The 55080-nt window shown below is 40.1% G+C and overlaps 1 long non-coding RNA gene across 4 annotated transcripts; it reads right to left on the bottom strand.

Moving 5' to 3' along the window:
* Positions 1–7094: 7094 nt before the first annotated feature.
* On the bottom strand, positions 7095–27768 carry LOC113893370. 4 transcript variants are annotated; one of them, XR_003511302.1, is made up of 8 exons: positions 27106–27768; positions 24081–24254; positions 19640–19746; positions 18022–18159; positions 14923–14961; positions 12059–12092; positions 7861–7921; positions 7095–7771 (listed from the first exon to the last, which is right to left on the bottom strand). It is a non-coding gene; the product is annotated as an uncharacterized LOC113893370 (long non-coding RNA). The 4 variants fall into 4 exon arrangements; XR_003511303.1 differs by lacking the exon at positions 27106–27768 and adding an exon at positions 23127–23183 and having other exon boundaries at positions 24081–25325; XR_003511301.1 differs by lacking the exon at positions 27106–27768 and having other exon boundaries at positions 24081–25325.
* Between the last annotated feature and the right edge of the window lie 27312 nt (positions 27769–55080).

Raw genomic sequence — 55080 nt, forward strand, 5'->3', positions numbered from 1 at the left:
TCCTGGGAACATTAATTGATAAGAGCTTATCCAAAAGCCCCCATACCTACACGGAAACCAAGCACCACCCAAAAGCCAACAAGTTGCAGAGCAAGACAAGCCACACAAATTCTCCAGCAACGCAGGAACATAGCCCTGAACTTCAATGTACAGGCTGCCCAAAGTCACACCAAAACCATAGACATCCCAAAACTCACTACTGGTCACTTAATTGCACTCCAGACAGAAGAAATCCAGCTCCACCCACCAGAACACTGACACAAGCTTCCCTAACCAGGAAATCTTGACAAGCCAACCGTCCAACACCACCCACAGTGAGGAACCTCCAAAATAAAGAGGAACCACAAACTGCCAGAATACTGAAAGGCCACCCCAAATGCAGCAATCTAAACAAGATGAAAAAGCAGAGAAATTCTCAGCAGGTAAAGGAACATGATAAATACCCACCAAACCAAACAAAAGAGGAGGAGATAGGGAGTCTACCTGAGAAAGAATTCAGAATAATGATAGTAAAAATGATCCAAAATCTTGAAAACATAATGGAGTTACAGATAAATAGCCTGGAGACAAGGATTGAGAAAATGCAAGACATGATTAACAAGGACCTAGAAGAAATAAAAAAGAGTCAATCAATAATGAATAATGCAACAAATGAGATAAAAAACACTCTGGAGGGAACCAACAGTCGAATAGCAGAGATAGAAGATAGGATAAGTGAGGTAGAATATAGAATGGTAGAAATAAATGAAGCAGAGAAGAAAAAATAAAAAAAATAAAATAAAAGAAATGAGGACAACCTCAGAGACCTCTGGGACAATGCTAAACACCCCCATATTCGAGTCAGAGGAGTCCCAGAAGAAGAAGACAAAAAGAAAGGCCACGAGAAAATACTTGATGTGATAATAGTTGAAAACTTCCCTAAAATGTGGAAGCAAATAGTCATCCAAGTCCAAGAAACCCAGAGAGTCCCAAACAGGATAAACCCAAGGCAAAACACCCAAAGACACATATTAATCAGATTAACAAAGATCAAACACAAAGAACAAATATTAAAAGCAGCAAGGGAAAAACAACAAATAACACACAAGGGGATTCCCATAAGGATAACAGCTGATCTTTCGATAGAAACTCATCAGGCCAGAAGGGAATGGCAGGACATACTTAAAGTGATGAAAGAGAAAAACCTACAACCCAGATTACTCTACCAAGCACGGAGCTCATTCAAATATAAAGGAGAAATGAAAAGCTTTACAGATAAGCAAAAGCTGAGAGAATTCAGCACCACCAAACCAGCTCTTCAACAAATGCTAAAGGTTCTTCTCTAGACAGGAAACACAGAAAGGGTGTATAAACTCGAAACCCAAAACAACAAAGTAAATGGCAATGGGATCATACTTATCAATAATTAACTTAAATGTAAGTGGATTGAGTGTCCCAACCAAAAGACAAAGACTGGCTGAATGGATACAAAAACTAGACCCCTATATATGTTGTCTACAAAAGACCACTTCAAAACAGGGGACACATACAGACGGAAAGTGAAGGGCTGAAAAAAGTTATTTGATGCAAATGGAGGCCAAAAGAAAGCAAGAGTAGCAATACTCATATCAGATAAAGTAGAATTTAAAATAAAGGCTGTGAAAAGAGACAAAGAAGGAAACTACATAATGACCAATGGATCAATCCAAGAAGAAGACATAACAATTATAAAAATATATGCACCAACATAGGAGCACCACAATATGTGAGGCAAATGCTAACAAGTATGAAATCAGAAATTAACAATAACACAATAATAGTGGAAGACTTTAATACCCCGCTCACACATATGGATAGATCACCTAAACAGAAAATTAACAAGGAAACACAAACTTTAAATGATACAATGGACCAGTTAGATGTAAATGATATCTATAAGACATTTCACCCCAAAACAATGAATTTCACCTTTTTCTCAAGTGCACATGGAACCTTCTCCAGGATAGATCACATCCTGGGTCATAAATCTAGCCTTGGTAAATTCAAAAAAAAATGAAATCATTCCAAACCTCTTTTCTGACCACAATGAAGTAAGATTAGATGTCAATTACAGGAGAAAAACTATTAAAAATTCCAACATATGGAGGCTGAACAATATGCTTCTGAATAACCAACAAATCACAGAATAAATCAAAAAAGAAATCAAAATATGCATAGAAATGAAGGAAAATGAAAACAAAACAACCCCAAACCTATGGGACACTGTAAAAGCAGTGTTAAGGGGAAGGCTCATAGCACTACAGGCTTACCTCAAGAAACAAGAAAATAGTCAAATAAATAACCTAACTCTACACCTAAAGCAACTAGAAAAGGAAGAAATGAAGAACCCCAAGGTTAGTAGAAGGAAAGAAATCTTAAAAATTAGGGCAGAAAGAAATGCAAAAGAAACAAAAGAGACCATAATAAACAAAGCTAAAAGCTGTTTCTTTGAAAAGATAAATAAAATTGACTAGCCATTAGCCAGACTCATCAAGAAAGAAAGGGAGAAAAATAAAATCAACAAACTTAGAAATGAAAATGGATAAATCACAACAGACAGCACAGAAATACAAAGGATCATAAGAAACTACTATCAGCAACTATATGCCAATAAAATGGACAACTTGGAAGAAATGGAAAAATTCTTAGAAAAGTATAACTTTCAAAAACTTAACCAGGGAGAAATAGAAAATCTTAACAGACCCATTACAAGCATGGAAATCAAAACTATAATCAGAAATCTTTCAGCAAAAAAAAGCCCAGGTCCAGATGGCTTCACAGCTGAATTCTAACAAAAATTTAGAGAAGAGCTAAAACCTATCCTACCGAAACTCTTCCAGAAAATTGCAGAGAAAAGTAAACTTCCAAACTCATTCTAGGAGGCCACCATTACCCCAATACAAAAACCAGACAAAGATGCCCTGAAAAAAGAAAACTACTGATGAACATAGATGCAAGAATCCTTAACAAAATTCTAGCAAACAGAATCCAACAACATATTAAAAAGATCATACATCATGACCAAGTAGGCTTTATCCCAGGGATGCAAGAATTTTTCAATATCTGCAAATCAATCAATGTAATACACCACATTAACAAATTGAAAGATAAAAAAACATACGGTTATATCTCAACAGATGCAGAGAAAGCCTTTGAGAAAATTCAACATCCATTTATGATAAAACTTTCCAGAAAGCAGGAACAGAAGGAACATACCTCAACATAATAAAAGCTATATATAACAAACTCACAGCAAACATTATCCTCAGTGGTGAAAAATTGAAAGCATTTCCCCTCAAGTCAGGTACAAGACCCAGGTACCCACTCTCACCACTCTCACCACAAGGGTGCCCACTCTACTCAACATAGTTTTGGAAGTTTTGGCCACAGTAATCAGAGCAGAAAAAGAAATAAAAGAAATCCAGATTGGAAAAGAAGAAGTAAAACTTTCACTGTTTGCAGATAACATGATCTTCTACATAGAAAACCCTAAAGAGTCCACCAGAAAATTACCAGAGCCAATCAACGAATATAGTAAAGTAGCAGGATATAAAATTAACACAGAGAAACCCCTTGCATTCCTATACACAAACAATGAGGAAACAGAAACAGAAATTAAAGAAACAATTCAATTCACCATTGCAATGAAAAGAATAAAATACTTAGAATATACCTACCTAAAGAAACAAAATAGCTATATATAGAAAACTATAAAACACTGTTGAAAGAAATCAAAGAGGACACAAATAGATGGAGAAATAGACCATGTTCATGGATTGGAAGAATCAATATAGTGAAAATGAGTATACTACCCAAAGCAATCTATAGATTCAATGCAATTTCTATCAAGCTACTGATGGTATTTTTCACAGAACTAGAACAAATAATATCACAATTTGTATGGAAATACAAAAAAACTTCGAATAGCCAAGGAAATCTTGTGAAAGAAGAATGGAACTGGAGGAATCAACCTGCCTGACTTCAGGCTATACTACAAAGCTACAGTCATCAAGACAGTATGGTACTGGCACAAAGACAGGAATATAGATTAATGGAACAAAATAGAAAGCCCAGAGATAAATCCATGCACCTATGGACACCTTATTGATGACAAAGGAGGCAAGAATATACAATGGACAAAAGACAGTCTCTTTATCAAGTGGTGCTGGGAAAACCGGTCAACCACTTGTAAAAGAATGAAACACGAATACTTTCTAATACCATACACAAAAATAAACTCAAAATAGATTAAAGATCTAAACATAAGACCAGAAACTATAAAACTCCTAGAGGAAAACATAGGTAAAACACTCTCCGACATACATCACAGCAGGGTCCTCTATGACCCACCTCCCAGAGTAATGGAAATAAAAGCAAAAATAAACAAATGGGATCTAATTAAACTTAAAGGCTTTTGCACAACGAAAGAAACTATAAGGATGGTGAAGAGAGAGCCTTCAGAATGGGAGAAAATAATAGCAAATGAAGCAACTGACAAAGAATTAATCTCAAAAATATACAAGCAGCTCCTGCTCCTCATTCCAGAAAAATAAACGACCCAATCAAAATATTGGCCAAAGAACTAGACAGACATTTCTCCAAAGACGACATACAGATGGCTAACAAACACATGAAAAGATCCTCAACATCACTCATTATCAGGAAAATGCAAATCAAAACCACCATGAGGTACCATCTCATGCCAGTCAGAATGGCTGCTATCCAAGAGTCTACAAACAATAAATGCTGGAGAGAGTGTGGAGAAAAGGGAACCCTCTTACATTGTTGGTGGGAATGAAAACTAGTACAGCCACTATGGAGAACAGTGTGGAGATTCCTTTAAAAAACTGGAAATAGAACTGCCATACGACCCAGCAATCCCACTGCTGGGCATACACACTGAGGAAACCAGAAGTGAAAGAGACACATGTACCCCAATGTTCATTGCAGCACAGTTTATAATAGCCAGGACATGGAAGTAACCTAGGTGTCCATCAGCAGATGAATGGTTAAGAAAGCTGTGGTACATATACACAATGGAATATTACACAGCCATTAAAAAGAATATGTTTAAATCAGTTCTAATGAGGTGGATGAAACTGGAGACTATTATACGGAGTAAAGTAAGCCAGAAAGAAAACCACCAATATAGTATACTAACACATATATATGGAATTTAGAAAGATGGTAACAATAACCCTATATGCGAGACAGCAAAGGAGACACAGATGTAAAGAACAGTCTTTTGGACTCTATGGGGGAAGGCAAGGGTGGGATGACTTGAGAGAATATCATTGAAACATGTATATTATCATATGTGAAACAGATTGCCAGTCCAGGTTCGATGCATGAGACAGGGTGCTCAGGGCTGGTGCACTGGGATGACCCAGAGGGATGGGATGGGGAGGGAAGTGGGAGGGGAGTTCAGGATGGGGAACACATGTACATCCATGGCTGATTCATGTCCGTGTATGGCAAAACCACTACAATATTGTAAAGTAACTAGCCTCCAATTAAAATAAAAAATAAATAAATAAAAATAACGTGGAATGTACATGTTGCTAGAGATATTTTTAAAAGAAAATAATATCTTCCACAGATAATTTTGTAAACTCTGATGGTAATTTTTCTTTCCTTATGATTTAATAATAACAAGTAGTCTATATAAATGGCAACCCACTCCAGTATTCTTGCCTGGAGAATACCAGGGACAGGGGAGCCTGGTGAGCTGCCGTCTATAGGGTCGCACAGAGTCGGACACGACTGAAGCGACATAGCAGCAGAAGCAGCAGCAGTCTATATAAGAAAAAAGCATAAATCGTGATTTCATTCATTTAATGTATATTCAGTTCAGTTCAGTTCAGTCACTCAGTCGTGTCTGACTCTTTGCTACCCCAAGAATCCCAGCACGCCAGGCCTCCCAGTCCATCACCAACTCCCTGAGTTCACCCAGACTCACGTCCATCGAGTCACTGATGCCATCCAGCCATCTCATCCTCTGTCATCCCCTTCTCCTCCTGCCCCCAATCCCTCCCAGCATCAGAGTCTTTTCCAATGAGTCAACTCTTCGCATGAAGTGGCCAAAGTACTGGAGTTTCAACTTTTGCATCATTCCTTTCAAAGAAATCCCAGGGCTGATCTCCTTCAGAATGGACTGGTTGGATCTCCTTGCAGTCCAAGGGACTCTCAAGAGTCTTCTCCAACACCACAGTTCAAAAGCATCAATTACCCATTATTTGCTGACATTCAGAAAAAAAGAAATCAGAATCTCTCCAGAGGAAAAAAGTATAATTCTACATTTCTTCTTTCAGACTGTTGCAGCTGAAAATTTTCTTATTTAATGAAGAGAGATTAAGAATCTCATTTATAAAATTAAAAATTATAATTTTAGTAAGAATAATTGATAAAATGCTTATGTATTTCCTCTTTATTTTCAGAAACACCTAAAACACCCACCAAGATTATAGCAAACAGTAAGATAAATTAAACAAGTACATTAAGTATTTAGTGTTGGACACGACTGAGCGACTGAACTGAACTGAAGTTAGAAACCACAAGAAACAGAAGGGCCAGAAATTCTTAATTCATAATACATCTCCGAAGGCCTAAAACAGGGCTCATCTTGAATTATATCTAAACGAAAGTTTTGCTAGGTTAAACAGAAGACATTGCTTCATTAATTTCAAAGTAAGAATTTTTTAAAAAAGAGAAATCACTTCAAATTTAAATGAACTTCCAGAGGGAACTATAATATATATATAGTTATATATATATTAATAATACATAATAATATATTATTATATTAGTAATATATATAATATATATATAACTACAATTAAATATAACAACTATATTATATATATATATACACACACACATACACAAACACAAGTATAAACAAATCACATTGCTGTACACCTGAAACTTACACAGTATTTTAAACTGACTACACTTCAATTCAACGAAAAAACAAGAACCACCACCAACCTCAAAAACAACCACCAAAAAAAAAAAAATAATAATAAGGAACACATTTTTTTTTTAGTTCTTCAAAAAATCAGCTATATGTCATTCAAAAGAGTATGAGCATTGTTTTTTTTACAACCTCACTTTCTCTTCTTAAGTTGAATTTGAAATAATTTCTCACATATTTATAATATAGAGTTCCTGGTCTGACTGATCCCACTCTTTCTGTTGTGTTTGTATAGTATCTGTCTCATCTTCACCCTCATTCCATCTTATATTCATCTTGTCTTTCTTAAAGGAATTCTTCCCCTTCATCCTCCTCCCCATCTTCATATTTATTTAGTTGTTTTTCCTCAGTGCTTTGTAATTCTTTTGGCATTCTTTGTAATTCATAATGGCATACTTAGTATACCAATATTTATAAATCTGAATCATGCACATGTATGGCTCTTATTATCACACCATTTCATCTCGTGACTTTGAGGGCTTCTATTTCTGTGGTGGGATCCTTTTTGTCACCATAAGGATCAGGGGACTGCTATGTGAACAAATACAGGAAAAGAAGAGTTACAAACAGAACAACTTACCTTTGTACGACCAAGGCCTGCTACAGACTTGAGAAGTTTTGAAACAGGCTCAGGCAATGGGAAGGCAGGATGACAGATGCCCTCAAACCAGGGTGATGGTTTGGGAAATGTTTCAACCACATCTTCAACGTTACTATCAGAATTATTGTCCTGAGAGAACGTTGTACTCTCTGGTCTCAAAATGCCACATTTTGCTTCTACTACAGTGAAAACAGGAGAGAGTACATGAGAACATGTGTCATTTCAAATCAAGGAATAACACCAGGAGGACAATCTTCAAATAACTTACTGTTTTTCTTGGATTGCTGAGAAGCCTTCATTAGCTTTGTTAACTTTGATTTCAGGACATGCTGGAGAAGAAAATAAGAGCTTGAAGAATATAACAAGTATCAACCTGAATAAAAGAATTATAACATCCCCCATTCCTCTATGATCTAACACAAAGAGCACAGGCTCTGGAGTCATTCAGATGTGGATTCAAATCCCAGTTCTGTCCCTGACTGACCTTCTCATGGGGAAAGGACTATGACAGATCACATCAGAAGCCCCAGATGTTCCTCTCCTTACCCCTAATTGACTGCTATACAAATACTAGGACACCCACTAGATTACTTTCTCTACCAAAATGTTCTAGAGTAATAAGTTATCCCCGGTAGTTTAGAGCACTATTGAAAAACTAAGACATTTAAATTAATTGCTATATTTTGAAATTTGCTTCCATGATTAATATGTACATGGATTATCACTTGTGAAGGGAAATATGAAAGTTTAGGTTTTAACAGAACTTTATTTATATGGGCTAGAACTGCAAACACGATAAGCTACTTCTATTCTGTTTGTCAAACAACTAGAGACCAATGAAACAGGCAAAAAAATTCAGCTGCTTCCATGAAACAGGGAAAAAACAAGGTTAAACCCATAGGGCAATGATCATGAAAGAATGCCACACTCTAAATAGAAAGCCATAAGCAAACATGTTCACAGTAGAGACAGAGAGATGGACTGAAAGAACAGACACTGAAGAAATGTGTTCTGCAAGGAAAAATTAGGTTAACAGTAAATATTAAAAATAAAAAATAAAAAAGTAGAGGAGGAAGAAGAAAGGAAAAAGTGAGACATTCCTAGTTAAGAACAAACTTTATGGAAAAAAAAACAAGTATAATAAAGTATGTGGAGAAACACATATATTTAGACTTTATATACAATAGATCAGTTACATATCAGTATTCTTAAGGATATACTATGAGCAAAACCTCCGTTTCATATGATTTTATTGATATATTTTTATGCATCTACACTGCTCATCAAATTTTATGAAAATATCAACATCAGTTCAGCTCAGTTCAGTTGCTCAGTTGTGTGCAACTCTCTGCGATCCCATGGACTGCAGCACACCAGGCTTCCCTGTTCATCACCAACTCCCAGAGGTTTTACAAACTCTTGTCCATTGAGTGGGGGATGCCATCCAACCATCTCATCCTCTGTCGTTCCCTTCTCCTCCAGCCTTCAAACTTTCCTAGAACCGGTATTTTCCAATGAGTCAGGTCTTCGCATCAGATGACCAAACTATTGGAGTTTCAGCTTCAGCACCAATCCTTTCAATGAATATTCAGGACTGATTTCCTTTAGAATGGACTAATTGGATCTCCTTGCAGTCCAAGGGACTCTGAAGAGTCTTCAATACCACAGTTCAAAAGCAGCAATTATTCGGCGCTCAGCCTGCTTTATAGTCCAACTCTCACATCCATACATGACTACTATAAAAACCATAGCTTAGACTAGACAGAACTTTGATGGCAAAGTATTATCCCTGCTTTTGAATCTGCTCTCTAGGTTGAGCATAGCTTTTCATCCAAGGAGCAAGCGTCTTTTAATTTCATGGCTGCAGTCACCATCTGCAGTGATTTTGAGCCCCCCAAAAGAAGTCTGTCACTGTTTCCATTGTTTCCCCATCTATTTGCCATGAAGTGATGGGACCAGATGCCATGATCTTAGTTTTCTGAATGTTTTGTTGTAAGTCAACTTTTTCACTCTCCTCTTTCACTTTCATCAAGAGGTTCTTTAGTGCTTCTTCAATTTCTGCCATCATGGTGGTGTCACCTGTGTATGTGAGGTTATTGACATTTCTTCTAGCTATCTTGATTCCAGCTTGTGCTTCATTCAGCCTAGCATTTCGTATGATGTACTCTGCATGTAAGTAAAATAAGCAGGGTGAAAATTTATATCCTTGATGTACTCCTTTCCTGAGTTGGACCCAGTCTATTGTTCCATATCCAGTTCTAACTGTTGCTTCTTGTCCTGTATACAGACTTCTCCAGAGGCAGTTCAGATGGTCTGGTACTCCCATCTCTGGTTCCTATGCCTTTTCTAAATCCAGCTTGAACATATGAAGTTCATGGTTCACGTACTCTTGAAGCCTGGCTTGGAAAATTTTGAGCATTACTTTGCTAGCATGTGAGATGTGTGCCATTATGTGGTAGTTTGAACATTCTTTGACATTGCCTTTCTTTGGGATTGGAAGGAAAACTGACCTTTTCCAGTCCTGTGGCCACTGATGAGTTTTCCAGATTTGCTGGCATATTGAGTGCAGCACTTTCACAGCATCATCTTTGAGGATTTGAAATAGCTGAACTGAAATTCCATCACCTCCACTAGCTTTGGTCATAGTGATGCTTCTTAAGGCCTATTTGACTTCGCATTCCAGGATGTTTGGCTCTAGGTGAGTGATCACACCATCCTGGTTATCTGGATCATAAAGATCTTTTTTTTGTAGAGTTCTGTGTGTTCTTGCAACCTCATCTTAATATCTTCTGCTTTTCTTAGGTCGATACCATTTTGTCCTTTATGGTGTCCGTCTTCATGAAATGTTCCCATGGTATCTCTAATTTTCTTCAAGAGATCTCCTGCCTTTCCCATTCTAGTTTTTCCTCTGTTTCTTTGCATTCATCACTGAGAAAAGCTTTCTTATCTCTCTGCTATTCTTTGGAACTCTCCATTCAAATGGGCATATCTTTCCATTTCTCCTTTGCCTTTTGCTTCTCTTCTTTCCTCAGGTATTTGGAAGGCCTCCTCAGACAACCATTTTGCCTTTTTGCTTTTCTTCTTGGGTATGATCTTGATAACTGCCTCTTGTACAATGTCATGAATCTCCATCCATAGTTCTTCAGGCACTCTGTTTATCGGATCTAATCCCTTGAATCTATTTGTCACTATCACTGTCTAATCATAAGAGTAAATACTACATGAACCTAATTTCAGAGCAGGAAAACTAATTTCACAAGAGAACACTTTACCTTGTTTTAAAATCTAAGATTTCATCATTTTATGTAGGCCCTAAATCAATGCCAGGTTTGTTGAGAAATATTTAAACCAAAAACATACAATAAAAATGAGTGAGCTCATGACCTTGAACAAAAGAAAAAAAAAGTGAAAGTTTGTCTATATATTAAATGAACTTTCTTGACATGAATACAATTTGGCCTGTTTTAAAACAGCTTTATTTTTCTAAATTTTTTTTTTTAAGATTTCTTGATGTGGACCACTTTTAAAGTGTTTACTGAATTAGTTCCAATGGTGCTTCTATTTTATGTTTTGGCTGTCTGACCCTGGGTCATGTGAGATCTTAGCTTCTCTGACCGAGTATCAAACCCTCACTGCCTACATTGGAAGATGTCTTACGAACCATCTTAACCACTGCACCCCTAGGGAAGTCTCCAAAAAAGTTTTTTGTTACCTATTTCCGCATCCATCTCTCCCAACCTATGAAATATCTAGTTAACACTCATTCATAGTTTCCATAACAGAGAGTGACAGCCAAGGTATCGGCAGAGGCTAAAAATAATTTTTCACTAAAAGTTCTAATTGCTGAACTGAACTGAAAATCCAGTTGATGGATTGATCAAATAATTCTTGTTTGCCCAAACTGGAATAAACCTGATGACTTAAAACAAAGTGGAAGAATAGGCTTTTCCTTCTTCACTGTCTGTTCAAGGTTCAGAGACGAATCTGAGTCCGTCCAAAATGGGAGTCTTGGTCTGTCAGCAGGGATACCACTTACTGAGACGGCACCACTTCTCTCCTTTACCCTCAGGGAGTACAGGGAGTTTCCCCACATTGTCAAAACTTAAAATGTGCACGTCAAAGAACTAATTTATATCTTTAACTTACATGCTACATGGGTACATCTCATGGTCTCTGCTGAGGGCCATGGGAGTGGACATGGGAGCCAGGAAGGCCAATTGTCAAATCACAGGTCAGCTCATTTTAACCAGGGTCAATTCATTAACCTCCTTAAATCACAGCTGCCTAATTAAGTAAAATTAGGACACAGCTACTTTACAAAGCTGCTGTGATGACTCTATGAGGTCACAAATGTTAAGCACATAATGCAGTGTCTAACCCAGAGTAGAACACCCAACAACCATTAGTTTCTCTTCTCCGTGTTCCCTTAGTTAAACATATAATTTAAAACATCCATAAAATCCTACCTCCTTGAAGAGTCCTCTTCAGAACTCTCATCCACTATTAAAGAAAAAAGCAAGATAAATTTTAAATCCACAGAAGAAAAATATAGACTATTAAAACCTCAACACTGAGACTTTGTTTAAAAGTATTCCTTTCAAACCACACCTGGAGGCCACACTAGAGGAAGGGAACAGTGGTTGTACTATACTCGTAGGCCACTAATACCTAAGAACCACTCCTCCACTTTATAGTCATCAAATGCAAAACAAAACAACAAAGAAAAGAACTGCTGTTTACAATGACTATAATCCTAACCAAACCCCGGTAGACTGACAGAAAATGATACTATACCATTAATACAATAAGTGCTGTAAGCTGACAATAGCACGCATAAACAGCACAGTATTTCTGGATTTCTATTGCCTGGAGCACTGAACAGAGACTATAGGTGTCTTGCTGGGACTGACCACTTCTCTGGCTCTTCAGTTCACAATGAAAACGCCCTATCACAGGGAAGCTTGGTCAAAGGCACTGAACCTCAGAGCAAGGTAAAATACCAGAAACAAAAGTCTTCTGTTCCTGGCCCTCTTTCCAAAGGCAAGAGAAGTATGAAAGATGTAGTGATTCCAGGTTTAGAAAGGACAATCACTTGAAAGGCAGGTGGGGAAGGGCAAACGGGTAAAGGGGCTCAACTCAGTGATGAGAAGGGGACTAGATTTGTAGTGGTGAGCATGAAGTAGGGTACACAGAAGCTGAACTTTTTAAAAAACTTTTTTAAAAAGTTAAGTTTCTGTGTGTGTGTGTGTTTAAAAAGAATCTCTTTAGATTATCTCCTTCAATTGCTCAAGAGTATCTGGACCACACAGATAAGGATGGTCCAAAGAGTACTGAGTACTAGTGAGGGATATCATTATATCAGTCCTTCCCATTATATGGCAAATGTTTATAGAAATCATGCTTTTTCAGCTTGGAAGGCATACATCATCACATCCTAAGCTGATGAACAAGGGGAGGGAGGGAAGGATGGAGGGAACCATGGACTTTGGTGCTGTTGGACAACATTTCCCAGGGGATGTCATGATCTGATGCTGGAGGGATGACTCACATGCAGTGACTCCACGGGGAAAGGAGCACTGCAAGCTTGAGCAAGGAGAGCAGGGGCAGTGATTTTTAAATGTTTTCACCCTGTGACATCAGAACAATGCTTAGTACATAAAAGACACTTGAAAGTTATCTGTTTAATGAACAAATGAACAAATAAATAAGCATGTTTTCTTTGAAAATTTTCTTTAGAAAAATACAGAAATTAACCAGAGAAAAACTCTATTCTGAGCGTATTGAAGACCAAGACACTGTGATTTCTATATCTCATCTGACTAGTGTAATAAACCAACCTACAGTTCTTTGATAGATGTTTTTGTGGTTCAGTCACCAAATCGTGTCTGACTCTTGTGATCCCATGGACTACAGCTCACCAGGCCCTTCTGTCCATGGGATTTCCCAGGCAAGAGTATGGGAGTGGGTTGCCATTTTCTTCTCCAGGGGATCTTCCCAACACAGGGATCAAGCCGTATCTCCTACATTGAGGGGTAGATTCTTTACTACTGAGCCACCTGGGAAGCCCCCTTTGATTAGATAGAGGTCTATTCTGTTAAAGGTATCCTTGGATACCCTGTACAATGTGCTAGATGCCACATCCAGTGGACCTAATGCTGTTTTTCTTAATGCAAAGTATTTTTGTGCTTTTATTAGAACTTGTAGAATCCCTAGTTGTTCTATTTGAATATCTATTATGATAATCTTTTAACTGACGGCAAGAGAACATCTTATTCTTACAAAACTATACTCTCATGACAATTGTCCCACACACAAAAGAAAATATCTGATCCTAAGGAAGTCAACATATCTCACTCTCTCTGGATCTGTAAGGAATGAAGTTGGTAATCTAGACCTGCTTGGTACAATAGGCAAAATAACTGGTTCTCAACCAGGCATTGCTCTTCTGCCTTCTGTACAATTGGTAGGTATCGTTCAGAAATAATCTCTCACTACAATGCTGCACACTGCCTCAGCTTTGCAGTTATTGTTTATCATTTCTTATCCTACCAGGAAGGGATTATTCAGGTTCCCAGTTTTAATGATGGTAACTATTTTAGTGAGACTAATTACTACAAAGTGAAAGTGAAGTCTCTCAGTCGTGTCTGACTCTTTGCGACCCCATGGACTGTAGCCTACCAGGCTCCTCTGTCCATGGGATTTTCCAGTCAATAGTACTAGAGTGGATTGCCATTTCCTTCTCCAGGGCATATTCCCGAGCCAGGGATCGAACCTGGGTCTCCTGCATTGTAGACAGACGCTTTACTGTCTGAGCCATCGTTCACTAAATGCAAACCATTTCTAAAAATGAAAGTTCACTTTCATAAGACGTCCAATCTGCTGTACTATGACTATAGATGAAATATACGTCATACTCACTTAAATTTTTTTCTGATTTACACAAAGATCTAATATAGGACTTTGCTGCTGCTGCTGCTGCTGCTAAGTTGCTTTAGTCATGTCCAACTCTGTGCAACCCCAAAGACAGCAGCCCACCAGGCTCCCCTGTCCCTGGGATTCTCCAGGCAAGAACACTGGAGTGGGTTGCCATTTCCTTCTCCAGGCCATATTAAACAGATGGATTTCTTTTCAGACAATACTGTCTTTGATGTCAAATCACTACAATTAACTTCTTAAAGAATTCTGAATACTAGAGTATAAATAAATTAAAAAATAAAATACACATGAAATTTACACTACTTTTTTCATAGTTCTTCATTATTGAAACGTCCTCATTCCTACTTTATCTACAGTAGAATCACTGAGAGTAATTCGGTATCAGAAGACGTACCTGGGTTGTTCTTTTCAGGAGAAGTTTTAGATCTCTTTTCTTTATATTCAGAAATCAGTTGGCGAAAGCAATGTATGAAAAATGAGATAAATAATATTTTAACACTGATATGAAAAACAACTACCAAATTCTTAGATCATTTCAGACAATTCAGAGATAATATCAAAACTTCAATTGTCATATACATTTCAAGTTTCTAAGTTCTATAAACTTTTATTTAGCATGTAGTAAAGGAGAAAGTAAAGGTATATTTTCACCCTGCTTATTTAACTTATATGCAGCTAGGCTGGATGAAGCACAAGCTGGAATCAAGATTGCCACGAGAAATATCAATAACCTAGATATGCAGATGACACCACACTTATGGAAGAAAATGAAGAAGAACTAAAAAGCCTCTTGATGAAAGTGAAAGAAGAGAGTGAAATAGTTGGCTTAAAGCTCAACATTCAGAAAACTAAGATCATGGCATCCGGTCCCATCACTTCATGGCAAATAGATGGGGAAACAGTGACTGACTTTGTTTTTTGGGCTCCAAAATCACTGCAGATGGTGAGTGCAGCCAAGAAATTAAAAGATGCTTACTCCTTGAAAAGAAAGTTAGACCAACTTACATATTAAAAAGCAGAGACATTACTTTCTCAACATAGGTCCATCTAGTTAAGGTTATGGTTTTTCCAGTAGTCATGTATGGATGTGAGAGTTGGACTATAAAGAAAGCTGAGCACAGAAGAATTGATGCTTCTGAACTGTAGTCTTGGAAAAGACTCTTGAGTGTCCCTTGGACTGCAAGGAGATCCAACCAGTCCATCCTAAAGGAAATCAGTCCTGGGTGTTCATTGGAAGGACGGATGTTGAAGCTGAAACTCCAATATTTTGGCCACCTGATGTGAAGAGCAGACTCACTTGAAAAGACCCTGATGTTGGGAAAGACTGAAGGCAGGAGGAGAGAGGGACAACAGAGGATGAGATGGTTGGATGACATCACCTACTCAATGGACATGATTTTGGGTAAAGTCTGGGAGCTGGTGACAGACAGGGAGGCTTGGCGTCCTGTGGTGCATGGGGTCCCAAAGAGTCGAACTCGACTGAGCAACTGAACTGAACTGAAAGGAGAAAAAAAGGAAGATGAAGTAGGCATGAACTCAGGGCAGTACAGCTCGAATAATTAACTAGATTTAGCTTGGCATACAAAAAATCTCTTGAGCTTGCAAATCCTACCTCTATAACCAACTGCTCTTTGTTCCTGGAGGAGTTGTTTCTCTTCAGTTCAAACTCCTTCCTCTACACAACTGGGCTATTACTATCTTATTTCAAAAGAGGATTAATAGAATGTAATGAGATAATATACACACAAAATGCTTGCAGAAACAAAGAGTGGAATAATTTCATCTTCAACTTTGTTGCTGTAACTACTTTGGAATTCAAAGTAAATCCCAATGTGTGAGTTTTCATATGTTTAACATTCAAGTGTTGCATGAAACTGTTATTAATTCTGGCAATTAGCTATTCTTTGTGGTTTGTAATTTAGGGAATCTCAGCTTTTAGATAATGTGTACCTAAATTTATTTATAACATACGAATTCACTACATTAGAGAACATAATGATCCCCCATTATTGCAACTAATTACACCAAGAGCAGAAAACTAATCACAATCAAGACCTGGCCTGGACCACTATTCTTCCTTATCTACCTACTCAAACTCTGAACCAGCAGATCTTTCTGACAATGATGTTTAATCTCCATGTTCCTCTCCAATTCACTTGGAAGACATATCTCTACTCTTACAGTGGGTACTGGCAAGTTCTAGACAGGGCTTACCTCTCTGAATTCCAACTATCTTACTTGAGATTTAGGGATTTCTGCTGAATGGGTTCCTTATGGGGCAGATTCTGAAAGCATTTAAGGTGGAGGCAGACAGAAATCCATTGGAAGATGTTCATTATTACAGGAAACAGATCCCATGAGGGGCCAAGCATAATTAGGGAATCTCAGGCAAGCTGGCACCCACTACTCTGGGAAGGATGACAGGGAACCTGTGACCTAAGAAAAGGTGCCCCCATAGGACAGAAAGCCACCTTGAGTTTCAAGTCTAGATACAAAGGAGAAAGGGAAGTCTGCTCAATCCCTGCAGGAGCACTTGACCCTCTCTGACAGCCAAAAATGGTCCCCACTGACATCGGCTAGGAGAAAAGATAAATAAGAGCCTCAAGGGCACCTCATCGTGAAGATCTAGGCTTCCACTTGGGCTCCACATAAGGTCTCTGAGTGAGAGGTGAAGCTAGGCCGCCCAGCTGCCCAAACTGGGTGCTGGAGCTTTGTTTGCAGCAGTGATTGAGCGACAGCATACATATGAGAACAAAGGAGCTCTCACTCTGAAGTCAACATGTGCATCACCTTAAAGGCTGGGGAATCGGGACCCAGAGGGGCGGCCTGGGAGCAAAGGTTAATCAAGAGCCCACTGCAGGATGAGTTTTGTTTTGTTTTGTTTTCCTTTTAAAATGATTTTATTAAAGGTCTTTATAGAGCCCTATCCAGACTCCAGATCCAGCTGCCAAGCAGACCCTGTCAAGACCAGCTGTAGCAGCAGTGCTACATCAGTAGAATCAATGCAAGGAACAGAATGATGAGAAGGAACTATTTTCTCCCCTCCAAATGACTTATGGAAGAGGACTGTTTCATTGATCTTAGGGAATCCTCCGGGTTCTTGGAAAATTCAAGCAGAAGTGTATAGAGAGGCAAGCCCTCAAGGGAAAACAGGATTTGCTGCTGAAATAAATATTTCAAGACCCAAAGAACTAGTTAGAAATATCACAACTGTGACACTGTTCATACACCATACCAAGAGGTCACACTTGAAATGAAATAGCTAATGTCAAGCTTTCTAAGGATCAAGGTCTACATGTCCTGAGATAAAGCACCCCAAGCCACAGCCAAGAGTAACTAATTGGCTTTCAGCTCTTGAGGGGGAACATCTCACCACCATTCTCCAAACTGCTTGCATCAAACTGGAACTCTCATTGGTCATGTAGCAAGTAACAGTTAAAATTATTTTTGGCTGCAGTTTAGTGACAACTGGCATTTTAATGTGAACACTTACATATTAAAACCACTAATAACAGCATATTCTTCTGCAGTCCATCCAAAAACATCTTGAGAAAAGATGTCAGCACCTTGTTGAAGAAGAAGTCTGATGACATTTGCTGATTCATACTTGACAGCAAGCATGAGGGCTGTTCTAAAACAACAGAGAGATGACTTCAGCCTCAGGAAGTTGAGTTGACTTATTAAACAGTTAATTTGATATGCTTTACCAAGTGAACGCCTTGCTCTTTCATGAAGAACTGACCATTTACAGGCTCAAGTGTGCATCTTTGCAAATTACCTCCAAGGCTAAAATGAAGGGACAGAAAAGAAGCCTCCTGTCCCACTTGGATGTCAGGTAGCAGCACTTACTATTTCAAAAGTCCCTGATGGGACTTCCCTGGTGGCCCAGTGGATAAGACTCCAGGCTCCCAAGGCAGGGGCCTAGGTTCCATCCCTGGTCAGGGAACTTGATCCCATATGCTGCAACTAAGAGTTCCCACAACTAGGACCCCATGTAGCCAAATAAATAAATGTTTTTTTTTTTTTTTTTTTAAATAACAATAAAGTCCTTGATGGACAAGAAATGATGCTGAGGTCACTTATCTGAGGCAGATGACTATTTAAGGGATAAATTCCCTATTTCCTCCTTAGTCTGATATATTCGGCTTCAAAGTCAGCTAGAGGTTGGGTTAAGGAAAGGCTACTTGCAGGTTTAAATAAAAAATATTGATAATAATGGGAATAAAAATAGTCATGGTGGCAGTTAATGATGTGGATAAGCATGTGCTAGGTGCTAAAAATGAAATACTATACATAAAATCTTTCTTACACACAGGGACCTTTGAAGGATGCATTACTATTTGCCTTTTGTATCAGGAAACGTATTTGCTGATGATAACCCTAATCGGTAGGAAACCTAGGAATTGAACCTAGTCTGAATCTAAAGCCCATCATTTTCGTCTGTATCGTTCACCTCTGACTTGTCTTTGTTAAAGGAACTGTTTCTCTGATCAAAGCTATCCTTCTTGCTTCTACCTGCATTAAAAATGAAAATATCAAAATGTACTAAAATGAGAAAGGATAAAAACTGATGAGCCTAAAGTGTCTGGTGACCATGAGTAATAATCACCTTTTTGTGGCTGTTGTTATTTAGTAGCTATGTTGTATCTGAATCTTTTGTAACCTAGTAACATCAGCATTCTTCAAACAAAGAGTTATCCAAAAGACCAAATCAAGTCTTTTAGTTTTACTATGCATCTTATAAAAATATATACATAAAAAGTAGAGGTTAAAGAATTCTTTTAAAGGAATTAAGAAACTCGATACTGTCATGAGGTAAACTCAAAAGCAGAATCCATATTTCACAAAGCTAATAAAACTAATTTGAAATACCTCAGCTATTACAAGATCAACCAACCAAACAAAAAGAGGTTGCATATGACATCAGTCAATATTATAAAGGAATATGAATCCTGCTATACATTCCTGCTATATATTATTCATGATTTCCAGTCAGAAAAATTGATTTTCTACCTAAGTAGATCACAAATGAATCCTCTTATTCATTTAATCTTGATATTACCATCCTAGAACAGCACTAAGGGTTTTAAAAAGTAAAAGAACAACAATACCTTTTCATCTTATCAACTGCATGTATATTTGCTTCTTTCTTTACTAAAAACTCCACCATTTGCCCTCTGCTTTCACATATCGCAAGTAAGAGTGGTGTCAGGTCATCCTGTAAAACAGGGAGAACCATTTCTAATGTACACAGTTAACCTATTTCTAAACTGAAATTAAAATCGTGCAATAGATTCTCTTAACTTAAAAATAAAAGTCAGAAAGTAAATGAAAGACAGCCCCCTCCTCATTGCCCTGTGCATCTTCTTTCTCTTTAATATGCTCCTCCTCTGGGCCTTCCTTGGCGGTCCAGTGGCTAAGTGTCAAGCTCCCAATGCAGGGGGTGCGGGTATCATTTAGCTACTGTATCAGCTGCATATTTTAGGGACAATGCTGAGGCAGAAATATAGAATACTATCTGTAGCATGCATAACCTATCCAAAGATGACCATGAGTAAACTCAAAAGGTTTACAGACATTCCAGTGGGAATATTATTCTCTACATGAACATGCAAAGAGATAAACTTTTTTTTCTTTTCAAAAAGTTAATTCTGGGAACCCTGTTTTACTGTTTTCTCAGAAATGTCTCTTGGACTGTAATATTACTCATTCTCTCTTCCTTGCTTGCTCCTTTCCACCACCCTTCCTTAAGTTAGACATTCTTGCTGAGAGGTCAGCATTAGCTAGATGCTAACTGCATGCAGAATGAGCACCCTCCCCACCTTATCTTCAAAGACCCTTCTTGATGACTCTCATGTGATTACCTCCAGACCACCAGAAGGAAGCTTCCAAAATCCTAGAGTTTTGGTGTCTGTCTTGCTTTAATGTTTTAGTTAAAGATTGCAATATAAAATTACCAATAAATACATGGTCAACATTTTCTTGGGGAGTTGCTCTTCCACCAGCTCTCCCTGCACTGTCTCTTATAATCTTGTGTGTTTGTGAGAGTTATTCAGTTCAAAACCACCACAACCAACTTAAAAATTCTAATTTGAAAAATTAAATCCCATTCTTAAGAAATTTTTTAAAATATGAAATCAATTATAGATTAATTAGACTGTCTTTAAAAACCTTCAAATATTTATCAAAATAAACTATCAATCAACAATTGGAAACTCAAATGCTTATGGATGGAAAGCTGATGACCTGAGTAAGTGAAAAAGCGAGGTGAGAATGGTAACCCCTCAAACACATGTCCCACACCAAAGGGGTGGCCTCTGCATGCAGACTAAACAGTAGGATGGGCTCAAGGGGGTCCAGATTTGGTCCTTGGAGAAGCCTGAACTTCTGCATGAGCCTCCTAAATTTGAAATGTTGACTCAATGTATGGAGGTAAACTAAACACATCCAAGGTCCATGTCTAGTTTATGGCCCACTTTGGGTTTTATGTTTGCTCTTTCCAAACAGGTGGGTATAAAGCAAATATTTGTATGTGAAACCTTTCCTTTCTTTAGTATCATATGTTTCACAAAAATAGTGGGTCACAATATGTAATAAAAAAGCTATTAAGACTCATAATTCAATTAAACATAAATTCTTTTAAAATGACTCATAATTCACAGTCAAGAATGTTTCCACTGCCTGTTGAAAGTACAATCTATCTCTAGATTCTTCTAGATTGTTAATAAAATGGATCATGAGTTTCCAAGCCTGCTTAAAATAAATGCTTAAAACAATTCCCCTCTGTACTGTTACTAATTTCAAGGGTTTTAAAGCTCTCATCTGCTTATGCCAGGGATCAGCAATTCTAACAGACACACTGCAAGAGTCCGTCCTGAAGCTGACACCAAAAAATGCTCATGAGTTACTATTACTGCAGTCAGGAAAACCCTGTTGGTAACAAACATCTGTTGACCTAATGACCTGGATGATAAGTGAAGGTGCAAAATCCTTAAAGGGTCAGACTCTACAGACGAAGTGACTTCGCCATGAGCAAATCGCTAAAGACTCTCAGAGTGTCACTGAATGATGAGTGGTTGGAAGGAAAAGGAGTTATCATTCAAGCCCATAGATATTGCCAAAGATACTCCTTTTAATGTCTCAAACACAGGGGCAGAGAAAAAGTCAGGCTAATATTGTTGGAAAGGAGGGAGCTGATGGATGTAGTTAGCACTGATCAAACTCCAACACTTAGGGAGACTATTTTCTTTTGTGAATGGTACATTTAGAAATTACATGTATTCAGTCTATAGTTGTTCATCAAGGATTGGATCAGAATATCAAGGGAATATTTCTAAATACACACGTCCAAGCATTCCTTGATTTACTCAGTCAAAATCTACAGTGAACAGCCTAGGGTTATACATTTTTAAAATAAGTTTTCCCAAATAATTGTGGTTCACCAGCAGAATATAGCTGAGAATTAGTGCAGTAACCACTCCAGTCTCATCTCTTACTCACACAGCCAATTCCTTCTCTTACGTGAAAGTTTGAATAAAAAAGAAAAGTGTAAGAAGCAAGAGTCATCAAAACTGCAATTTTTAAAATTTTCCTGGGTAAACAGTGGTAGAACAGGGACTAGTAAACCCAAAAGGCAACCTGATCTCATTATTTATAAACCCCTTACTTCCTTCCCATCAAGACATTCTAGATGGGAGAGCAGAGTCTAGACTCTTATCTAAGTGGATGGTTCTGCCAGAATAGGATAATATCAGGTAGTTATTTGTTCTTCCCTCTTAATTCCCACTTAATAGCCACCTATTCACTGTCAGTCTGTTTTGATCAGAGTCTTCTTAAAACTGGCACCTAGGTAAGTTTACAATTCACTCACACGCCTTTTCAAAATAACAACTATTATCCCTGCAAACTGAAAAGCATATTAGAAATATATGAACTGAAAGGAATAAAAAGCATAAACCAAAATCTCGGGACTTCCGTGGTGGTCCCGTGACTGGGTCTCAGTGCTCCCAGGAAAAAGGACCTGGATTCGACCCCTAGTCAGGAAACTAGATCCTACATGCTGAAATGAAGCCCAGCTCAGCCAAATAAATAAATATTAAAATAAATAAATCCTCTTCTTGGCATTTCCCAACTGCCAAAATTCCAGCTTGACTTGCACTTTTCACTTGCTTGCTCCTTTTCCTTTCCTTTTAGCCTCTTAAGACTTGGGCAATGAGAGAGAAACTGTTTATATAAACTTTTTTTCATAAAATGGGAATTTGTGAACAGCAGCAAGATTTCTAATACATTGTAAAATGCTTTCATTATGTTTGAATTTTAAGACAAAGTCTACTGAGGCAAATTTTTCTTTACTGTGTTATTTTAGACTGCTTACAAAAAAAAAAAAAACCTTAAGTGGGGGAAAATATTTGGAAAATGTTTTGCCTTTAACAAGTGCAGTATTTCACGAATACCAGCCATAAATGCATAAAGGAATGCTTTACTCTCTAATCTTGAGAAATATCATGATTTAAAGTGAAATCTTAGACAACTTGGTTCCTTCAAAATACTTTCACTCAGGGAAGGCTGGAGCTTCCAAAGAAGGAAAACTGAGCCCACCTGTTAGAGTGGAGGGAGTTCCTGGTGGGGCTGCAGCTATAGGACGTCACGTGTGTCCTGGAGAAAGCAGGAGGGGTGACTTCATCATCATCAGCTCCACAGGCACAGCTGCAACCTCACTGAGCAGCTCCCTGGGGCTGAGCACAGGAGACCCCGAGATGTACATCACAAACCAAGTGGTCACCAGCACAAGTGAACGCCCTTGCTGGGAGTCAAACATGACCTGACCCTCTTGGCTGGATCTCAGAACCAGGGTCCTGGAGGGCTCAGAGCTCCAGGCCTGCTGCCTCCCAGGCCCACTTGCACTCACCCGGCTCCCCCTCATGGGCACTGGGTGTCCTTCCTCCTCCCACCCACCCCCAGGGGCACCCATTCTTTGAGCTCCTGGAAGCAGCCACTTCTCACATCACTTCACTCCCCCCAGGTCTTCATCATTTGTAGGCTCTGAGTCTACCACCCACTCCTGGGCACGTTCTGATGGGAAATCTTCCTTCTGGGGTAGACGGCTGGGTGGGAGACACAGCTTTGCCCTCTCTATGGGATTCAACATTTTCCCCCCTGCAGTGGCTTTGGAGTTGTTTCCATGGTAACAGGGTTTGATGGACACTATTCAGTTTACCTATTTACATAGTTAGAAATAAAACACTTCTACTCTTGCCTGGAAAATCCCATGGATGGAGGAGTCTGGTAGGCTGCCATCCATGGGGTCGCAAAGAGTCGGACACAACTGAGTGACTTCACTTTCACTTTCCACTTTCATGCATTGGAGAAGGAAGTGGCAACCCACTCCAGTGTTCTTGCCTGGAGAATTCCAGGGATGGGGGAGCCTGGTGGGCTGCCGTCTATGGGGTCGCAACAAGATAGGACTGAAGCGACTTAGCAACAGCAGCAGCAGCAGCAGTTTAAAAAAAATGCTTTGCAAATATTTTGTAAATAAAATTAGTTGAGATATACCTTGTTCCTGGCTTTTATATTGGCGTCGTAGGAAAGCAGCTTTGCTGTGAGTGATATATTCTGGCAAAAGACAGCTTAGTGGAGAGCGGTATTCCCACAGACGTCCATGACATTTGGGTCAGCACCATGCTCCAGCAGAAGAGTCGCACACTCCTCTTCTTAGCATTCTATGACCTGTCAGTGATGTGCCAAGAAACAGAATGTAAATTCTAGGAATTCAAAGTAAACAGTCCACAAGCTTCACCGGTTTACTATATCTAAATGAGATGAATTCACTTTTAGTCTCAGTAGTTAAATCACACCCACCTCGTATGGACACGGTTCACTACCCCATACCTTCATCAGCGCAAGCAAGAGGAGTTTTCAAGAAAATGTAGTGTTACTGTTTCAAAACAAATAATTGTTCCTGTGGTTGAAAACATTCAATAGCATGCTATTCCTATCCCTCTAAAACAAATATTTCATTTCCTTCTGGAGAAAGAACATTATATATTAGCATTAGCTCTTCTTAACACAGTAATGAAAGAACAATTTACTTGAATAGAATGACCATGACCTTGAGATTCAGCTCAACTTGGGTTTGAATTTCACTTTCACTCTGTCACTTAGCTGTCACTCAGCCTCTCTGTGCCTCAATTTCCTCATCAGCAAAATGGAGAGAGAGAAGTAGTTCTCTCACAGGACAGCACTGCGGTGCTTAAATGAGATCCATGCAAAGAGTTTAGAACCATTCCTGGCACAGGTAACAGTTCAGTAACTGTTAGGTAATATAATCATACTTATTGCTGCTGCTGCTGCTAAGTCACGTCAGTCGTGTCTGACCCTGTGTGACCCCATAGATGGCAGCCCAGCAGACTCCTCCGTCCCTGGGACTCTCCAGGCAAGAGCACTGGAGTGGGGTGCCATTGCCTTCCGATTTTACAAGGACAACATCTCAATGAAGTCAAAGGATATCATACCTCCTTTGCAGATACATTTTGAGGATTAGAGACAACACTGTGCTTCAATGATTCGAATACCTTCATTTTCTGACATTTTAATGTCTCTGACATTGGAATGAAATTTATAATTCACAATGTATGTACAACTATAATTGGTAGCATTTTTCTTTGCTCATTTCTCATTTTTCCCATTGACCTAATTACTATAAGGTCTTTTTGTCTATGGTTGCTTCTTTTTAATTAAAATATAGATGATGCATACTACATATTATTATATATTAGAGGTACACAACATAGTGATTCACAATTTTTACAGGTCATACTCTATTTAAAGTTATTATACAATATTTGCTATATTTCCCATGTTGTACAATACATCACAGTAGCTGGCAGGATTTTTGTTCCCCCACCAGGTATTGAACCTTGGGCCCACAGCAGTGAGTCTTAACCACTGGATGACAAAGGAACTCCCTAGACTCCCTTGCCTTCTGAAAAGGCTGAAAGTTGTCAGAAAATAGCAATCCTCAAAAAAAAAAAAAATTCTAAAAATAAATTGAAAGTGAGAAATCATTTTTTTTTCTGTGCCACATTCCTATCAGTGCCAAAAAGACAAGCCCTGTCTGCTAATCCGACTTGCCTATAGACAGCTTGATCTACAGAGAGTTTTAATTTTTTTATGTTGTTAAAATGTTAAATCCACATCCAGATTTCTTTTCTTTTCTTTTTTTTTTTTTTGTGTGTGTGTGTGTCTAAATCCAGGAAAATCCAGAATTCTTACTTTTGAAATCATTCTTAGAAAGGTCTTTGGGGTGTTAGGGAGGCTCACAAGGAAGGCGATATATGTATACTTACAACTGATTTATGATGTTATACAGCAGAAAACAACACAACATTGTAAAGCAATTATTCTCCAATTTAAAAAAAATTAAGGTTAAGAAACAGTAGAAAGAGAAAAAACAGAAGGTCTCTGTCAGCAGATAAAAAATGTATAAATAGGAATCTGAGTTTTATTCTGGTACTTTTCTCACTGTGCATATTTGAAATGTTTGATCCATACTCTATCTGAAACTTTTTGGTGAGATAAAAATTGAGTTACTTTTCTCTTTTACCAGGTTATTTCTCCACCATCTACACACAGTTTATCATTTCTAACAGAAAAGGTCATCATTTTCAAGATCTAAAGTTTTACATACATTTGGGTGTTTGGGCATTCTGTTCCATTCATTTATCTATATTTTCAGTTGTTAGTAAATGAACACTTTGTGAGCACTTATAGCACATTTTGATATCTAGAAGCACAAATCTTCCTCTACTATACAAAACTTTTAATTTCATCACAACAATTAAAGACAGCATATGTAACCCAAAATATTTAAAACCATGAAATGTTGATTTGTTTAAATATAGAAAGACCATACATCCTAAGAAAATGTCTTCCTATTCAAGGACACAGCCAGCTTCCTACTTCAAAGCTGGCTTCTAAGGTCCTTCAGCAAAGAACACATATACCTAAGTATACACTGATATAAAATGGATATTGAATTGTATCTGAAGAATTTTTAATCCAGAATTTGATTTGGCATGGGAATTATTTTGCTCAATATGCAGTTTTATGTAACATATAACCTTATGGTATAAAAATATATACATTAAAAATAAGATGTTGACAACATCAGAAATCTGCCCACTGCCATGATCCACAATAGGCGATCCATGAAGAAGTGTTTTCATAAATCACATGAGAAAAAATGCGAGAGCCAGAAGGTTCAGAAGATTTATATAACTTGAGAGCTTTTACTCATGAGTACATCATGCTAATCCATGCAAATAAAAAGTAGGAGGAAGAAAGGAAAAACAGATGCTATTCATGTTTCATTTTATTTCTGTGATTACTAACATTCAGTTAAATGACTTCAAAACTTTCAGTAAAGCTCTATAAGGGGAATTATAAGTGGGTCCAAAACCAGCAAGGCTTTTTGCTGCCTATAAAGTCTGCAGGGTGCTGGATCCCAGGAAGGTATCCAGGAGCCTTGGAGGGGAAACTCACAGGCGGGATCTCTGCCAGGCCCCTCCACCCCGCTTACCTGTTCATCTTATTCCTGATGATTCCTTATTCCATTTTTTCCAAACAACAGAACAGGCTGCACTTTGGCTACATTGCCCATAATGGCAGCTTTGTGGATCTTTCTGAGGTCTTTGTCTTGGGTGCGGTACCCGGGCTGGAAGTTGATTCCATGACCACTGTCTCTCACTGAGTTGATGGAGGAGCCAAAGGGTGACACACCCTTCTTACTCCTGAAGCCAAAAATCTTCTTCATCGCAGAGCCTATGGACTCCAAACACACTTCGGCTCTTCACAGTCCCCTAAACCCAGCACAAGCACAACAGGCAAGCCAGAGTTGTCCCTCCACAACCTCCCAGATGGGAAGCTCAATGGTTTGGAGTCTTTCATCCCAGAATGATCGTTGCTAAGCAACACATCTAAACACATTGCCCATGCGCACAGAGGCCTGGCGTGCCAGCCCAGTGCTCATATGCAAGAACTGTAAGTTCATTTCCTGAAAGAAACAAACCATATCAATAAACCCTTACCTAAACTAAGAAGGAAAGAGAGGAAACTGAAATACAGAAATGAAAGTGACATTATAACTGTGTAACTGTCAAAATAACTATAGTATCCAAAGCAATCTACAGATTCACTGCAATTTCTATCAAATTACCAATGGCATTTTTCACAAAACTAGAACAAAAAATTGTACAGTGTGTATGGAAACAAAAGACCCCAAATAGACAAAGCAATCTTGAGAAAGAAAAACAAGAGCTGACAGAATCAGATACCCTGACTGCAGACTACTCTGCAAGCTTCACTAATCAAAACACAGTACTAGCACAAAAAACAGAAATATATTGAATGATCAAAGGAATAAGACAGAAAGTCCAGAAAGAAACCTACGTACCTGTAGTCAATTAATCTAGATAAAGGAGGCAAGGCTATACAAAGGAGAAAAGACAGCCCCTTCAATAAGTGGTGCTGAGAAAACTCAACAGCTACATGTATAAGAAGGAAATTAGAACACTCACTAACATCATGCACAAAGATAAACTCAAAAGGGATTAAGCATCTAAATATAAAACAGGTCCTGTAAAACTCAGAGGAGAATATAGGCAGGACAAACTCTGATATAAATTACAGCAGGAACATTTTTTCATCCACCTCTTAGAGTAATGAAAATAGAAACAGAAGTAAGCAAATGGGATATAATTAAACATAAAAGCTTTTGCACAGTGCAGGAAATCATAAACAAGACAGATGACAACCCACAGAATGGGAGACAATATTTGCAAATGATGCAATTGACAAGGGATTAATCTCCACCATATTCAAACAGGTCAAAGAGCTCAATATCAAAAAACAAACAACCTGATCAAAAAATGAGTATAAGATCTAAATACACATTTCTGTAAGGAATACCTACAGACGACCAAAAAGCACAAGAGGGATGCTCAGAAAGGATGCTCCACATCACTATTATAGAAATGCACAAATACTACAATAAGGTATCATTTCACTCCAATCAGAATAGCCACCATCAAAAAATATACAAACAATAAATGCTGGAGAGAGTGTGGAAAAAAGGAATCCTTCTACACTGCTTATGGAATGCAACTAGGTACACCCACTGTAGAAAACTCTATAAAGGTTGCTATAAAAACTAAATATAGAGTTGCCATATAATTCAGCAATCTCAATTCTGGGCATATATCTGGAGAAAACCATAATTCAAAAAGGTACATGCACCCCTATGTTCACTGCAGAACTATTTACAATAGTCAAGACACTGAAGCAACCTAAGTGTCCATCAACAGAAGAATGGATAAAGAAGATGTGGTATACACACACACACACACACACACACACACTCACACACACAACAAAAATGGAATATTACTCAGCCATAAAAAGAAATAATAATGCCATTTGCAGCAACGCAGATGGATCTCGAGAAAAACAAGTATCCCATCACTTACATGTGCAATTTAATAAAAATAAACTTATTTACACAACAGAAACCAACTCAAAAGATCTGAAAATCAAATTATGGTTATGAAAGGGGAAACATGAGGGGAAGGACAAATTAGGAGATTGGGGTTAACATATATATACTATTTTCTAGTAGTCATGTATGGATATGAGATTTGTACAATAAAGAAGGCTGACTGCCAAAGAATTAATGCTTTTGAACTGTGGTGTTGGGAGTAGACTCTCAAGAGTCCTTGGACTGGAAGGAGATTAAACCATTTAATCCTAAAGGAAATCAATCCTGAATATTCATTGGAAGGACTAATGTTGAGGCTGAAGCTTCAATACTTCAGCCACTTGATGTGAAGAGCTGACTCATCAGAAAAGACCCTTATGCTGGGAAAGATGGAAGGCAGGAGGAGAAAGGGGACCACAGAGGACGAGAGGGTAGGATCGCATAACCAACTCAATGGGTATGAATTTGAGCTAACCCCACAAGATAGTGGAGGACAGAGGAGGTTGGTGGGCTGCAGTCCATTGGTCGCAGAGTCGGACACGACTGAGTGACTAACATTTTCACTTTGAATATGGAAAACTTAACAGTGCTGGTTTTTAAATCACGTAAGTTAGCTGCAGAGAAAATACTTAGTATCGAAAGTACTTAGATACTACTGTTTAAAAGTAGTATTAATACTACTTAAAAGTAGTATTTTTAAAATCCCGTATAAATTTTCATCATACACACAAAAATATTTCCCTTTAATAAAGATTTTCTCAACTAAAATGTCATGAAAACAGTCCAGAAGGGAAATTTTTATTATTTATCTTTTAGATCATATATTTTTCTTCAAAATCTGTACATATACTTGTGATGTTTTCAAAAGCAGGTCCTGAGACAGATTTGACCCATCTGTAGCTCCTAGAGGAGACAACCCATAGGACTCTGCCAGGAGCCAGCGAGAGACATTCCACTCGTGACAAAGGTCATGAGGAAGGAGGCTTGGCATACGCAAAGGTGGGATCGAGCCTCAGGAGTCCCCCTGGATATTCTCGAGCATCTACCCCCAAAAAACCGGAGTCTGCCTACTTTATTGCTTTGTGCTCTCACCTCTGACTTTACTGCGGGCTGTCCCCCACCATCATCTCGCTCTCTCTGTCAAAGAGTTAACTTACAGCTCCAATTAATAAAGTTCCTGGGCAATTAGGAGTGTTTAAATCCAAACCCCTCAGATAGCCCTCTAACTCACCTGACAAGTTTACCCGGACTTCTACAGCTATGCATATGATTGTTTACAGTCTCCCAGCCTCGAGAGGCACGGGAAGCTTAGAGCCTCTCAGAGAGTTAGAAACTGTCAGAATAAAACTAGTAAAAGATATCATTGATGAGCCAATGCTTATTGCCAAGTTTTCACATCCCCTGTATTGTATCCTTGAATATGTATTAATTAATAGTTGGTATGTAGAAAAAATTAGTGGCCTTGGTGTTAGTAACTTTAGACCCTTAAGGTAATAAATTCTTTCCTTTGTTGTAAACCCATTACACATCCGCCCTATGGGAATGCAATTTTATCTAACACCTTCGGAAGATGGCGCCAAACCTTAAAAAAATTACTCTTAGAGAAAATAAGTCTTTGTCAAGAGTCATAAAATGTTAATAGGCCTTCTGGCCAGAAGATGATGTAAATCACCTTAACCATTTGTGTACGATAAATGTGCAGGAAAGAAACCCTGGTTTTCGATAAGGATCAAAGACTGCTGACTTTGCATCCCCTATTACCCTCTATGTGTAACTTAGGGTACAAAAACCCTTGTTGAAAATAAAGCTACAGGCCTTGCTCACCAAAGCTTGGTCTTCCCATGTCATTCTTCCCCTCAATTTCCAGCCGAGTCTCCATCTGGAGCGCGGAAATCCTCTGCGACCATTTATTTGCCTGGGCTTCTAAGACCCACTCGAGAAGGTGTCTAAGGTGGGGCACCCTCCGCTATTCAAGAGGGCGCCTGCGGCCTCCGTGGTCAGAGCTAACCTGGTGTCACGGGTTATATTGATTTTCCGCATAAACCAAGATACTCAGCTTCTTTTCTCCACTGAATTTTCCTACTGAGCTATCCTCATTCTATTACTCTTTATATCTTTGATAAATAAATAAATAAATAGGTCGCCGAAGCCGTCTCTCCTTCGAATACCCTGGATCAGCCGGGGCTGGACCTCGGCAGGACTCAGATTCAAATTCAGCAGCAACTGGAAAGAAAAAGGATTATATCCTTTATCTAAAATACTTGAGTTAACTTGCTGCTGCTAAGTCGCTTCAGTCGTGTCTGACTCTGTGCGACCACATAGATGGCAGCCCACCAGGCTCCGCCATCCCTGGGATTCCCCAGGCAAGAACAATGGAGTGGGTTGCCATTTCCTTCTCCAATGCATGAAAGTGGAAAGTGAAAGTGAAGTCGCTCAGTTGTGTCCAACACTCCGCAACCCAATGGACTGCAGCCTACCAGGCTCCTCCGCCCATGGGATTCTCCAGGCAAGAGTACTGGAGTGGGGTGCCACTCTGTGAGTTAACTTAGTAAAAAAACAAAACAAAACAAAAAAAACCCTGAAATATTTCTAAGTACTCTGAAAAAGGAAACATATCTATAAATGACAGAAAACAAAATACAAGATTACAATTATATAATCAGCCCAAGGTCCCAAGTGTGGCTGAGTATCAGAGCTTCTGGCTTTCTCATTCTTCATTCATTTACTCAATAACTATCTGCTAAGGTGCTGTGACAAACACTGGAATTACAAGATGAAGGTGACCCCAGTCACCCTGATAAATGATAATGCCATAAACTGTAAAAACAGATCAACAGACAATTTCCATATGGAGTCATAAATACTAAGACAGGTATACAAGATGGCACAAGGAACACTCAGAAGGGACAGCCGGCTTTGTGTCAATACTGCCAGCTTTTTGGTGGAGGTGCTATGGAAGTAGCTACCTGAAGGACAGGAAAAATACAAGAGTCAGAGGGGAGAAGCATATACAAAGACCAGAGGTGAGGAAACGAATCTGTGGGATCCTACACAGTCTGGCTGGTTAGATGCACAGTTAAGTGGCAGAATAAGGTGGTAAAGAGATAAGGCCAACTACTTTGGAAGGACCCGCATTGATGCAGGTGTTTGGAGCCTTTCCTGAGGGCAAGAGATAAACTAGTGACAAAGTTAATGACACAGAAATTATAAAGCACCCACCAAGTGACAGCTACGCAAACATGACTGCTTGAGTCTGGGTGTTCTAGCCTTAACCACTACAAGACACTTGAGACGTTGATGAACTCCACGCTTTCTGAGAATGGTGTCAGGGTGTAGATGGACAGTTTCACAGTGATGGCAGTAGTAGAGAAAGGATACAGCCAGAAATAAATAGAAATACATAGACCTTTTTAGATTTTTTTTTAAACTATGGAACATGATGAATAAATGAGGAAGAAGAATATTTTTTACTATGACTGCTCAGGCTTTCACATTTTTCATTATCTATGTATAAGAAAAAAATTAACATGGCATTTATTATCCAAACAATGGAAAGAGATGTCATTTATTGTTTACAGTGTATTTCAGAAATCAATATCTAAATTTAATTCATACATTTTGGCAACATTCCTTCTCTTAGTTCTCTAGTTATACTCCTGTGCAACTCCTGCTGCATCTGAAATAAGTCAAATATCATTTATCTTTAAGTTAAGCAAGAGATATTATCATAGGAATGTTATACAGCTTACTAAGTGTGACATTTAAATAATACTTTTAGAGACTAGACCTAACTTGAAGATTACTTAAGTAGAAAAATAATCACATAAATAAAAGAAAATACATTCCTACCTATTCCGCTTATAAATAACAGAGAACACACATATATATAGAATGTTAATCTGATAATAAGTACAATAAATATCAGTCTCTAGAGTACACATAATTTCAAAGAATTAGAGAATGACCTAGGTCAATCCTAGGATTGACCCACAAGATTACTATCTTCTCCCCCTAAGAGCTCCTGCCCTGAATACATACTTCTGAGACCTTTATTTTGATTTCTAGGTGAAGATCCTGTTCAAATGGAGGAAGTAGTTTGAGTTGAATGTTATTAAGGAGAACACACCTGCAATTTTCTTTAAACTTTTCTATTTAACAGAAACACAGAAAGGTGAGAAAATTATACACAAGAAAACAATGTACCAGCAAGTTTTTATTCTAAAGGTGTTTAGTGAGAAGGATTAACACATAACTGTTGGTTTCTATACTATGTCCCGTAGAAAGGGAAGGTCCCACAGGGGTCACTGCAGGGTTGAGGAACTGAGAAGTCACAAGTGCAGGACCTCTGGCCACTCCTTTGGCTAAAAGGCTTTATACTTATCTCTGTTTTATATAATATGGTTCCACACAAAATTTTTTTTAAAGAAAGTTTGTTTTCTTTGAAAAAAAAAATTTTTTTTTAAGGTATAAGAGTCATGATTTAGGCAAAGTTCGTAATTCTACAAAAGAAGTAAGAAAGCCAATGACTTTCTTACTGAGTCCAGAGTCCTATGCCAGCTACTTCCTCAGATTAAGGAAAAAACACATAGATTTTTAACTATAATGCAGAGAAAATGAATATGTAAAACCACTTACATAGTTCAATAATGCTTGTGGCATGACATGACATAGTAGCTTTCTAACTAAATCATGTTTTAAAGGCAAGAACAAGAATAAATTATTGTCAAACTCCTATATGTAGCAGTCATTTGATATAGTTAATTTATAAAGCATACATTAAAAAAAAAAACACATGACAGGGAACTTGAAGGAGAAAAGTTTCAAGGTGAGGACTTATACTCCTACCCTCTTTATGAGAGGTGAAGAGATTTACCTAACTGGGTAAACTGGGAGAGGGAACTTCTCCCAAAGTGCTTGCTTGGTTCCAAATCTCTACTTTGAAAAGATGTATGTGCCCACAGCACCATGAAATTGGGTGTGCAGTAGGCAGCGTGTGTCTGGGATGGGGGTCAAGCATTTGCTTATTCCTCTTAGGCCTGAGTGGGAAAGTGTCTGGCTTGGGATGAAGTGTTCAGAGGCCCGCTGTGACTGCACAGCTAAAGCACGTCCTCCAGTTTCACAGCTCTCATGTAGATGCATCTACATCTACCCAGTGTAGATGCAGTGCTGTGAAAGAAACCTTAATTTCTCTCCTGCAATGGCAAGAAGCCAAATGATAAAACAGGTTGAGACTGCATTTAACAAGGGCTACTTTCCATCATCACAAACATCAGGAAAACACCATTAAAACTATAAACCTGTGTGCACTGACTGAAATGGATATTTTAATCACAATGATTGAACAGTGAAAACTGGTTGCAATTTAAAGACTCCCCATCATTGCTATCTTAGATACCCTTCATCCACGTGATGTCAAGATAAAGTGAGCCTCATTTATAATGTTTAAATGTTTGAATTAACTACAAATCTAGAAATATTCTACAAATGCTCAGCAAGATTGTTCTTTTTTAATTTTAAATAAAAATGCTATAGGTAAAATAGCAATTAAAGAAAATGACAAAAAATGTCATTTTTGTAAGAAATGACAAAATTTATGTAAGAAAATGACAAGAATGTTAAGCTAAAACTATAAATTAATGTTTTGATTTAGTATTGTAAGTTTATTTAATTCATAAAAAGGATTTATCTAGAATTCCTTTAAACAAAAAGCATCCATATGTGGTTAGTGTTTAGATGCCAGTGATTCACTTATGCTTAGAGGCAGAAAAACTTTGTTGGGTACAGCAGAGCTTGGAAATGATTATGAACCATTGCCAACTGAAATCAATTAGAAAGGAAGTGAAACATCTGAAAGAATACTTTGGATATTAGGCAATAAGATTTCATTTCTAAAGTAGAATTTAAACTCAGCTTTTCAAGAAATTTAATAATTTAGCAAGTATCTCTTAAAATCACGAATTCTGGGACAAAAAAATCATCAAATTTCTGTCTCCTTTATTAGCACAGCTAATTATGACTTTTACTTAGGGTGCATTAAGTCAAATAAACAACTTGGAAGTTCACCAAATTCAAAACAAGGATCATTTGTATCAGAAATCTGAAACCCAGTGGAGAAAAGATAATAGAACTAACTTTGGTCAAGTAATTCTCTATGCTGTTATTCGAAGGGTGTGGAATTGAGGTAGAAGAACCTATGTTTGCTCTTGGGGTAAGATTTCCATTGAGCACTAAAGGATTATTGAAATTTCCAACACAAGGGGGCTCCAGGACTGGCCTCATGCTAAGATTGCCGAGTAAAGATTTGTTCTGCTCTTTCTCCACCTCAGGTTTGGTGTTGATCACTGCCAGCCTCTCATGAGTCCTGGGGAAGATGGAAAACACCAATTTAATGATTTGCATTTTTAAAGTTGCCATATAGTAAATGGAATTCCCAATAAACTCTTTGAACACTGAAAACACACAGCAGACCTCCTGTAAACAATGATAGTTGTAATCTTGTTCTAAAGAAGTACACATGTGTCTAGGGCTCTTCAAGTAACAAGTCACAGAAAAGAAAGGGCATCAGATAGAAAGGAAGGTGGCCTCACAGTGACACCTACTGCCCTCTGGGACACACCTGCCTCCATGAAACAGTTCAGGGATGAAGAAACACCCCATCCCACAAAGCCACGTTCAAGCATTTGCTTTCACCACCCTTGTATACACGTTTCACTCATGACCTCGGACAAATTAAGCTTTTGGCTCTGAGGAATCATCTAGAGTCACAATCTAAAGGGGAGGACAACAAAGTCAATGGGTGATTGAAAAGAGCTAAAAATAGCCCCAGGAACAATTACAAGTATCCCCTGCTTTTCCAAGGTTCACTTTATGTTACTTCCCTTCTAGGAAAGGGCTACATCAGCATCTGTTTTTGATAATAAAAAAAAAAAAATTTTTTTTGAAGAGACTTTTTGATTTCATATAAAAGGTTTCAGCATATGTTTTACAGTGAGAGGCATCACACTCCCCAAGCAGGGAGACTGGCCCCACTGAGCTCCTTCCCTGGAAGCCACACCACATCTCAGTGTCAAGTCACCACAACCCTGAATCCTATATGGGAGCACCTGTGCTTCACTTGTGCATATTCATTTTAGGCTTCAAGTAGCAGAACGTGCCCTCGGGTACCTGCTTCTTTGCTGTATGCTGTTTTGGCTTATGAAAGGCTTCCTAGGAATGCTCTGCTTTCAGACAGTGGGGAAATCTGGACTAGGCACTGGAGGTGCCATCTGCCCTTTCCATACTCCATACCCCCACCCTCAGTCAGGTCACCATACTATTTCTAGCCACTCTGTGAATTATCCTGTCTTTCACTCTTGTGTTATTTGCCCCCAATTTCACAAGCATGACTTTATGCAGTATGCTGCTGCTGCTAAGTCACTTCAGTCATTTCCGACTGTGTATGGTAAAACTTAAAAGGACACAATATTAATAGTTTCTCTTGGGCCACCCTCTAGCAGTGACCATCTAGTTAGCTTTCACTTCCTATTAATCTCATGAACTGCGCTCTATAAAAATTAGGCTTTGGAAACAAATTAATGAACTAAATTTACTTCCTGTGATTCTGTGTTTTGACTTACTTGTCTAGTTGACCTTCAAATGACTTTCTAAATTATAGTTCTACTAGGTAGAGTTGCTTATATTTTTCCAACTCTGCTCTATGAAAATATTCTTGCAAAAGTTTCCACCTTGGAGAGTTCAGATTCCAAGTCCTTAATTCTGAGTTCCATCTGACTTCTTATGGAAGCATTATTCTTCTCTTGTAACTGCTCTAAGTTCTCCCGAGAGCTGCTTGTATCTAAAGCAAATTTTAAAAGATAACATTTTAAAAATAATCATTACTCTGGAAAATGATATTTGCTCCCTTTAGTTTTGAGTCAGTGATTCGGAAAGCAATTTTAAAGGTTAAAAAGAAAAAGAGCAGAAGTTTAAAATAATTATCATCAATGTGAAGTGAATTAAATGTGAATTATAAAATTAAAGTGGAATTATTGTTATAATGGTGCTTATATAATTTGTTAATTCAAAGAACAAGAGGATCAACTTAAAGTTTTAAAAATTGAACAAGACAACTTAAAAATAATTCAAGAGGATGGTACCAGTTCTAAACCACAATATTTTCTTTTCCTTCTAGTAGTCTTGTTTTATACCAATTGGTCTTATAAATGAAAGGATTCTCTAGTGAGAATCATTCTGATAGGTCAATTTGGTGATAACTGTGATGGAAGCAGAAATATTTAAAGGGAGAAACAAGTGTCCCCTTCCTTCCAGAAAACTACCAAACCAACTGTTCTAAGGGAAGTAGAGGAAACACATAAGCTGTATAGATCCAAAACGTAATTTACAATGAGGTCAATTCAAGCACATGACAGATGAACAAATTAACCTGCAAACATAGATTGACTTCCTTTAATTTCTCTACGAGATCCTGTCTCGCCCTTTCTTCGATCTCCTGTTTATACTGCTCTACTTGACTGTGTTCTATCATATTCATTTCTATATGACTTCTGAGGTTCACTACTTCTTGCTCCAACTTCTTTTTATTCTTCTCTACTTTTTCACATTTCTTTTACATTCCTTTCATAGATAATAACTCCTCTCGAAGAACTTGATTTTTTGCATCCAGATGCAGACATTTTGAACATGCAGTTTCCAGCTCTGCTGTAAGATCATCAATCTGCAAGAATAAAACAATATTGTTTGGTAATGAGGCAAGTGGACTGAGCACAGCCTAACTCAAACCCAGTACCAAATAGATATGATGGTATATGTATTGTAGAATGTAGGACCAGGGATTATTCAGAGAATCAAGAAAGAAGTTCAAATCACCAAGAGTCACAAAATATATTCTTCACTGTCATCATCTTTGTCACACAACATTTGCACTTGATTTTACACTCATTTCTATTTTTTCTCCATAAAATGACTTCAAGTCACCTCTTAGTAGAATGTCTCTTACTCCTTCCCCCCATCTTAATGCCCCATGTTTTAAAGACATTTGAGGGATACTGTATTGAGTTATCTAGGATTGAGTTAATAAACGCTTCCCAAAAGAAGATTGTGAAAGTAAGACTCTCAATAATAAATCTTATAAATATGGATTCTAATCCCATAAGTCTTTTTCTGAACTATGAATACTTTTTGCTAACTTGAACTGCATTCCAAAGAAAAAAAAAATTTTAAAGGTTAAAGAAATCCCATCTCCTAATAGCTTAATGAGATGATCCATACATTTTTCTGAACAACAACAACAACATCAAATGCCTCATTCTTGTAACCATTTGTTACTTTTCACAGAATGGAACATACCAAACAAAACAACAAACAAAATTTGCCAGAATTTCAGTGACACCGAGTTGCAAAGAACTTTCCTTTAGACAGAATGATTACTCAGTAAGTCAAGGTGAGTGGAGGTGGGGTATTGAAACTGTCTACAAATTCTTTGACACTTTTCTCTGAAATGTCCTCCCATTAAATATGTGCTGGCCTCAGTAACTGATTTCTATTGGACAGAGTCTGGGGAAACTGACTTTTGCTCTGTGGGAAAGCCCACCCTTAGCATCAGTCACTACGCTGCGAAGAAGCCCAGACCACATACTGAGCACCATGTCAGTGCCCCCACTGACTGCCCCCAAATAATGCCCCATCCAAAAGCCAGCTCCAACTGCTAGACATGTGCATGAACTAATCTTCAGATGACTCTGGTCCCCACCTTCACAACATCCCAGCTGATGCCGACTGGAAAAGAAACGTGCTGGCCTCACTCACTGAGCCTTGCCCCAACACAAATTGTTGAACAAAGTAAATGCTGTTTTGAGCACTAGGCTTTGACATGCTTTATTATAAAATTTGCTGGCAATAAATACCTGGCACAGATACTGATACTAAAAATGCCATTAAAAAAGAACTAAATGATGTGAGAATGTCTTTCAACCTGGAGGTAGGTGAGATCTGAATGGATGCAGAGAAAGAAATGAAAATCCAAAGGGCTTCATGACGTTGGAAACTGAATCCTGATGGCCCTTAAAGAGGCTGCTGGTGACAGCTTCTAGGCAAGAGAAGAAAACGATACTGAAACACAGGGGAAAGGAGACTTTTGCTATGAACCAGCTGAAAGTAACATCAATGAGAAGGATAAGCTATCTAAAAAAGGGGGGGTGGCTGTTAAATATAAAGGAACCAGGCTGAATTATATTTGGGTTCAATATCTGTTATGTCCTTTACAGCATCTCCACATGTCCAGTGGTCACATGATGCTAAAAGAGAGAAACAGCTTCTGGGCTAAGATCAAATCTAGAGTGCTGTCAGGAAAACATGGTCTAAAGGTGAAACCTGTAGACTGTAAAACCCTTTATTAAGACCCTGTAAATACTTAAGGTGGTGCCTCAAATCCCTTTAAAGATCTTAAGGGCATAAGAATTTTAAAGGCATCATCCTACAAAGCTTCACGAGAAGCCCAAGCTGCAGAGCTTCTCTCAAAAAAGATTTGTGAGGGTAGCTTCTCCAATGACGTGAACCCCAATCCAATTCACAGGACACTTAAAGCTTTAAAGAGAACCTTGGCAGCAAAAAAACAAAAAACAAAAAAACAAACAAACAAAAAAAAACAGTGCTTGGCCTAACAGAGACCAAGACATACAAATGAGAATAGGCCTTTGGGATTTTCTTAGAAGTTCAATAAAGAGGAAGCTGGCTTAAGAAACATGACTCAGCTACAGACAGAGGTCATTTCTTAGGAAAAGGACAGCACACAGAGCCCAGAGGGTATAAAAAAGGAGAAGCACTCCTATGGGCAGGACCAAGTCCTCATCAAAGGGCTGGCAGCACCAAACTGGACCTCAGAGCTGCTATGGACTATAGTGCCTCCCACTTCCCATTTCTGAACGGGAGAGTCTAGTCATTCAGCAGAATGGTGGGGGTGTGGGTGGCAGATAACTTTTCCCTTTAGTTCTCAAGTCTTAGTACTGAGAGGGTTGTGCTCACAGGGTCACACTCTAGAAATCACACCCAGAAACCTCATCTGCATGTGCCATCTGTACCTGATGAAGACGGTAAGACCTCTACTTGAGCCTGGGCCTGACACTGTTAACAACTGAGACTTGTGAGGGAACGGGTAGGGAAAAGGGTATTTTTCATTGGAAGGGGTATAAAAAATTGTGGCCAGTGAGTAACTGTGCTAGTTTTTAAATGTACCCATTAGTTTTAAAAACTTTATTCTGTAAAAAAACGGTAGAATATAGGCCAAGTATAAGTGACTTACTCCTATTGAACAGAAGATGATGAAAGTGATGCTGTGTGAACTGCAAAGCGAGGTTAGACAAGGCAGCAGAGCTTCTGCCTGGCTCTCAACCTGGGAACCAGGCTCCATGTTGCGAGGAAGCCCAGGCTGCAAAGAGAGCCTAGGTGTTCAGGGTAGATGTTTCACTTGTCTGCCTTCACCAAAGTCCAGCCGACCACAGATACCAACTATCAGACATGGGAATGAACATACTTTCACCCAATTCTAGTCCCCAGCCCTCGAGCTGCCCCACCTGAAGCTGAGGGGACGAGAAGCCAGCCGTCCTGGCTACCTTTTCCTAAGTGTAGATTTTGAACAAAACCAATGTTGTTTATTGGAGCCACTAAACTTAAAGCTGATTAGGAAAAAAACAGAAAAATGGATTTTGAAAAAGAGAAAATAAACAAACATAACTTAAATTCAGGTAGAAACTGGTCTCCTATAAACTGGAATATAATAAAAGGTGAGATTTTTAATGACAATGTTGATGAGAAGCATATAACTAGAAGGAAGACTTAAGAACTATTCATGAAGAAGTTTGTTCAGGGTTCCCTTCAATGACAATTTCTTACAAATAGGCAGTTGTGACTCCTTAGAATTTCTGCTCAAGTTTGAATGCAATGAAGACTAGTAAGCAATGAGACATATGATTTGAACTATAAGAAATAACTAGAAATAGTTTAATTACCAAAATCAGACTTTTGATCTCATCTCATCTAAAAGAGATGGGTAGCTTTGAGTAGTTACTAATGTAGAACTCAATTTCATTGTCCTCTCCTCAGAGAGAGAAATAAAACACCACAAGATGCCACTTCATACTTGCTAGGATGGCTATATTCACAGAGACAGGTAATGACTAGTGTTGACAGGAATGTATAGAAATGGGAACATTTTACATACTTTGGATAAAAATATAAAATGATGCAGCCATGCTGGAAAACAGTATGGAAGGTCCTCAAAAGGTAAAACAGAATTGCTGTATAATACAGCAAATCTATTCATAACTGTATTCCCAAAAGAAATGAAAAAAATATGTCCACATCAAAACTTAGACATAAATGTTCACAGCAACATTACTGACATTGGCCAAAAAGTAGAAACAACCCCAAAGGCCCATCAGATGATGAATGGAAAAATAAATGTGGTACGTCCATACAATAAAATCAAGAAAATACTGATATATGTTAGATGTACCTTGAAAATATTATGCTAAATGAAAGAAGGCAGTCACAAAGGATCCCATATTGTGTGATTCCACTGACACAAAATATCCAGAAAAGGGACATCTACACAGTCAGGGAGTGGAGTCATGGTTCCCTCAGGCTGGGAAGATCAGAAAAGGAAAACCGGCACACGGTGATTTCTTTGGAAGGTGATGAAAATATTCTAATGTGGTAATGCCTGTATAATTATTTAAATACAATAAAGTTACTGAAGTGTACCGTTTAAATGAATGAACTGCATGGTATGTTCATTAGATTTCAACAAACCTGTCACCAAAAACAACAGATACTTTGGGGTCATTAATGCTGTGCTGCTCAGCTTCAGATCACCAGCCAGGGTTCAAGACAGAGAGAGTCAAGAGTGTGCCCTTTTTATCTCGAAATGATATAGGGAAAAGCTGTCATTTTTACTGGTGTCTAACCTAAAAAATTAATAGACAAATTTGTTTCACTGCTCAAAGCATGGAATGATTTATATTTACTCAAATTAAGTGATTTTGGGGTTCTAAAACTGATTAAAAATTACCTTATGTTTTAGCATATTAATTTGAATATCCATTTCAGCTTGACTGGTTTTTAAATCTCCGTGGAAACTAAGCTCTCCATTTTCATATTCATTTAACTTCCTTCTTGTCATTTTTAAGAGTTTCTTAAATCTGTAGAAATGTATAGAATGAGTAAGTTCTTTAAGAGCAGATATTTAATAATTAAACAGATATATGTTCTATCAGATAAACAAATCTATAAATTATAATCCTTTCTCATTGTTCAAATTTAGTATTCCTTGAAAGCATAATAACTAAATTATAATCTTAGATAAATATTATGAAGAAAAATTTTATCACATTTAAATATACTGTGTGTGATATATGTAATATATGAGTTCTTACAAATAACGTCAATTTTTAGCATGCTAGTGTGAAATATTAATTTATTAAATATTAGTTATAAATGAGAGATCAGTATTCAAGCTAAAGATGAAGATATATTATATATGAATGTTTTTTTGAAAAGACACAAGACACGTTTGTTCCTACTGACCACAGCCTCTACAAAAAGAAAAGGAAGTAGATACAAAAAACCAACAAGATTCTTACTCAAAATTGAAAAGAAAAGAAAAAGAAAAATCTTTGGAGCCTGAGTTAAGCGGGAAATAACCCAGGCTGACAGTTTTAGAAGAAAGGAAATCAGAAGAGAGAGAGAGGGTACCAGTCTCTTCAAGACTGTTTTAACAGTAGAAATCTTGCCCAGCACATTGTTAACAAAATGCAAAGCAATGTAGAGAAAATTAAAAGAGAAAAATATTAATGAGAATCAGAGAAGAATCCTTTGTATAATCATCCCTTGGCATCCACAGAGGACTGGTTCAAAAATCCCCCAACACTCCATGGATACAAAATCCACTGATGCTCAAGTTTCCCTAAGCACATCTTCCCTATACTTTCAGACATCCCTAGTTTACTTACATTATCTAATACAATGTAAATGCTTTGTAAATAGTTATAAATACAGTGTAAACACTATGGAAATAGTTGCCAGCTTGAGACCAATCCAAGTTTTCCTTTTTGGAACTTTCTCAAATTTTTTTTTCCCTGAATACTTTTGATCTTGGGTTGGTTGAATCTGTAGATGATGAGGGTTAACTGCACTCAGCAAAAAAACAGAAGCAGGTTTTTATCTTACTGATCAAAACATGGTCACTAATTTATTATTCTTTAAGTTACACATAGATTTTCATATATACATTTTATAACTAAAATTTTGGGGCCAAAAGAAAATATAAGCCAAATCAGGATACATTTTAATGTTGTTCAACAATAACACAGGTAGGTTTTTAGATAATAAATTCCTTGAATGATGAAGGGAAGGAACACAATTAAAAGAAGGCAGGACTACCAAAAAGAACAAAGATACTTTGCAGAAGTAAAAATTCAGCATAGATGATGAGGAAGAGAGTGACGTTACTACATGCAGAGGCACGGTTGTTACTGTTTTAGAAATCATTGTAGATAAGTATAACACTGCTGCACTCAAAAACATTTCAGATTGTGCTGACTTTCCACAGTCAACCTTGAAATGGGATAATGTGTTTAATTATGAAAATACACATAAAAATGAATTTGTATCTAAGGTTTTAAATAAAATAAAATTATACTTTTATTAATAGTTGAGATTATCAGAAATATTAAAGTCTTACCCAATAATCTCTTTTTCAAACTCATTGTTTTTCTTCTTTTCTTGGTCCAAGCTATTTTCCAGAGATTGTTTTAATTCAATGTATTTCTTTAATTGTTCCTTTTCATCCTCAGACTTAGAAAAAAACAATTTAAGAAAATTATTTTTAAATACCTAGAGAGACTTATTCTTTCTTAAAAATATTATTTCTCATGAGTTCACAGGTTAATATGAATTTATAGTAAACACAGTTTTTAAACCTGATTGATGCCAATTACAGATTTAAAAATTGATGACTTTTCCTAAAACAACTTAAAATGATTTTTCATTTCATCATTTTCCTGGAATTTAAATTACCAACATTTATTTGTTAAAAATAGAGACTTTTACACATAAAATACTAAATGTTAATGAAAGTTTTTTTAAACACTGCCTATATTTACATTTTACTTTCTAGAGATGCTCTAAAAGCATTTTCATCAATGGTTCAAGATATTCCAGGTTTTGGTAAGTCACACCTTACTGAAGTAATCTTTGAAAAATTCCCATGCAACCCCCATCTCTTAAAAAAAATGTAACAAATGAAAAATACAGTCGTACAGAAAAATGGTTCTATACAGACATAGTATTCATTCTTAATGAAGAGAACAAACTACAATATTTAAAATGATTCATCCTCAGAAATCTCACAGAAAGATCTAGATTACAAAAGAAACTTAAAATTCTCAAATCATTACTCAAATTTCTGGACTCAAATAGATGTTTGTGTACCAATGTTCAAAGCAGCATTATTAACAATAGTCAGAAGGTGGAATTTCATTGACAGACGAATGAATAAACAAAATGTGGTCTATATAAAATATTGCTTTTGGACTGTCACAATTTTTAAAATTAAAATCTTACTATAAAAATCATTAATTTTATGAATTCAGTCGATTCCTTCTATAGAGGAATCACAGTACTAGTAGCAAGCAGTATCAATAAAAATACAATAAGCTAATCAATGAGACTTTTCATATTGTCCAAAATATTCTTATATGTTACTAGCAAAAAAAAATTAAAATCCTTTCTCAGTATGACAGAAATTAAGAGGTTGACTTACCAATCTTGTACATAACAGGTTTTTCTGAAGCTGTTCAATTTTGCCCATTTGCTTTTTGACTGTAGTCTGTAAGTTGACATTTTCAATTTCAAGCCTAAAATGCAGATTTTAAATAATTATTCTCACACATGGCTTTTTTTTTTTTTTAAGGTTTTTTTTTTTTTTTTTTTTGATGTAGACCATTTTTAAAGTCTTTATTGAATTGACTGCAATATTGCTTCTGTTTTATGATTTTGTTTTTTGGCTACGAGGCACCTGGGGCCCCAGCTCCCCAACCAGGGATCAAACCCACACCCTCTGCCTTGGAAGGCATAGTTTTAACCCTTGGACTGTCATGGCATTCCTTCACACATAGATTTTTAAAATATCACACTGTTTTTGAACAAACATCTTCAGGTTCAATTACACAGGTTCTTAGAATTTTGAAAAGTGATTTGGCCACTGTATTGTTTTTCTATTTGTGACTAATCACCTTCCCTGGTGGCTCAGATGGTAAAGAATCTGCTGACAATGCAGGAGACCCGGGTTCAAACCTGGAGTCAGGAAGATCCCCTGGAGAAGGGAATGGCAACCCACTCTAGGTTTCTTGCCTGGAGAATTCCATGGACAAAGGAGCCTGGACGACTAGAGTCCATGGAGTTGCAAGGAGTCAGACATAACTGAGTGATTAAAATTTTCACTTTTCAGTTGTGGATAATGTGCAAAATATGGAAATAATGGGGGAAAATTATGCATCTCAAAATAGCTCAAAGCTGAAATGTTACACAGCTTCATGATAATGTGCTTATTATCACTATTGATCTATTCTTATATTATACTGTTTATCTGCTTTATATTTATTTTCTACTTTAAATTTTATATTTATTTTCTGCTTTAAATCATACTTTTGGATGTGATCCTGTGTTTTCTCAGCACATCTCACAGCCTCTGTAAGTTGATCTTGTGCTTCTTGCAACTAAAAAAAAAAAAAAAAAGAAAAAAAAAAGAAAAAACAACTGTTTTAACTACTACCTAGTAAATCCGCCATCATTGGTGTTTTTCTCTTTTGTCTGCATATTGTCAACAGCTGCTTTCCCACCATACAGCAGAGATGAGTTGTTACAGCAGACACCTTACAGTCCACAAAGTGAAAATACGTCCTGTCTGCCCTCTGCAGGTTACTGACCTTTCCACTAGCACTCAAACACAACATCATCCATGCTTTAAATCAGGTTTTCTCAAATAAACACACAAATTTATAAACTACTCAAATGGGGGAAGACAGAAGACTACCTTATGGTAAAGAATTTTTTTTTTTTTTTTAATCCAGGCTCCACATCGGCTATCACTTTAAATATCCACATATGTAAATAACCACAGATCTTCCAATGGTTATGAGAGCTAACACTGCTGTTGGTGACAACCAGATGCTTCAGGAACTAGTGTGAGAGGCAGTAGCTACACAGGAGCCAGAATGAGTGGGCCTGTGTGACAGTTCCATCAGTTCTGATCTGTGTGTCCTGGAGCAAATCACTTAACCTTCCGGTATTTCAGTTTCTCCATCCATAAAATGGACATAATGGTAGCATCATTGGGATGTTTGAAAGATTATATTGCGGACTTTACATAATGTACTTTAGAGAAAGAAATGGCTCCAGTATTGCCAGAAGGAAACCCGCTCCAGTATTCTTGCCTGGAGAATCCCATGGACAGAGGAGCCTGGTGTGCTACTGTTCATGAGGCCACAAAGAATTAGACACGACTGACTAACCACATACATAAACTATTTAGAAGAGGAAGTGATCTAAAGTGAGGCCTGATCCCCTGCCGTGACTCCAGAGCACTCCCGCGCTCACCCTCACAACTCGAATGGAGACTTGACATTCCTGAGGCAACACGAGAGGCTCCCTGAGTTCCCTGTGGTACCTAGAGAGGAATCCCAAGCCTCCCGCCGGAATTTGAGACAAATCATGAGATTCCCCCGTCAACTCGACATGAGGCTGTTTTCTCCTGCAGCTCCTAGAAAGCATTCCCACGTTCCCTCTCAAAACTCGAGAGGAGGCTTGACTCCCTTCATGCAACTCAAGGGGGCCCAGAGATCCCCGTCACAACTCGAGATGAAAGCTGAGTTTCCTGCCACAGCTCGACAAAAGCCCCGTGTGTTCTACATCATCTGGAGATGAGGGCCCATTCCTGCTTCAACTCAAGAGGAATCCCAACTTCCACTCGCACCACAAGAGGAGGTCTGTGTCACCGATTGAATCTCAAGTGGAACCCAGCAGATCCTGCTGCAAGGAAAAAGGAAGCCAAGTTCCCCCTCTGCTCCAGATAAGTCCTGATTCCCCTGCACTGGCTCCAATGGATCACTGAGTATCTCCTCACAAAAGGATGGGAGGCCTGTCACCCCTGCCTATCCTCTTGAAAAAGCCCCAAATCCCTGCCTGAACTCGACCAGAGGCCTGAAACCCCTTTGATAACACGAGAGGAATGCAGAGTTCCATGCCTCAACAACAGACGAGCACTGATTTCCTAGCTGAACCTTGACAGGAAGCCCGAGATCCCGGTCACAGCCAGAGAGGAACAATGAGTTTCCCGACTGAATTCTAGACACGGCCCTATTCGCCAGCAGCAACTCGAGAGGAATACAGATGTGCCCTTTGCAACTTGAAAAGAGACCTGACTTCTCTGAGGCAACACGAGTGGGTCCCTGAAGTCCCCATCACAACTTGAGAGGATCCCCAAGCTTCCCGCCACAACTTAAGAACAACCACGAGGTTCTCCCCTCAACGCGAGATGAGGCCCTTTTCCAAAGCAGTGTCTGGAGAGAAACCCCGCGTTCCCTCTTGAAATGCAAAAGGCTACTTGACACCATTGAGGCAACTCAGGAAGGCCCCCGAGATACCCGTCCCCACTTGAGAGGAACAAGAGTTTCCCACCACATCTTAAGAAGAGCCCCATTGTCCCCTCCTCATCTTGAGATGAGGATCCATTCCCCTTCTTTGCCTGTAAAGGAATCCCGACGTTCCCGTTGCACCTCAGGAAGAGGCCGGTCTCACCTTGAAACTCGAGAGGAACTCCAGGGGTCGTGCCACCATTTGAAAAGACCCTGATGTCCCCATCCACTCGAGATAATGCCTCATTCCCCTGCAATGACTCGAATGTTACCAGGACATTCATGACATATCAACTCACGACATGAAGGGAGGACTGAGAGCCCCGTGACGCCTCTAGAAATAGCCAGAGATCCCTGCCTGCACTCGACAGGAGGCCTGACACCCCTTTACCACCTCAAGATGAAAGTGGAGTTCCATTATGCAACACGAGACTACATGTGACTCCCCAGTGGAATCTCCATAGGGACCCTGAGATCCCTGTCAAAGCTGGAGAGGAACACTGAGTTCCCCACCTCTACTAGAGATGAGGCCCTAGCCGCCTGAACCAACTCGAGTGGAATCCCTAGAGGCCCCTCACAACTCGAAAGGATTCCTGACTTCACAGAGACAACATGAGAGGCTCCCTCAGGTTCCCGTGGCAACTTGAGGGAACCCATACTTCCTGCCGCAACTCGAGAAACACCTTGAGATTCCCCCTTCCATGCGAATTGTGGCCTGATTCCACTGCCGTGACTCCAGAGCACTCCCGTGCTCGCCCTCGCAACTCAAATGGAGACTTGACTTTCCTGAGGCAACAGGAGAGGCTCCCTGAAGTCCCCGTGGTACCTGAAGAGGAATCCCAAGCCTCCAGTCGCAACTCGAGACAAACCACCAGATTCCCCTGTCAACGCGAGATGAAGCCTTTTTCTCCTGCAGCACCTCAAGAGCAATCCCAAGTTCCCTCTCAAAACTTGAGAGGAGGCTTGACTCCCTTCATGCAAATTAAGAGGGCCCAGAGATCCCCGTCACAACTCGAGATGAAAGCCGAGTTTCCTGCCACAAGTAGAGAAGAGCCCTGTGTTTCCCACCTCATCTGGAGATGAGGGCCCATTCCCTGCTTCAACTCGAGAGGATTCCCAACATCCGCTCACACCACAAGAGGAGGCCTGTGTCACTGCTTGAATCTTGAGTGGAACCCTGCGGATCCTGCTGCAAAGAAAAAGGATGCCTAGTTCTCCCTCCGCTCCAGGTAAGTCCTGATTCCCCTGCATTGGCTCCAAAGGAACACCGAGTATCCCCTCACAACAGGGTGCGAGGCCTGTCGCTCCTGCCTATCCTCTTCAAAAAGCCCAAATTCCCTGCCTGAACTCGACTGGAGGCCTGACACTCCTTTGACAACTCGAGAGGAATGCAGAGTTCTATGCCTCAACACCAGATGAGGCCTGACTCTCTAGTTGAACCTTGATAGGAGATCCCGGTCACTGCTGGAGAGGAAAACCGATTTTCCCGACTGAACTCTAGACACGGCCTTATTCGCCAGCAATGACTCGAGAGTAAACCCGACGTGCCCCTCGCAACTTGAAAAGACAACTGACTTCTCTGAGGCAACAGGAGCGGGTCCCTGAGGTCCCTGTAGCAACTCAAAAGGAACCACGAGATTCTCCCCTCAACGTGAGATGAGGCCCTTTTCCAGACCAGTGTCTCGAGAGAAACCCCACGTTCCCTCTTGAAACGTGAAAGGATACTTGACACCCTTGAGGCAACTCAGGAAGGTACCCGATATACCCATCCCCACTCGAGAGGAACACCAAGTTTCACACCACAACTCAAGAAGAGGCCCGTTTTCCCCCTCCTCAACTCGAGATGAGGGCCGATTCCCCTGTTTCGTCGGGAAAGGAATCCCGACGTTGCCGTTGCAACTCAGGAGGAGGGAGGTCTCACCTTGAAACTCGAACGCATCCCCAGGAGTCGTGCCTCAATTCCAAAAGACCCCGATTTCCTCATCCACTCCACATAAACCTGATTCCCCTGCGCGGGCTTGACTGGAACCCTGCGGATTGCCTCAAAACATGAAGGGAGGTGTGACAGTCACGTGGCACCTTGAGAAAAAGCCCCAGACCCCTGTGTCCACTCGACAGGAAGCCTGACAACTCTTCTACACCTTGAGAGGGAAGCAGAGTTCCATGTTTCCACATGAGACGAGGCCTGACTCCCCTGTTAAAACTCCATAGGAACCCTGAGGTCCACGTGAGAACTGGAGAGGAATACTGAGGTTCCAGCCTCAACTCGAGATGATGCCCTATGAGCCTGCACCGCTGGGAGAGGAGTCCCAAGAGGCCCCTCGCAACTCAAATGGAGACTTAATGTTCCTGAGGCAACATGAGTGGGTCCCTGAGGTCCCCGTCGCAACTCAAGAGGTACTCCAAGTTTCCTGCTGCAACTCGAGAAAACCCATGAGAGTCTCCCCTCAACACAAGATGTGGCCTCTTTCTGCTGCAGCATCTCGAGAGAAATCCCACCTTCCCTCTTGAGCTTCGAAAGGGTGCTTGACACTCTTCAGGCAAATCAAGAAGTTCCCCGACATACCCGTCTGCACTCAAGAGGAACACCGAGTTTCCTGCCACAACTCAAGAAGAGCCCCATTTTCCCCTCCTCATCTCGAAATGAGGGTCCATTCCCCTGCTTCATCTGCAAAGGAATCCTGACGTTCCCATCGCACCTCAGGATGAGGCCGGTCTCACCTTGAAACTCGAGAGGAACTCCAGGGGTCATGCCACCCTTCGAAAAGACCCTGATGTCCCCGTCCACTCGAGATAAGGCCTCATTCCCCTGCAACGACTTGAATGTCACCCCGAGTATCAACTCACAACACGGAGGGAGGACTGAGAGTCCCGTGGCGCCTCTAGAAATAGCCCCAGATCCCTTCCTCCACTCGACAGGAGGCCTGACACCCATTTTCCACCTCGAGAGGAAAGTGGAGTTCCATGCCCCAACACGAGACAATGTCTGACTCCCTAGTCGAATCTCCATAGGGACTATGAGATCCCTGTCAGAGCTGGAGAGGAACCCTGAGTTTCCCACCGTGACTCGAGACAAACAACGAGATTCCCCAGTTAATGCGATATGAGGCCCTTTTCTTCTACAGCGCCTCGAGAACAATCCCAAGTTCCCTCTCAAAACTCAAGAGGAGGCTTAACTCCGTTCATGCAACTCAAGGGGGCCCAGAGATCCCTGTCACAACTCAAGATGAAAGCCCAGTTTCCCGCCCCAATTCGACAAGAGCCCCGTGTGTCCCACCTCATCTGGAGATGAGGGCCCATTCTCAGCTTCAACTCAAGAGGAATCCCAACTTCCCCTTGCACCACAAGAGAAGGCCTGTGACACCCATTGAATCTCAAGTGGAACCCTGTGGATCCTGCTGCAAGGAAAAAGGATGCTGAGTCCCCCCTCTGCTCCAGATAAGTCCTGATTCCCCTGCACTGGCTCCAATGGAACACCGAGTATCCCCTCACAACATAATGGGAGGCCTGGCGCCCCTGCCTATCTTCTTGCAAAAGCCCAAATTCCCCGCCTGAACTCGACCAGAGGCCTGACACCCCTTAGACAACTCTAGAGGACTGCACAGTTCCATGCCTCAACACAAGACGAGGCCTACCTGCCCTGTTCAAACTCCACACAAAGCCCGAGATTGATGTCAGAAATGGTGAGGAACCCTGAGGTTCCCGCCTCAAGTCGAGATGAGGCCCTATTCATCCTTGCAGCAACCTTGAATTTCCTGCCTCAATTCGAGATGAGGCCCTAGCCGCCTGCACCAACTCTAGAGGAATCCCGAGAGGCCCCTCACACCTTGAAAGCATTCCTGACTAACCAGAGACCACATGAGAGGCTCTCTCAGGTCCCCGTGGCAACTCGGGGGAACCCAAACTTCCTTCTGCAACTGGAGAAACACCTTGAGATTTTCCGTTCCATGCGAATTGAGGCCTGATTCACCTGCCATTACTCCAGAGCATTCCCGCCCTCCCCCTTGCTATTAGAATGGAGACTTGACTTCCCTGAGGCAACACAAGAGGCTCCCTGAGTTCCCCATGGTACCTGGAGAGGAATCTGAAGCCTCCCACAGCAACTCGAGAAAAACCACGAGATTCCCCTGTCAACGCGAGATGAGGCCGTTTTCTCTTTGATAGGAAGCCCGAGATCCTGGTCCCCGCTGGAGAGGAACACTGAGTTTCCCAACTGAACTCTAGACACGGCCCTATTCACCGGCAATGACTCGAGAGGAATCCTGACGTGCCCCTCACAACTGGAAGACAACTGACTTCTCTGAGGCAACACGAGTGGGTCCCTGAGGTCCCCGTCACAACTCAAGAGGAACCACAAGCTTCTCTCCGCTACTCGAGAACAACCACGAGATTCTCCCCTCAACATGAGATGAGGCCCTTTTCCAGAGCAGTGTCTCGAGAGAAACCCCACATTCCCTCTTGAAATGAGAAAGGATACTTGACACCCTTGAGACAACTCAGCAAGGTCCCTGAGATGCCCATCCCCACTGGAGAGGAACGTCGAGTTTCACACCACAACTCAAGAAGAGCCCCGTTTTCACCCTCCTCAACTCGAGATGAGGATTGATTCCCCTGCTTCATCAGGAAAGGAATCCCAACATTGCCGTCGCCCCTCAGGAGGAGGCCGGTCTAACCTTGAAACTCAAGCACATTCCCAGGAGTCGTGTGTCAATTCGAAAAGACCCCAATTTCCACATCCACTCCAGATATGCCTGATTCCCCTGCACTGACTTGACTGGAACACCGTGGATCAACTCAAAACACGAAGGGAGGTGTGACAGCCCCGTGGCACCTTGAGAAAAAGCCCCAGACCCCTGTGTCCACTTTACAGGAAGCCTGACACCTCTGTTACACCTTGAGAGGGAAGCAGAGTTCCATGTCGCCACATGAGACAAGGCCTGACTTCCCTTTTGAAACTCCACAGGAACCCCGAGATCCATGTCAGAACTGGAGAGGAACCCTGAGGTTCTAGCCTCAACTCGAGATGAGGCCCTATGCCCCTGCACTGATGGGAGAGGAATCCCAAGAGGCCCCTCGAAACTTGAATGGAGACTTGACTTTCCTGAGGCAACACGAGCGGGTCACTGAGGTCCCATCGCAACTCAAGAAAACCCAGGAGAGTCTCCCTTCAATGCGAGATGAGGCTCCTTTCCACTGCAGCGTCTTGAGAGAAATCCCACCTTCCCTCTTGAGCCTCGAAAGGGCACTGGACACCCTTTAGGCAACTCAAGAAGTTACCTGATACACCCGTCTCCACTTGAGAGGAAAACTGAGATTCCCACCACAACTCAAGAAGAGCCCCATTTTCCCCTCCTCACCTCGAGATGAGGGCCCATTCCCCTTTTTCGTCTGCAAAGGAATCCCGACTTTCCCGTCGCACCTCAGGAGGAGGCCATCTCACCTTGAAACTCGAGAGGAACTCCGGTGGTCGGGCCACCGTTTGAAAAGACCCTGATGTCCCCACCACTAGAGATAAGGCCTCATTCCCCTGAAACGACTAGAATGTCACCCCAAGTATCAAGTCACAACAAGAATGGAGGATTGAGAGCCCCGTGGGGCCTCTAGAAATAGTCCCAGATCCCTACCTCAACTCGACAGGAGGTGTGACACCCCTTTTCCACCTGGAGAGGGAAGTGGAGTTCCATGCCCCAACATGAGATGACATCTGACTCCCCAGTGGGATCTCCATAGGAAACCCAAGATCCCTGTCAGAGTTTGAGAGGAACCTTGAATTTCCTGCCTCAATTCGAGATGGGGCCCTAGTCCCCTGTACCAACTCAAGAGGAATCCCTTGAGGCACCTCACACCTTGAAAGCATTCCTGACTTCCCAGAGACCACATGAGATGTTCCCTCAGGTCCCCGTGGCAACTCAAGGGAACCCAAACTTCCTGCCACAACTCGAGAAACACCTTGAGATTCCCACTTCCACGTGAATTGAGGCCTGATTCACCTGCCATTACTCCAGAGCACTCCTGTGCTCCCCTTCGCAACTCAAATGGAGACTTGACTTCCCTAAGGCAACACGAGAGGCTCCCTGAGTTCCCCGTGGTACCTGGAGAGGAGTCCCAAGCCTCCCACCGCAACTCGAGAAAAACCATGAGATTCCCCCATCAACGTGAGAAGAGGCCATTTTCTCCTGCAGCGCCTTGAGAGCAATCCCAAGTTCCCTCTTAAAATTCAAGAGGAGGGTTGACTCCCTTCATGCAACTCAAGGGGGCCCAGAGATCCCTGTCACAACTCAAGATGAAAGCCGAGTTTCCCACCACAAGTAGAGAAGAGCCCTGTGTTTCCCACCTCACCTGGAGATGAGGCCCCATTCCCTTCCTCAACTCAAGAGGAATCCCAACTTCCGCTCACACCACAAGAGAAAGCCTGTCTCACCTACTGAATCTCGAGTGGAACCCCGCAGATCCTACTTGAAGCAAAATGGGAGGCCAAGTTCCCCCTCAGCTCGAGATAAGTCCTTATTCCCCTGCACTGGATCCAATGGAACACCGAGTATCCCCTCACAAAAGGATGGGAGGCCTGTCTCCCCTGCTGATCTCTAGAAAAAGCCCAAATTCCCCGCATGAACTCGACTGGAGCCCTGACCCCGCCTTTGACAACTCGAGAGGAATGCAGAGTTCCATGCCTCAACACCAGATGAGGCCTGACTCCCTAGCTGAACCTTGATAGGAAGCCCGAGATGCCTGTTGCCACCGGAGAGGAACACTGAGTTTCCCGACTGAACTCTAGACACGGCCCTATTTGCCGGCAGTGACTCGAGAGGAATCCTGACGTGCCCCTCGCACCTCGAAAAGAAACCTGACTTCTATGAGAGAACACGAGCGGGTCCCTGAGTTCCCCATTGCAACTCAAGAGGAACCCCATGTTTCCTGCTGCAACTTGAGAAAAAACACGAGATTCTCCCCTCAATGTGAGACTAGGCCCTTTTCCAGAGCAGTGTCTCGAGAGAAATCCCGCATTCCCTCTGGAAATGTGAAAGATGTTCCCTCCTGACACCCTTGATGCAACTCAGGAAGTTCCCGGACATTCCTGTCCCCACTCAAGAGGAAAACAAAGATTCCCGGCACACCTCAATCTGAGCCCCTTTGCCACTCCACATCTCAAGATGGGGGTCAATTCCCCTGCTTTGTCTGGAAAGGAATCCCAATGTTCCCATTGCACCTCAAGTGGAGGCCGGTCTCATATTGAAACTCGACAGGAACCCTAGTGGGTCTTGCCACTATCCCAAAGACATCGATTTCTACATCCACTCCAGATAAGGCCTGATGCCCCGGCACCGATTCGAATGTA

The sequence above is a fragment of the Bos indicus x Bos taurus genome, chromosome 5 (assembly GCF_003369695.1).
Source record: "Bos indicus x Bos taurus breed Angus x Brahman F1 hybrid chromosome 5, Bos_hybrid_MaternalHap_v2.0, whole genome shotgun sequence".
In the NCBI taxonomy this organism is placed as follows: domain Eukaryota; kingdom Metazoa; phylum Chordata; class Mammalia; order Artiodactyla; family Bovidae; genus Bos; species Bos indicus x Bos taurus.